The sequence below is a fragment of the Apium graveolens genome, chromosome 1, assembly GCF_009905375.1.
Source record: "Apium graveolens cultivar Ventura chromosome 1, ASM990537v1, whole genome shotgun sequence".
NCBI classification, from domain to species: Eukaryota; Viridiplantae; Streptophyta; class Magnoliopsida; order Apiales; family Apiaceae; genus Apium; species Apium graveolens.
This window is the reverse complement of record NC_133647.1, coordinates 9430419-9502507: the sequence shown is the minus strand read 5'-3', so window position 1 is coordinate 9502507 and position 72089 is coordinate 9430419. Positions and strand designations below refer to the sequence as shown.

Sequence of the window (72089 nt, the reverse complement as noted above, 5' to 3'; positions counted from 1 at the left end):
TTCCTTGGCCTTTCACCAGCGGGTGGCCTCTCTCTTAGGAAGGTAAGTGAAAAAACAGTCTTTTGCGCTTCGTCAATCAGTTAGAATCTCAAATGATTCCTCTATTTCCTTTAGCCAGGCTCTTGCCTCGACTGGGTCAACTTGTTCCTTGGAACTCTGAGAGCTTAGCGACTTAAAGGTCCTGAAAGAATTTCCCACCGCATTGATTCCTCAGGGTGGTGGTTGGGGGTAAAAGTATAAGTTTTGTTTAGGAAGGTCCATGAGTTACCCCATTGGAGTACCGTCTTGGTGCTCCCTTCCTTGCTCGACTTCTGTTTTCTCAGTATGAAATGTTTCATCCTTCTCCCATAATTGGGGTTATTTTATACGTTAAAATCCTTCTTTTCCACTTCATTATGTTATGGGTTCCTTCTTTCTTGGTGGCGACCTCCCTGACTATCACATTCAGGGTTTGCCCTAATCTTATTCCTCAAGCTATGACTTTCATCTAAGATCTCATCTTTAAGCTCTTGAATATTTGGAACTCAAGTTCTGTAGGAATACCTCATTATTCCCTTATCATCTTTCTCGGTATTAATCTCTTCTCTATTCATTGGCTCGCTGCCTTCATTTATCACATTTTCTTGGCACAATATGATCTTTTCCAATAATTCGGGTTGCATTACAATCTCAAACAAATTTTCAGTACCGGCTCCGGTTACCTTTACTTCTATTTCCATTTTCTCAAAATCTCTTATAAACTCTCCTAAAGACATTATCTTCCTGAGTTGCTCCTTTCTACTAAGGGCATTAACCACCATATTGGCTTTCCCTGGATGATAAAGAATCTCATAATCGAAATCCTTGATTAGCTCTAACCACCTCCTCTAGCGCATGTTGAGCTCTCTCTGCGAGGAAATATACTTGAGCTCTTATGGTTTGTGTAAATCTCGCACTTCTATTCATACAAGTAGTGCCTCTATCTTTAGGGCCAAACTATTGCCGTGATCCCAAGATCATGGGTGGGATATCGAATTTTATATTCACTAATTGTCTTGACGCGTACGCGATTACCTTACCGTGCTGTATAAGAAGCACCCTAATTCCTTATGCGAAGCGTCACTACAATTCACAAAATCTCCTTTTCCATCCGGCAACGCCAACACCAACATATAGGTTGTCACCAATCTTTGCTTCAGTTCTTGGAAGCTGTTTTCACATTTCTCTGTCCATTCAAACTTCTTAGTCTTACGAGTAAGCCGCGTTACAGGGGCTGCGATCTTTGCAAACTTGAACGAACCTACGGTAGTAACCGACCAATCCTAACTCTGGTAGTCACCCGGACTACGGTCATTTATTCCTTAGCGATCATCTCTTCAATCTTGTTAGGATCCTTCATGAGATCCTCCTCAGCAACAATCCCTTCTAGGACTACATCCTCAACCGCTACATCCTCAATATGAACATCATCCGGTCCCTCGTTAGGACGCTCTATCGGATCCATAATCTGATCTCCAATAAGTAAGAAAACATCATCGCGCTGTTGCTCCTTAACCTCAGGGTTCGGAGTCCCGCTACCATATACGATAACGAATTACGCTTTTATCACTATATTTATAAGGGTTCCCATAAGGCTTTTAACTGTGACGACTGAGAAGTTTGTGACAAAATTAAGTCAATAAAGTATGATTTATAAGATGTGATTATAAAATATGTGATTAAGTGATGATTTATTTGTCTTTATTGTATATTAGTATCGAGGAGCGTAAATAGAAGCGTTTCAATTTAAAGAGTCGGCTTAAGAGTTAAGCTGTGTTGTCGGACCGTCAGGTAGAACGGAACCCGTCCTAAAAAGGGATTAAAGTATAAAAAAAAGTGAAATATGTATGATTATGTGAAATGAATGCTTAAATAAAGTATTGCGTCCTAGTGACGTGTCGGTCGATAATGATAATGAGAAGCGTAATTGAAACGCTAAGCGTCGGGCCGTCAGGCAGAACGTGACTCGGAACGCGAAAAAAGGAATAATATTAAAGAAGGACAATTTCTATGATCAGACATGAGTTGTGATGTGTTCGTATGTGTGCTTACTTGTCTGTATGCATGATTACGTGATTTGTTATTATTTTATGGATTTAAGGGAATTATCTGATTTAAATAAAGGTTTATTTAACCTTCGCACATTTTTATAAAATTAACTGAGTAAGATAAAGGCATGAGATTTGTTCTGATATCTTCAAAATAATCCTAAAGAGTTTTCTAAAAATGATGGACGAATTTCTTTGGTGATCGTTACATTTTAAGATTTTTATGTAATAAAATGTTATTAGTAGCACAAACTTGTAAAAATCATATAAAATCAAGCGTACACTCAAAATCTTATTATGAGTAATGGTTGGAAAGCTAATTTCGAGATTCACGTTTTAAAATTATCATTCATATCAAATTCATCTTTTCCGAGAGAGATACTTGCAAATCAAATTCCTTTTCTTTTAAGAATAAAAAGTGAATCGGAAATGAGACAACCTAAATACCATACTACCCCTCCCCTTGGCAGTAGATAATCTCACCCCAACCCCTCTTTTCTTTCTTTTCCACCCGAGCATCTCTCTTCTCTTTCTTTTCTCTCATTTTCTTCCTCCCTCTTGGGACTTTTCTTTCTCTCACTCTCGGTACACTCTCTCTTCAATCTCTCACTTGTTCTTCATCCTTTTTCGGTTATAAAACCATGATTGTGTGAGATTTTGCTTTATCTATCCATAAATATGCATGCATGTCACTATCTTCAAGTTTTTGAGAAAATCCAAAGTTGGATTTGGTGGTTTTGAATTCGGTTTTCATGAAAACAAAAGGGTTTTGGTACTTAAGTGAATTAAAGTGAAGATGTGTGCTTGCATGTGTGTAATTACTTGAGAAAATTGGTGGTTGAAGGTTGGAAACCCCCGAATGGGGGCACCACCGTGAAGCCACCGCCACTGGTGATGAACTCCGGTGAACCGGTGGTGAGCAATGATGTTAAAAACTGAGCTCTAGTATTTAAATCAATTATTTTGTGTTTGCATGTCATTTTTTTTAAAAATCCGAATGGTAGTCTAGTTAATAAGTTGATTTTGTTGATTATGGATGTTAATCTAGCCCAATGTTAAAATATTAGGGTGATTAAAGATGTAAGGGTATGAAATTAAGTTTGCATGTGAGGTTCTTTGATAATAGAAGAAGAGGCCGAATGGTTCTTGTTTTTTTTGGGAAAAATCATGTTGATTTGTTGGTGCAAATGATATATTGATAATTGTTTTATAAATTGTAGAGTAATTAGAATGAGTTATGGTTAAAAGTCCAAATTGAGGCATGCATGTTTTGATTCTTGGAAATTTCGAATGTCCCTACTTGATTAAGTTGTGTTAAGTGTTAAAATGAGTGATCATCCATAATTACGTTTAAATTATGAGTTTAAGTGAGTTGTAAGAATGAAATTGAACTAGTTTGGGATGATATACTTGATGCATGTCAAATAAGGGCTTTGCATGTTTGATTCTTGATTGTGATAAGTGTTAAGGCCGAATAGGCCATAGGAAATAAAGGCCAAGACTTGATTTGTTGGTAATTGAAAGAATGATTGAGTGTTTATATGATTGAGAAACTAATTGAGGTTTTGGTTTTGATTGTAGATTCGGAACGTGAGGGCATTTAGGCTAGGAAAGATAAAGGTATACTAGGTGGCAGTAGTTCAACCTTCGTGAAACAGGAAAGCGAATTCAGGAAAGTAACTCTAATTACTTGTGTAAATGGTTATAGAGAGAATATTTTTCATACCATGTAGAGTATTGAACTGTTAAAATAATGAACCCCTGTTATTGATTCGAGATACCCTGTCTTTGATCTTGTAAAACTGTTATTGATAAGCTTATTGATTCAACCCTTTGGTAACCTATCTTTTCTGTTCAAATTATTTGTTATGCCATGAACTGTTATAAACCCTATAATTACCTTTACGAACCCCTTGTAATGATGCCATATTCTTTGATCACCATATCCCCTATTGATCCTTGGAACAGTCTGATTCTTTTAACTTAAGTACCTTGTTATCATTGATTCAAAACCCCTAGAATTTCATCTTGCTTATCCTTGATTCGTTTCCTTCACTTTGATTTCTTGAAATTGAATCTAAGAATGAGTTTCAACTTGAAAGAGTCTGAATGATTTCATATTCTTGGTAATGATAAAATAAAATTTAGAAAACCTACTCTTTTTCCAACTCAAGGTTTTCCAAACGAATTCTTGATGGATTGGATTGGACGTAAGAGGCTAGTAGGACTAGTCCAGTCATGGTAAGAGGCTAGCGGGGCTAGTCCGGTTTAAGGCTGAAATTATACCTTTGGTACCTTAAAGACCGGATGGAGGTCGGTACGGGCTGATCACCCGTATTATAATGAAATGAAAGATAAAGTGGTCCAATCAAGGGTTCTATATTGATTTTAAAAAGGAATTGAAATTTCCTACTCAATAATGGATTCTTTGAAAAATGAAAATGGTTTATATTACTTTGAAAAGAGTTGATTGTGATATTGTGAAGCTTGTAGCTCGTGAACCCTGATTCTTAATTCTATTAATTATTTAACTGATTCCTTATAATGAAAAGGTCGTCGCTTTCCACTTGAAAGATCATTTGTGATCCCGATAATGATTTGTGATGAATGTCAGCTTTCACCTTGCTTTGAGCATTGTTTCTTGAAATCCCCAAAATTTTCCCTTCATACCCCTTTTCTTAACCCGAAAGATAGAAATCTGCCACCTTGAACAGATAAAGTAGAATGCCCAGAGATTGGTAAAGTATATTGTGGATTTTATATTGTAGAACTGCTCTATAGTTACTTGTTGAGTTTTATACTCATATGTTTTGTTTTAATCTAACCATGGCAGTTAAGCAAGAAGATGGCCAGGCTTAGGCGCACTGCTCGTAAGAGCGTACCTGGTGGTCCCTATCGTGTTGAGGGCTTCTGCTTGCCAGAGCAGGTAGTGGTGTTTTTGAGTGAGCAAGCGCTTAGCCAGAGAGTTGTAAAGATACAATGGGTTATCTGTCGGTTCCAAGCCGGAATCGATTATGTTTATTTAATATTATTTTGGGGTTGTAAGTTATATTTTATGATTGGTAGTTTTAATCTTATCTCATACTTTATCCTGTTTGATCCTATTAGTAGTTAATCGGGGTTTATGCATATTTAATTATTAGATTAAAAGTGTGGGTCCTCATTTCCTAACCCCGAGATTGAGGGCGTCACAAGTTGGTATCAGAGCTGCAGGATCTAGTCCCTGAGACAAGTTAGGATTAAAAAGGGTATTTTGGGTATATAGTTATATCGCGAGAGAGTTCGACTCATATAAAGTTGAGTTAGACTATTAGGTATAGTCTAAGGAAAGTGTGTATTAGTTAAAGTGGAAACTAGAGTTAGGGTGTGAGTTAGCTGGAAGCTTTATTTAACCCTAACGTTGTTTCTCAGTTGCTGTTTTGTGTTTTCTCTCAGGATCCCAGTAGTGGTAGTGATTCAGATTCCGAGATTAGTTTGACCGGTACCCCAGTGGACCCCATTCCACCCTCTCCAGAGGAGCCTGTGTATGTTAGTTCAAACCCAGAGGAGGATCCTTCTGTGAGTAGTGAGATCCCTATGCAGATTACACCCTTGAGGCCAGATTCAGAGACCCTTGCCCCTGAGCCAGAGTCTGACATGCCTAAGACTATACCTGTCAGTGTTGGTGGCAAGTTAGCCCAGGACCGAGAATTTGTTTACTCCCGTATTCCTGAGTTGGGAGCTTTGGTGGATAGGTTGATTCGAGACTCTAGGCAGAGGACTTCAGTAGTGATGGAGGAGTGGAGAGCTAGGATTCAGTTGGCGGAGCAGGTAGCCCGGAGGAGATTGGATGAGGGACCATCCACTAGTGATGCTGATGCTGAGGCCCGGAGGCTGCATAAGATCATTTGTTGGATGTTGGTCATGTTGAGAGATATTTTGGATGACTAGCTATTAGGCGGGACTGTTGGTTGAGCCCGTAGTTGTTGTTTTTCAGCGCCAGTAGGCTTTGGGATACTTGGTCAGATGTCGGGATCCTTTTTTCATTTGTTATATTGTATTTCGGAACTTTGTGGTAGTAGTAGTTGTTAGAAGTTAGGGGTAGATATTGGGATATTTTCCAATTTTTCCTCTGTTTAACCCTGTTATTGTACTTTATTTCCGAATTTGTGATAACCAGACTTTTATTTTTGTACCCTTTTGTTTGATAAATCCAATATCTCGTTTTCCATTGTGCACCCTAAAGATCTGTATAAACTGTTCTAAATATCATGTTTTCGTACAACTATGTTTAAAATTCGTAATACCCTATGCTGTGCCTTGATAAAACAACACTGATATGAGAATTATGTAGTAATAGGATTGCATGTGCAAAAATTGGGTAAAGTTTAAAACCCGCAAAAAGATTTTATAATAAAATGTTGTTATATATGCCATGCTATCGTATTGCTAAATAATTGCTCAATCAGGTTTGTAAGAAATGGCCAACTCACCAGATCACCAAGAAGAAGAAATTCCAACCCAAGACCCAGAAGTAAACCCAACAACCACCATGATGAGCAGACTTGCTCAGCTTTTGCAACAACCTGTGGCCCCTAAAGTTGGAAACTTCAAGCACTTTCAATCTGTTCATCCCCCAGAATTCTTAGCTGTGCCAGACCCGATTAGAGCACAGTCGTGGTTAAGAGAAATGGAAAAATCCTTTGAGTTCGCAGAAGTTAAGGACGACAAGAAAGCCCAGTATGCGAGTTATTACCTTAAAGATGAAGCGAGTTTCTGGTGGGAATCTTCGAAGGCGTTGTTGGAAGGAAATGACTTGACATGGGAGAAGTTCACTGAGATATTTATGGAGAAATATTTGCCGAGTTATATACAAGATCAGTTGGAAATGAAATTTCTAGACCTTAGATAAGAAGATATGTCGATAGTGGAGTATGAAGTGAAATTTTTGGAGCTGTCTAGATTCGTACCTGAGTACGTAAATAAGGAGACAAAGAAGGCTAAGAGGTTCCAACAGGGACTTAAGCCATGGATTAGGAGTCAAGTAGCGTTGTTGGAGATCAAGAATTATGCCGCCTTGGTACAAAAGGCAATGATAGTGGAAGGTGAGCGTGAAGCTGCGAGGAGAGAAAATGAAGGAAGGAAAAGGAAATTTGAAAGCTCAGAGCAAGAACAAGGGAGCTCAAAGTTTTGAGAAAAGTTTGGAAGGAATGGTGGAGGTCATCACCAAAAGTTTCAGAAGTTTAAACCCGGTAACGGAGCCCAGAAGAACCGTTTCCAGAAGGCAGGACAATCGGGGAAGGATGATAGACCTCGGATTCAAGAATGCAAGAATTGTGGAAAGAGACACTCGGGAAGGTGTAATAAGTTGGACGTGACCTGTTTTAAGTGCAACCAGAAAGGGCATACTCATCGGAATGTCCAAATGGAGCAAAAAAGCCTGACTTGGCTTGTTTCAAGTGTGGAAAGGTGGGCTAAATGGCCAGAAATTGCAAGGAGCCTGTTCAGAAGGCCAATGTTCTTAGGATTGCTGGACCGCCATCTCTCCCAGCACCATCAGCTCAACCCAGAGCTAGGACTTTTAATATGACAATGAAAGATGCGGTGCAAGATGTGGACGTGGTAGCAGGTATGCTTGTTATTAACTCAGTAGACGTAAAAGTATTGATGGATTCTGGAGCAACTAGATCTTTTATCTCTGAAAGTATTCTTGATAAGTTAAATTGTGTTGTATACCCTCTGGAACCTAATTTGATTATAGAGGTAGCAAATCAAGATAAAGTTATTGTTAGCAAAGTTTGTCCCAATTGCGATGTGATTATATAAGGTCGGCACCTTTCTGCTGACTTAATTCCCTTTAAGTTAGGAGAATTTGAGGTTATACTAGGAATGAATTGGTTGTCAAACCATGAAGCACAAATAGAATGTAAAAGTAAGAAGGTGGAAGTTAAGGACCAAGGATGGTGAGGAAGTGATATTCAAAGGAAAAAGACAAAAGAAGAAATTCCTAATGGCCATCGAGACAAGGAGATTATTACGTCAAGTATGCGAAGTTTATTTGGCTCATGTTAAGGACGTGGAAAAAGAATCCGTAAGGATCGAAGATATTCCAATAGTAAGAGATTTTCCTGATGTGTTTCTTGAAGAATTGCCAGGACTACCTCCAGATAGAGAGATCGAGTTTACGATTGATCTGGCTCCTGGAACGGAACCAGTATCAAAAGCTCCCTATCGTATGGCGCCAGTAGAGATGAAGGAATTGGCAGCACAGTTGCAAGAATTATTGGATAAAGGAGTAATTCGGCCGAGTGTATCCCCGTGGGGCACACCAGTGTTGTTTTTAAAGAAAAAGGATGGAAGTATGAGGTTGTGCATTGATTATCACGAATTGAATAAGTTGACGATTAAGAATAAGTACGCTCTACCGCGAATCGATGACTTGTTTGATCAGTTAAAAGGAGCTTCATATTTCTCCAAGATTGATTTAAGATCTGGGTATCATCAATTAAGATTAAAGCGGAAGATATACCCAAGACAGCATTTCGAACAAGATATGGGCACTATGAGTTTTTGGTAATGGCGTTTGGTTTGACGAATGCGCCAGCCGCATTTATGGATCTTATGAACAGGGTGTTCAAGCAATATTTGGATAAGTTCGTTATTGTGTTTATTGATGATATACTGATTTACTCCAAGATGGAAGAAGATCATAAGGTGCATATGAGGATTTCTTTGGAAATTCTGAGAAAAGAGAGGTTGTACGCTAAGTTTTCAAAGTGTAAATTTTGGCTAAGGGAAGTGCAATTTCTTGGTCATGTAGTTAATAAAGAAGGAATCAAAGTGGACCCAGCCAAGATAGAAGCTGTAACGAATTGGGAAAGGCCCAAGACTCCTACGGAAGTCAGAAGTTTTCTGGGATTAGTCGGATACTATAGAAGGTTTGTGCAAGATTTCTCTAAGATTGTTGTCCCATTAACGAAGTTGACAAGGAAGAATGAGAAGTTTATATGGATGGAAAAGTGCGAGGAAAGCTTTTAAGAGGTAAAGAAGAGACCGGTAACCGCCCCAGTGTTGGTGTTACCTGATGAAAAAGAAGAATTTGTGATATTCAGTGATGCTTCGTAAAAAGGACTTGGATGTGTGTTAATGCAACACGGGAAAGTAATAGCATATGCGTCAAGGCAACTCAAGCCGCACGAGCAAAAGTACCCTATGCATGATTTGGAATTGGCAGCAATTGTGTTTGCCCTTAAGATTTGGAGACATTATTTATACGGGGAAAAGTGCGAGATTTATAGAGACCATAAAAGTTTAAAGTATATCTTCACTCAAAAGGAATTGAATATGAGACATAGAAGATGGTTAGAGTTGATCAAAGATTATGATTGTGCGATAAACTATCATCCTGGAAAGGCAAATGTGGTAGCAGACGCTCTAAGTCGCAAGGAAATGTTGAATATGTTAACGTCGTCGGAAGATTTGGTCAAGGATTTTGAAAAGATGGAAATAGAAGTGCAGACTTCAGAATTTGGAGGAGAAGCTATATATGTGATGTCATTTCAACCTGAAATTTTGGAAAAGATTCGATGCTGTCAAGAGCAAGTGATGAATCGCGAAAAGGATAAGTTATCAGGAGAAGAAATTAAAGCTCAAAAGGATGGAAAAGGAATATACCGTGTTAACTCACGTATTTGGATACCTAATGTTGTGGAGCTAAAGCACGAGATTTTGCAAGAAGCGCATAACTCGAGATTTTTAATTCACCCTGGAAGTACGAAAATGTACCAGGATTTAAAAGAAAGTTATTGGTGGCCAAATATGAAAAAGGAAGTTGCGGAATGGATAAGTAAGTGTTATACGTGTCAACGGGTCAAAGCGGAACACCAGAGGCCAAGTGGATTACTTCAACCATTGGATATACCAGAATGGAAATGGGAACATATCGTGATGGATTTCGTGGTAGGATTACCTAAAACCAAGTCTAATCATTATGCGATTTGGGTGGTAATCGATCGATTGACGAAGTCAGCACATTTCTTGCTGATAAATGAAAGATTTTCGTTGGAAAAGTTGGTCAAATTGTATTTGGATGAGAATGTGATGCGTCACAGAGTCCCTGTATCTATCGTGTCTGATAGAGATCCAAGGTTTAACTCAAGATTTTGGACACAATTCCATGATCATTTGGAAACTAAGCTGAAAATGAGTACGGCATATCATCCGCAGACGGACGGACAAAGTGAAAGGACAATTCAGACAATTCAAGATATGTTGCGAACCTGCGTAATAGATTTCAAAGGAAATTGGGATGATCATTTGCCGTTAATTGAGTTTTCCTACAACAACAGTTATCACGCGAGTATTGGCATGCCTCCTTATGAAGCGTTGTATGGAAGAAAATTTAGGTCCCCTATATAATGACTTGTGTATTTTTTTTTGAATTATTTAAATTATGTATTTATGGAAATTATTAAATAAATAAAATATGTGTATTGGTTTTGACCGCTAAGTGTTGTTTGATTATTGATGTGTGACTTAAAATATACCGGGTTGTTCATGTGATTAATTATGGAGTCGTATGAGATTGTTTTCATTTTCAAAATTTGATTTGATGCAAATTTATTTGCATAAATACTTGGAATGTCTCTAAAATTGTTTTTATGATTTTATAATTACAATAATTTTTTTTAGGATTTTAATAAATTGAGAAATCAATATTTTACTAATTATTTATCTTTAAATGATTTTCCGATTACTTTTATTTGTAAAATCCATATTTAATTCTTAAATTCTTCAAAAATTATGAAACCCATATTTATTTAAGTTGGAAATATTCCGAGAATTTTAAAATTATTTTGGAAATTTTTGGGATTTATTTCAACCGCGCATTGAATCGGTTAATTGATAAAAATGAGTATAAAGTGCGTTTTAGAAATTGTTTTAAAATTTTGAAATTTATGTTTTTATTAATTTTGGGATATTCATAATATTTTAAAACTAAGTTGGTAATTTTCGGATTAATTTTTACTCGTAGGTTTATTCATTATTTTAAAAAGCACGAATGAAATTTGGGGTTTGTAGTAGAAAATGGGACACGTGTTATAATTTTGTTAAAACCATAGAAACGTGGCAACTTCTTAAATTTCAATCGAATTCATCAGAATTATTACAACACAAACAATTGATTTGGGGTAAAAATCAATCTCTGCTCTCTCTCTAAAATCCCTTCTCTGCTCCCCACTTCTTCTCTCCATGTTTTCTTCTTCTTGCTTCTTGTGCTCTGGTTGCTGTCGTCTCTGTTATTCCGGCCCGTCGCCGCCGACTTCGGCTTGGTGGCTGTCTTGGTGGTTTTGCTGCGTATATATATATATATACTTGTGAGTGTATGTATATATGATTCGTGGGTTTGAGTTTTGTTGGTTACTGCTGTTATACGTTTCTTCCGTCCTTTTCTTCATCTCCGGCCGCCGTCGTGGTTTCTCCGACAAGGTGGTCGGCGTGCGTGTGACGCACGTGCGTGTGTCCAGTTGTGTTGCTGTTGTGTTAATTGATGCATTTGGTTCGCTGTTTCCATGAACTCGAGGCTGCCATTTTATGAATTTAATTTATTAATTGTTGTAATATTCGTATGACTTCATATGATTATGCGAATTATGGATTTTGATTATTCCAAATTTTAATCGGCGAAATTCGCATCCGAAACCCGAAGTAACGGGTACCCCCGAATTTTACTCGCCGACGGTGGACTGTGATGTTTATTCTGAGTCCTAAAAATTTCAAAATATTAATTTAGTTCGAGAAATATTTATCCGATATTTAGAGTTTGTAGTGAGACTTGGATTTTATGTTGAGACTTGGATTGCGTATTTAATTGTGATTGGGTTATGAATTTGAGTTGACTGGAGTTGTGATTGTTGTATTGTTGATTGGTTTGACGTCGAATCGTTTCGACGGGTAGTCCGATAAATAAAAGAGACGCTGCCCGATTTCCGAGAAATTTACCTACGAAAATACGGGAGCGTATTCGACGATTATCGGGACGTCAAATGGTTACATAGATATATATGTGTTCTATATGGAACTTGATTGCACGATGTGATGAAATAATTTGCTAAAATCCATAACCCTGATTTTGTGAAATTACAAGTATACGTATTTTCGGAAAGCGAACACCAAACCGATTTCTCGAGAATGTGAACCCTGACTGTTGGGTGTGTTGTTATATTATAATAATCCATATAATTACGAGTCTGGTTTGAATATTATTGGGTAAAAATTAGTATCGAGGATGTGTCAAGCATACCTAGACGTCTAATAAACGGTATTTCGACCCTGTAGGTTATAATCGGGAACCTGAAAGTGAACGATGGACTAGAGATGACCTAGTACTCAGTCGACGAGCTCAGTAGAGTTTCAACCAGAAAGACCTGAGTGTCGAAGTCGAATCCAATAGGATCTAGTGATTGGACGTTAAAGCCTGAGCGACAGAGTCGGCTTAGAGTTGATCAGTAATAGTTATAAAGCCTTGTAAGGCAAGTATTTCTGAACTTTTCTTCAAGATATATTACCAATGAATTCGAAATGTTTCATAACATGTCGCTATTATTCAAAATAACTCCTGTTTTATATTGCAAGTGCTTTAAACTATTAAACCTTGAACCCTGATTTTCTTAATCTTGAGCCGTAAGCCTTATTCTTTGTAAACCATCCTATGTTGATCCTCAGATACCAAATCACACAAATATGATACTACTTCCCAAATGTATAACTACCAAACATCAAACACTGAAACAAAATTGTTTGAAAACACAGAAACTATTATACTTCAACCATTCTTTAAAACCTCAAAGAACTATACCTTGAAAAACCATTATTTGTCTAATACCTGATCCTTTTACAGGTTAAAAACCGTTTCTCGTACATACCTTGATATACCCTTATGATACTCATGAATCGCATTACGCTTTTGTACAAATGCTTTATCAATATTGATTATGATCTTGCTTATTGAATTACATTGTTTATTACACTGAATTGTTTTAGAATTGGATAGTTTTCTTATGTGGACCAGATTCGTGGTCAGACCAGATTCGTGGTCGAATTAGGCCAATGTGTGCCTTAGATCCAGTAATTAGAGCAGTGCTGTGTGCTTTGCTCGGGGTTAGTGCCTGACTGATCAGCAGCTTAACCTTGGTTTTATAACTTAAAATGAATATCCAATTCTAATGATTAGTTAAAAAGAAACTTGATTCATCTGAATCATCTCACTTGATCATTGTTTAACCTCAGTTTTCATTATTATGACTTGCTGAGCTAGTTAGCTCACTCTTACGAATCTTTTTATATATTCTACAGTTAAAAAGGGATACGGTTGATAGCAAGTTTTCCCAGTTCAATGTACGAGCTAGGTTTCCAGATTGAGTTGGATCGAGCTAGCAGAAGCTTATGGAGGTAGTGAGATAGTAAGATTGTAAGAATAATTTTATTATCAGTTGTAAGTTAAATTAGTTGGGATTTGGTACGTTGTAATAAAAATTAAGGTTGTGGCTTATTTTCATACTTAAACCTGTTGCGATCCATGGTTACATAGAGCAGGGTCATTGCAATTAATATTTCATATACAGTTTGATATATTGTGTTTGTGTTGTGGACCCCAAACTTCTGACCCGTGTTTGGAGGGTGCCACAGGTTGGTATCAGAGCTACAGGTTATAAGTCATTGAAACAAGCCTAGATTATCGGGATTGGGTAGAGGGTTAGGAATAGGAATAGGAAATAGAAAGATAAGACGTTGTGAGGTTGAGTGCGATGGTATAGTAGGTCTCCGACACAGTTAATATTGCGATTCGGGATTCTCAGCTTGCGACGTGATTTCCAGACAACGGTAATGGTAGATCTTGATTTCTCGGTGTCATTTGATCGTTTTGAGCTTTTCGTTCGAGGATCGTCATCTTCTCTCAGATTGGATTGCACCTTGTTCCTCCACCAGCATTAATGGCACTACCTTCTGTTATAACGGGTGCACTTCTTCAAGCTATTCTACGCTACTTTTCCACCTCTTGATATGAGATTACCTATTCAAGAACCTCCATCTGTTTATTCTTGTTTTACTGGACATTCGGCTGTGAGTGTATCTCTTTAGTTTACCCTATATCCTGTTCTATACCCCCAGTTTAGAACTTGTCCTATGAAGCGATTGTACCTGTGAGGATGGATTCGAGAGCTACAATAAATGGTGAGCACATGAGATATAAATAAAGGTGAGAAAAAGATTAAAGAGAAGATTTAAGTGTTTCAGAGAATAGCTGTTACCGGGTTAAAAGAAGCCATTAGTGACTAAGCCACCCATGAATAATTATGGGATGGATTAGCTGAATTTTGAAAGAGTTAGAGAGAAATGTATAAATCTGGAATTTTTGGTGAAATTAAATGATGGTGCTATGATAAATGTGATATGTAAAGTAGTGATGTGATGTGATATGGGCAAACTTTGTTCTATGAAATAGAATTGTTGACTATTGGATAGCCTGTTCTACTTAACTACTGTAACGATAATGTATGGGAGCCTTGATGTGAAGCTACAAATAAGATAATATGCGACAACAATTGAAGTTTCGTCGATTAAGGAAGGTAAGTGAACTCGATAAAGGAGAAAAGGTAGATCGAAGTGAACAGACCTTTATGTGATTGTTTCTTTAAATTGGTACCTTGCTATAGGTCGGAAGGACAACAACTAACTCATATAGTAAGGACAACCAGATTTGTGATTTTCAAAATTTTTAACAAGTTTTCGAAGAAGATTTTCCTTACAAATTTTCCAAAAGCCTTTTTGAATAAAATAAGTTTTAAACCTTGGTTGTCAAGTTACTACTTGAGTTTCTTGTTTGTTAAAAACCTGGATTGCCTGGAAGGATACTTACTTCAGACTTAGTATTGCTAATTTCGAGAACGAAGTAACCTATGATTATGAAGAAGTTGATTATTCCTAACAGTAAAGTGCAAGTATTGTTTGATAAAATTTATAACAGAATCAGCGTACAGAGTAACTATACATTCAATTACTAGGACTATCAGAGTTCGAAGAATTCATTGATTTAACAGAAGCCGGAGCGTGATCGCAGAAGATTGGAAAGATTTCCAGACCTCTCTAAAAGAAGAATATTACTAACAAAAGGATCGTTATGTCGAATGGTACGTGGTTATTCTAAATTAAAAGAGGAATCTCGAAGTTACCTGGTAGAACCGCCATTATGATCGAATTATTAAAGTATTATACGTGTAAGTGTGATGTTAAAGACGCAAGACTTAACAAGTAAGAATTCATTATAATGCTTGATTTGCGAAGATATTTCAGCAGACTTTCTAAAGTTGTTATATGATGGAATTGGGATATGATCGAATAATCTTGAAAGATGAATATAAGTGAAATGGGGATGGTGACCAATGGTATCGTTTTTGTCTTCAATATTACAGCGTATATTCCTTTTTAATTCTTAAATAAGTATGAACTTCTTTTCTTAATAAAATCCTTATGATGATATTAAAAAGGAGAATATTGAATTCCTTCCAAATTTAAATTGTTCCCCTCAAGTTTTACTCTCTGATTGGGACAAACAGTGTTATGGTGAGACGCTTTGTCAGGATGACGAAGAGTCGGGTGGGACGCCACCTAATCATGTGCTGTATGCCATATGGTATGAAAGACTGGCCATCTTAAGTACCAATGTGGTTGTCTCATTCATATTCAAATCCTTGTTTCTTCTTTCTTTTCAACTCTAATTTTTGTTGAATTGTGAATCTTTCTAGTTGTTTCGTTGTACTGTCGTTCTTTGCAAGCGTTTTTCTAACAGAAATCAACGTATTATGGACCAAGTGGGCAAAGTTCCATCTACATCTTATGCATTGGAAGAAAATAAGGGCACCTGGCGAGGATTACAAATCACTAGCCCCGGTGAAGAATCCACTAAGAGTCAAGGAAATCTACTCCAATAAGGAATACATTTTCAAAAATAAGAATATGCGATTTTCTTGTGAAATATGTTATTCAGAATACGTACGTGATGACATGGATGATTAGGGTGAATACCTTATGCGTTAAAGTATTAAAAGATGTGAGAGAAACTTAATTGTTTATCTCTCAAGGTTTTGTTGATAAGATTAGGATCAAAGGACTAACAAGTTAAGAATGTGAAAGTGTTGAACATGTGAGTACTAATGGTGCAATTGAGATTCCTGGCAATAAGTTGTGAAGAATTGATATCATAGAAGATAAGAGGGTTTGATATTATTCTAAGGAATGGATTAACTATGGAAGCATGATGCCCAGACAAACCGTCGTGATGAAGAAATAGTCCTAAAGACGTTAAGTGAGAATATGATGAGATATAAAGGAAGAAGGAGAGTAAAGAATTTGTTAACGATGATTACGGTGATCAAGATGTGAGCATTATGGTAGTCATGAGATAAATAAAAGTCAGAAGCAAACAAAATTTGAAGATTTTATAACGATTAAAGAGTTTCAAGATATGTTTTCAAATGGGTTATCAATATTTTCTCCAGATAAAGAAGTGAAGCTCACGATTGACTTAGCACCTGAAACGAAGCCAGTGACCAGGACCTTACACAAAATGGCACTAGTTAGAATGAGGAAGTTAGCAAAGCGGATACAAGAAATGCTAGAAGAAGAAGTAATTAAACCCAGTGTATCCCATGAAGTGCACCAGTACTATTTGTTAATAAGAAAACGGAAGTATGAGATTATGCGTCGACTAAAGCCAGCTCAACAAGTTTACTATCAAGAGTAAGTATCTGTTACTTCGAACTACTGATTTGTTGATCAAACAGAAGAAGCAAAGTATTTTCTAAAATTGATTTAAGATCTGGGTGTTACCAATTAGAGATTGAACTTATGGACATAATCTTTAAGGGATATCTGGATGAGTTGTAATTATGTTACTTAAAGTCAACGGAGGACCGCACGAAGCATTTAATGACAACTGAGGAATCAGAGAAGAAAGAAGTTGTCTGTAAAGTTTGCAAGGTGAAATTTTGATGATAGAAAGCATAAGTAATCAGTGAGGAGTAGACCAAAGGAGATCCAGTAGAAATTAAAGTTACTATGAATAAAGAAAGGCCAACAAAAGTAAGAAGTTTCACTATGGACCGGTTATTACTGAAAATTTATGCAAGATTTCTTAAAAAGTTGCAATACCTTTGGCGAAGCTAATCAGGAAAAGCAAGAAGTTTATATGAAATGGAGAAGAGTGAAGAAAGTTTTGTGAAGTTAAATGAAAGAATGGCTACAACACCTGCTTTATCACTTTGAAGGTATTAAGGAGATTTGGTAGTTTATAGTGATGCTTCTCATAAGGGAGTAGGATGTGTGTTGATGCAGTATAATAAAGTTATTGTATATGCACCCAGACAACCGAAATCTTATGAGCAGAAGTATCCTAATCATAACTGGGACTAGCAGTAATAATATTTGTTTCGAAAGATTGGGAAACATGATATGTATAAAGAAAGGTGTAAGATCTATACGAACCATAAGAGTTTAAAGTATGTATCCACGAGGAAAAGCAAATGTAGTAGCAAGCAATAAGCAAAAAGGAGAAAATAAACATAAGGACTGCACCGAAAAGAATTACCTATAGAATTTCAGAAATTGGAGTTGGAAATCAGATATATATAATCCCAAGAAAACAAGGATGGGTAGTATGAACTTTTAATCAAAATTATTAAGAAGAGATAAGGAGATGTTAAGAGAGGATAATGGATCACGATGTTAGCAGTTAGTAAGAGGAAATTTATGCGCCCAGGTAAATGATTACGATATCTTCAGATTTTCTTCCAGCACTTGGATGCTACAAGTAGAAGAATTAAGAAATAAGATCCCACAGGAAAATTCACAACATTAAGTATTTAAGTTATTGAAGAGATGTCAAGATATATGGAAAATTGAAGAAAAAATAGTGATAACTAGGTAAGAGAAGGAAATTTCAAAATGGATTAGGAAGTGTTAGGCAGGTCAAAAACTTAAGGAAAAGTATCGAAGGCCTAATGAACAAGGCAGACCAAGGAGTGGTTTTACCAGAAGTGAATCATAAAGTATACCAGTGAGGTTGTTGAAGAAAAGGAATAAAATCATGACATTGTGTACTGATTATCGGAAGTTTAACAAAACAACGAATAAGAATAAGTGACCCCTACAAAGAATTGATTACTTACGAGACCTAATTCAAGAAGTGTTATGTCTCAAGGATTAACTTAAGATCCGAACTGAGAAAATATCAGAGATAATGATTAAAGTAAGTTCAGAGCATTGCAAACTCTGATGATATTATGTGAAATGACAAGTGTATCAGGTGGCTATAAGAAATTAAGGAACATGGTGTATAAGGAGTATTTGGATAAGCAAACGGTATTTATTAATAACATCCTCAGCTACTCAAGGAATAAGAGAGTCTGCGTGGGATGCCCAAGGATTTTTCTCCAAAGATCAGAAGAAAAGCAACTATATATTGAGTCTTCAAGAATGAAATTTTAATTAGGGTTAACAAAAGATTCTGAATTAATCCATTAACAACTACCTAAAGCAAAGTTGTATGGTAACAAATGCATTATGTCGACAGAGAACAATTGGATGTAATTAAAACCACCGAGGAGTTAATAGACGAATTGGAAAGAATGGAATCTGAAGTTCAAATACTTAAAGGTGATAATACGTGAATATATGAGATTACTTTTCAGCCTTAAATGATGAAAAAGAGTAAGAGATGCTTAAACATTTAGAAACTAAGTTGGAAACAAGCACCGTCTAACATCCTTATGCGGAGAGTCAAAGTACGAAAATGATTTAGGAAATGTAAGATATGTTGAGAGGTGAAGTTTTAAAGAAACACTGGAATGATCATTTATCAGCAATGTCATCTTTGGAATGCCACTTTACCAAGCTTTATGTGAACGCAAGTGTAGGTCCCCATTTTTATCAAGATAAAGTGGGAGAAAGAAAATTGTTAAATTCTAAGTTAATCCAGCACACCAATGGCGTAACAATATGGATTGAAGCAGCTCAGAGTAAACAAAGAAAGAAGCGGAATTGTATCGAGGGAGAGTATGAATATAGAAATAGGACCAGTAGTATTAGTAAAAATGTCGTCTTGAAAGAGATTGGATAAGTTGAGTAGAAGGGACATGTCAAGTCCTAAAATTAGTGAACCATTCAAGGTATGGATAAATATAGATAAAGTTGTTCATGAGTTGATGTTATCATCACAACCGTGTGTACGTATAATGTGTTTGGCCTGCTAAGGTTAAAGCGATAAGTATCTGATTTGAACTAAGTGAGTAGGAGCCAATGGACTCTTGTCTAAGTTTGTTTTGCAAAGAGTGATGAATCCAAACTCTTGATCGTTAAAGGCGAGTCATTGGAAATGAGTGTATATCTATAGTAAGTATGTTGAAAATCCTCGAGTAGAAGAGTCTACTCGGAAACTAGAGTCAGATATGCTTGACAAATATCCTCACTTATTTGGTTAGACCAGATTCTGAGGACAGAATCTTTTTAAGGGGGGGAGGATATAACGACTTGTGTATTTTTTTTGAATTATTTAAATTATGTAATTATGGAAATTATTAAATAAATAAAATATGTGTATTGGATTTGACCGCTAAGTGTTGTTTGATTATTGATGAGTGACTTAAAATATATCGGGTTGTTCATGTGATTAATTATGGAGTCGTATTAGATTGTTTTCATTTTCAAAAGTTGATTTGATGCAAATTTATTTGCATAAATACTTGGAATGTCTCTAAAATTATTTTTATGATTTTATAATTATAATAATTTTTTTTAGGATTTTATAAAATTGAGAAATCAATATTTTACTAATTATTTATCTTTAAATGATTTTCTGATTACTTTTATTTGTAAAATCCATATTTAATTCTAAAATTCTTCAAAAATTATGAAACCCATATTTATTGAAGTTGGAAATATTCCGAGAATTTTAAAATTATTTTGGAATTTTTTGGGAAATATGTCAACCGCGCGTTGAATCGGTTAATTGATAAAAACGGGTATAAAGTGCGTTTTAGAAATTATTTTAAAATTTTGAAATTTATGTTTTTATTAATTTTGGGATATTCATAATATTTTAAAACTAAGTTGGTAATTTTTGGATTAATTTTTACTCGTAGGTTTGTTCGTTATTTTAAAAAGCACGAATGAAATTTGGGGTTTACAGTAGAAAATGGGACACGTGTTATAATTTTGTTAAAACCATAGAAACGTGGCAGCTTCTTAAATTTCAATCGAATTCATCAGAATTATTACAACACAAATAATTGATTTGGGGTAAAAATCAATCTCTGCTCTCTCTCTAAAATCTCTTCTCTGCTCCCCACTTCTTATATCCCTGTTTTCTTCTTCTTGCTTCTTGTGCTCTGGTTGCCGTCGTCTCTGTTATTCCGGCCCGTCGCCGCCGACTTCGGCTTGGTGGTTGTCTTGGTGGTTTTGCTGCGTATATATATATATATATATATATACTTGTGAGTGTATGTATATATGATTCGTGGGTTTGAGTTTTGTTGGTTACTGCAGTTATACGTTTCTTCCGTCCTTTTCTTCATCTCCGGCCGCCGCCATGGTTTCTCCGGCAAGGTGGTCGGCGTGCGTGTGACGCACGTGCGTGTGTCCAGTTGTGTTGCTGTTGTGTTAATTGATGCATTTGGTTCGCTGTTTCCATGAACTCGAGGTTGCCATTTTATGAATTTAATTTATTAATTGTTGTAATATTCGTATGACTTCATGTGATTATGCGAATTATGGATTTCGATTATTCCAAATTTTAATCGGCAAAATTCGCGTCGGAAACCCAAAGTAACGGGTACCCGCGAATTTTACCGTCGTCGGCGATGAGCCTCGGCGAGCCGACGGTGGACTGTGATGTTTATTCTGAGTCCTAAAAATTTCAAAATATTAATTTAGTTCGAGAAATATTTATCCGATATTTAGAGTTTGTAGTGAGACTTGGATTTTGTGTTGAGACTTGGATTGCGTATTTAATTGTGATTGGGTTATAAATTTGAGTTGACTGGAGTTGTGATTGTTGTATTGTTGATTGGTTTGACGTCGAATCGTTTCGACGGGTAGTCCGATAAACAAAAGAGACGCTGCACGATTTCCGGGAAATTTACCTACGAAAATACGGGAGCGTATTCGACGATTATCGGGACGTCGAATGGTTACATAGATATATATATGTGTTCTATATGGAACTTGATTGCACGATGTGATGAAATAATTTGCTAAAATCCATAACCCTGATTTTGTGAAATTACAAGTATACGTATTTTCGGAAAGCGAACACCAAACCGATTTCTTGAGAATGTGAACCCTGACTGTTGGGTGTGTTGTTATATTATAATAATCCATATAATTACGAGTCAGGTTTGAATATTATTGGGTAAAAATTAGTATCGAGAATGTGTCAAGCATACCTAGACGTCTAACATACGGTATTTTGACCCTGTAGGTTATAATCGGGAACCTGAAAGTGAACGATGGACTAGAGATGACCTAGTACTCAGTCGACGAGCTCAGTAGAGTTTCAACCAGAAACACCTGAGTGTCGAAGTCGAATCTAATGGGATCTAGTGATTGGACATTAAAGCCTGAGCGACAGAGTCGGCTCAGAGTTGATCAGTAATAGTTATAAAGCCTTGTAAGGCAAGTATTTCTGAACTTTTCTTCAAGATATATTATCAATGAATTCGAACTGTTTCATAACATGTCGCTATTATTCAAAATAACTCATGTTTTATATTGCAAGTGCTTTAAACTATTAAACCTTGAAACCTGATTTTCTTAATCTTGAGCCGTAAGCCTTATTCTTTGTAAACCATCCTATGTTGATCCTCAGATACCAAATCACACAAATATGATACTACTTCCCAAATGTATAACTACCAAACACCAAACACTGAAACAAAATTGTTTGAAAATAAAAAAACTTTTATACTTCAACCATTCTTTAAAACCTCAAAGAACTATACCTTGAAAAACCATTATTTGTCTAATACCTGATCCTTTTACAGGTTAAAAACCGTTTCTCGTACATACCTTGATATACCCTTATGATACTCATGAATCGCATTACGCTTTTGTACAAATGCTTTATCAATATTGATTATGATCTTGCTTATTGAATTACATTGTTTATTACACTGAATTGTTTTAGAATTGGATAGTTTTCTTATGTGGACCAGATTCGTGGTCAAACCAGATTCGTGGTCGAATTAGGCCAATGTGTGCCTTGGAACCAGTAATTAGAGCAGTGTTGTGTGCTTTGCTCGGGGTTAGTGCGTGACTGATCAGCAGCCTAACCTCGGTTTTATAACTTAAAATGAATATCCAATTCTAATGATTTTTTAAAAAGAAACTTGATTCATCTGAATCATCTCACTTGATCATTGTTTAACCTCAGTTTTCGTTATTATGACTTGCTGAGCTAGTTAGCTCACTATTGCGAATCTTTTAATATGTTCTACAGTTAAAAAGGGATACGGTTGATAGCGAGGTTTCCCAATTCAATGTACGAGCTATGTTTCCAGATTGAGTTGGATCGAGCTAGCAGAAGCTTATGGAGGTAGTGAGATAGTAAGATTGTAAGAATAATTTTATTATCAGTTGTAAGTTAAATTAGTTGGGATTTGGTACGTTGTAATAAAAATTAAGGTTGTCGCTTGTTTTCATACTTAAACCTGTTGCGATCCATGGTTACATAGAGCAGGGTCATTGCAATTAATATTTTATATACAGGTTGATATATTGTGTTTGTGTTGTGGACCCAAACTTCTGACCCGGGTTTGGAGGGCGCCACACCCTACGTATTGGGACGAGGTTGGCGAGCGCAAATTAATTAGCCCAGAGCTAGTTCAACAAACGAAGGAAAAGGTAGAAATGATTCGGAAAAGGTTAGTTGCAGTTCAAGATCGACAAACGAAGTATGTAAATCGAGAATGAAAAGATGTGCAATTCAAATTTGGAGACAAAGTCTTGTTAAAGATATCTCCCTGGAAAGGTTTAACCCGATTCAGAAGGAAAGGGAAGTTGAGTCCTAGGTATATTGGACCATTCGAAGTATTGCGACAAGTTGGAAAAGTGGCGTATGAATTGGCGCTACCTCCGCAAATGCAACATCTACATAATATATTCCATGTATCTCTTCTGAAGAAGTATAATGCTGATGCGAGCCATGTGATCGAATTGGAACCAGTGGAAATTCAACCGGATTTGTCTTATGTGGAACAACCAGTTCGAATCTTAGACCGACAGGAGAGGACACTTAGAAATAAAGTTATACCTCTAGTCAGAGTGTTGTGGAGAAATCCATGAGTAGAAGAATCAACTTGGGAATTAGAAAGTGAAATGAAAGAAAAGTATCCCCGTCTATTTGCTTAGACTAGATTCTTGGGACAGAATCCTTTTAAGGAGGGTAGATTGTGACGACTGAGAAGTTTGTGACACAATTAAGTTAATAAAGTATGATTTATGTGATGTGATTATAAAATATGTGATTAAGTGATGATTTATTTGTCTTTATTGTATATTAGTATCGAGGAGCGTAAATAGAAGCGTTCCAATTTAAAGAGTCAGGTTAGGAGTTAAGCTGTGTTGTCGAGCCGTCAGGTAGAACGGAACCCATCCTAAAAAGGGATTAAAGTATAAAAAAAATGTGAAATATATATTATTAGGTGAAATGAATGTTTAAATAAAGTATTGCGTCCTAGTGACGTGTCGGTCGATAATGATAATGAGAAGCGTAATTCAAACGCTGAGCGTCGGGCCGTCAGGCAGAACGTGACCCGAAACGCGTAAAAAGGAATAATATTAAATGAGGACAATTTCTATGATCAGACATGAGTTGTGATGTGTTCGTATGTGTGCTTGCTTGTCTATATGCATGATTACGTGATTTATTATTATTTTATGGATTCAAGGGAATTATCTGATTTAAATAAAGGTTTATTTAACCTTCGTACATTTTTATAAAATTATCTGAGTAAGATAAAGGCATGAGATTTGTTCTGATATCTTCAAAATAATCCTAAAGACTTTTCTAAAAATGATGGACGGATTTATTTGGTGATCGTTGCATTTTAAATTGATTTTTATGTGATAAAATGTTATTAGTAGCACAAACTTGTAAAAATCATATAAAATCAACCGTACGCTCAAAATCTTATTATGAGTAATGGTTGGAAAGCTAATTTCGAGATTCACGTTTTAAAATTATCATTCGTATCAAATTCATCTTTTCCGAGAGAGATACTTGCAAATCAAATTCGTTTTCTTTTAAGAATAAAAAGTGAATCGGAAATGAGATAACCTAATTACCATACTACCCCTCCCCTTGGTAGTATATAATATCACCCCACCCCCTCTTTTCTTTCTTTTCCACCCGAACATCTCTCTTCTCTTTCTTTTCTCTCACTTTCTTCCTCCCTCTCGGGACTTTTCTCTCTCTCACTCTCGGTACATTCTCTCTTCAATCTCTCACTTGTTCTTCATCCTTTTTCGGTTATAAAACCATGATTGTGTGAGATTTTGCTTTATCTATCCATAAATATGCATGCATGTCACTATCTTCAAGTTTTTGAGAAAATTCAAAGTTGGATTTGGTGGTTTTGAATTCGGTTTTCATGAAAACAAAAGGGTTTTGGTACTTAAGTGATTTAAAGTGAAGATGTGTGCTTGCATGTGTGTAATTAATTGAGAAAATTGGTGGTAGAAGGTTGGGAACCCCCGAATGGGGGCACCACCGTGAAGCCACCGCCACCGGTGATGAACTCCGGTGAACCGGTGGTGAGCAATGATGTTAAAAAATGAGCTCTAGTATTTAAATCAATTATTTTGTGTTTGCATGTGGTTTTTTTTTGAAAAGCCGAATGGTAGTGTAGTTAATAAGTTGATTTTGTTGATTATGGATGTTAATCTAGCTTAATGTTAAAAGATTAGGGTGATTAAAGATGTAAGGGTATGAAATTAAGTTTGCATGTGAGGTTCTTTGATAAATGAAGAAGAGGCCGAATGGTTCTTATTTTTTTGGGAAAATCATGTTGATTTGTTGGTGCAAATGATATATTGATAATTGTTTTATAAATTGTAGAGTAATTAGAATGAGTTATGGTTAAAAGTCCAAATTGAGGCATGCATGTTTTGATTCTTGGAAATTTTGAATGTCCCTACTTGATTAAGTTATGTTAAGTGTTAAATTGAGTGATCATCCATAATTACATTTAAATTATGAGTTTAAGTGAGTTGTAAGAATGAAATTGAACTAGTTTGGGATGATATACTTGATGCATGTCAAATAAGGGCTTTACATGTTTGATTCTTGATTGTGATAAGTGTTAAGGCCGAATAGGCCATAGGAAATAAAGGCCAAGACTTGATTTTTTGGTAATTGAAAGAATGATTGAGTGTTTATATGTGAAAATCTTTGGATTTGCTTGTTGGATTGTTGTTTTGGTTCGAATTAAGGATAAAAGAAAACGGGAATTAAGTTGATTGATTTTAAAAGCTACAAGTGATAGCTATGGTCGTAAGTAATTAGCTATGAATGAAATCTTGTGCACGTATAAGTTATAAATGTTTGATTTGAGGAATAGTCAAGATTTAGCGAGTATAGGTTGATGATCCAGTATATATATATAGATATAAAGGCTATGAGAAAAGAATATGTTATGTGCTATGTGCATGTGTGTATATAAGCTATACTCGTATAATTCGAGTCAGAAGTATAATCGAGCTATCGTATTGAGTGAACGTTCCAGGAACGAGAGTTGAGAAACTAATTGAGGTTTTGGTTTTAATTGTAGATTCGGAACGTGAGGGCATTCAGGCTAGGAAAGGGAAAGGTATACTAGGTGGCAGTAGTTCAACCTTCGTGAAACAGGAAAGCGAATTCAGGCAAGTAACTCTAATTACTTGTGTAAATGGTTATAGAGAGAATGTTGTTCATACCATGTAGAGTATTGAATTGTTAAAATAATGAACCCCTGTTATTGATTTGAGATACCCTGTCTTTAATCTTGTAAAACTGTTATTGATAAGCTTATTGATTCAACCCTTTGGTAACCTATCTTTTCTGTTCAAATTATTTGTTATGCCATGAACTGTTATAAACCCTATAATTACCTTTACGAACCCCTTGTAATGATGCCATATTCTTTGATCACCATATCCCCTATTGATCCTTGGAACAGTCTGATTCTTTTAACTTAAGTACCTTGTTATCATTGATTCAAAACCCCTAGAATTTCATCTTGCTTATCCTTGATTCGTTTCCTTCACTTTGATTTCTTGAAATTGAATCTAAGAATGAGTTTCGACTTGAAAGAGTCCGAATGATTTCATATTCTTGGTAATGATAAAATAAAATTTAGAAAACCTACTCTTTTTCCAACTCAAGGTTTTCCAAACGAATTCTTGATGGATTGGATTGGACGTGAGAGGCTAGTGGGACTAGTCCAGTCATGGTAAGAGGCTAGCGGGGCTAGTCCAGTTTAAGGCTGAAATTATGCCTTTAGTACCTTAAAGACCGGATGGAGGTCGGTACGGGCTGATCACCCGTATTATAATGAAATGAAAGATAAAGTGGTCCAATCAAGGGTTCTATATTCATTTTAAAAAGGAATTGAAACTTCCTACTCAGTAATGGGTTCTTTGAAAAATGAAAATGGTTTATATTGCTTTGAAAAGAGTTGATTGTGATATTGTGAAGCTTGTAGCTCGTGAACCCTGATTCTTAATTCTGTTAATCATTTAACTGATTCCTTATAATGAAAAGGTCGTCGCTTTCCACTTGAAAGATCCTTTGTGATCCCGATAATGATTTGTGATGAATGTCGACTTTCACCTTGCTTTGAGCCTTATTCCTTGAAAGCCCCAAAATTTTCTCTTCATACCCCTTTTCTTAACCCGAAAGATAGAAATCTGCTACCTAGAACAGATATAGTAGAATGCCCAGAGATTAGTAAAGTATATTGTGGATTTTATATTGTAGAACTGCTCTATAGTTACTTGCTGAGTTTTATACTCATATGTTTTGTTTTAATCTAACCATGGCAGTTAAGCAAGAAGATGGCCAGGCTTAGGCGCACTGCTCGTAAGAGCGTACCTGGTGGTCCCTATCGTGTTGAGGGCTTCCGGTTGCTAGAGCAGGTAGTGGTGTTTTTGAGTGAGCAAGGGCATAGCCAGAGAGTTGTAAAGATACAATGGGTTATCTGTCGGTTCCAAGCCGGAATCGATTATGTTTATTTAATATTATTTTGGGGTTGTAAGTTATATTTTATGATTGGTAGTTGTAATCTTGTCACATACTTTATCCTGTTTGACCATGTTAGTAGTTAATCGGGGTTTATGCGTATTTAATTATTAGATTAAAGGTGTGTGTGTCCTCATTTCCTAACCCCGAGATTGAGGGCGTCACATTAACTATGAGTACTACATTAGGTAGTCCGACTATGAACTTGTCAAGAGTTTTTATTATCTTTATGAACTTATTATTTTAACGTCGCATCATCTCTGAGGTTTATAACGCTTAGCTCTGATACCATTTCTTTAACACCCCCAAATCCGGGGTCGGGGATCCGGGTTGTCACGAGTTCAATTTCCCTTAATAACACCTGATTCTTAATAAACAATCAACTACTGCGTACTGTGACCCCACAATATACACACACACACCACAAGTTATAGTCTCAGAGATGAATACCAAAAATAACACAAGTCATTTTATTCCACAATTATAAATCATTAAACCTCAAAAGGGTTTCTGAATAAATTTACATATTCTTAGCCATTATTACAATTCATAATATACATAAGTCCGGTACATCAATATTTGAAAGCCTAGCCTATTGGTAGTTCCTACCTCAGCTACAACGACATCACCACCTACAGGAAAATGCGGAACGTTTCCTATCCGCTCACGAATTGGGAGCTTGGTCCTATTCATCTTGTCTATCTGTTGTTGTGTGATGAAAGAAGAAAGCAAGGGCGAGCAACAAGCCCACCGAAATAATATGTATAATGATTTACAATATATGAGCATTCTGATAGTACTCATGAAAGTCTTAGTCAAGCAAAAATGAACCAAGTTTGATATCTTAACACGACCAAGTCGCAAAATATTCAGTATATATGTATATATACTTTTCAAAATCTTGGAAGTCCTCTTCCATGCATAATATACACAGAGTTCCAATTTATAACTGTATAAAAATATTGTTGCAAGGTGATCTCATATATCTAACCTTGTCTCAACATTTTTCTGAAAATCTTTGTCATTCATAAGATAATCATTAACTAGATATAAGTTGAAAATATGAAGTTACAAGATACTCCAATATACATATATCTTTTCCGAATACTACTTGAACTACCACCGTTCAAGATATAATCAGTTTCAAACGTTCATCACATAGATGAGACTACAAGATAAGACTTGAATAGATTCAATCTTTGAAATATCTTTTGAAAGAAATGAAGTTACGAGATACTTCATTAAGTCCCGATATATAATACCCATATATATCTCTCTTACTTCCTGAAAACCTCTGTCAGGTAAAGTATGAACAGAGATGTAATATCCAACGAATTTGGAAAGAAAAGAATTTTGGCATAAACCCGATATCTTGCTGATCAGGAAAAGATACCCATTAAGTAACCTTTTCTATTGTAGATGGATGAATTCCTCGCTGGTCATCACCCTGGCCGCATTTGGACCTCGCGTTAGACCGTTACCCGGCCACTCACGCGTGGATGGACTGTCACCCATCCTCTTACACCTTCATAGACCGTACCTCGGCATGTCCCTTATGCCGACTCAATTAGATGGACTTACTTCCCGAACGTTGGGCAAGTAATCAAATTCTTTTATCAAAACCGCAACCTCGTTGTAAATATAAAATATACCACAGAGCTGAATCTCTTAGATTTTTGAGCGAGTATTCAAGTCCCCTTCGAAAGGAAGATTTTAAATCTGAAAACGAGTTTTGGGATCCGCTCTAACTTTTTAAAATTATTTTGAAGACACGAAAACATTTTTAAGAATGTTTAGAGTAATGTTTAATGAAATAAATCAGTCCCGATATATTAGAAAATATCTGAATATTATTTAAATAATATTCCAATAAAAGACAATCTTTATAAAAATAATTGAAGTATAAGTTTTAAAACTCATACTTGAAATGAATAATAAATAACAAAAGATATACTTATACGAAAGTACGATCCTTATTTGAATAATCGAAAATAAGTTTGATTATTATTCAAAACTATTGAATATACCTTATCCGATTAATAGTTATAGAAAACTATATATATATATATATATGTTAGTGTAGGTGCCCTAGAGGCAATACATTATTCTTTTATAATCTTTATTTCAGTTGATCATTCAATAAATGTATTTATTATGACCTTAATTACTGCGATATTTTGTTAGCATAATAAATGTCCTTAGAATCATGATACAAATTGTATAGTTTAAGTACATGACTTGAACGTGAGATTATATAATATATCATATTCTTAAAGGTCCCTAGTCGAGTATTATTATATAGGACAATAATAATACATAGATAGACTAGTATGTTGTTTGACAAGATAACCACATCTCATTGGTTATAAGTATGGGGATACTAAAGTCAATACATAGGTACATGTGAGAGTACATGGTACTGGACAGACCCACAGTGAGATTCTTCATGTTTAATAAAGTCATAAGAAAGACTCACAGTGATAATGGTGTAACGATCCTTTGACTTGAAATCATTATATTTCTATACGAGGATTAATATATTTTGACTACATTAAAAGTTACTTTTGATCGGGTGATGATACAAGTGGACATCGGATATATCATGAGTCGTATGAGAAATATGAATGATAGATATAGGATTTAACCCTCCTATAATTAGGAGAGATATTATTGGCCTCTTGATTGAGTGAGATTATAAAAGCATGGCCATGCTCAAATAATGATTTGTCTCGATAATCTACTCATGGATCAAGTAAACCCGGATTAAATGTTGAAGAGGATGACTAAATACATGCCTCGAGTTTAATCTATAATATGTATGGTTAAAGGGTTATATTACACGAAAAACATTAATCACGAAAGGTTTTATCTAATCACGATTTAATTATTGTTTAATTGGGTAACAATGATGTATTACTAGATACCGCTCATTGTTTATAATTTTATTAGAGAATAAAATTATTGCCAATTAAATAATAGCCTATAGGGTCGCACAAATAGAGCACTTAATAGAATAGTTAATTTAAATTATGGATTTAAATTAATTGATGATTATTTGAATTTTATTATAATTAAGTAAGACTTAATTGAGATAATATAAATTCAAATTAAAAGGAATGTTTTTGCCTATAATAATTAAGTATGACTTAGTTATTAATTAAATAATAGAAATTTGTTTTTATTATTTAATCCAATACCTACTAGGGTTGGGCTTTGCTGTTATGGGCCTTTTTAATCAGCCATTATAAATACAAAATGATAGGTTAAAGAGGCTTGTACGTTTTTGAGAAAACCCTAGCAGCAAAGAGAGGCAGAGGCAATTCAGATCATCAAGAAGGAGGCTAGTACATCCATTCCGTAGTCAAGTTCGTGAGACGTTCTTGAAGGTGCTCGTGTGGATACCATAGAGGTGTTTCTCCGAGAGGTAGACACAAAGCGTGATAGCTAGGATCTCCGTTGAGTTCGTGAAAGTTAAGCTCTTGAAAGGTATGATTCGTTATCTCCATAATCTGCCCATAATTATACATGGATCCTGTTTTTGGGTTTCAAAATTTTTGTTTTATTTACGTTTATCCGCTGCGTTTTATGCCTTCGAAACCCAATAATGGCATCAGAGCTACGTGTATAAGGGGCTGATTTGGTTACGTGTTTACTGTATTTTTACAAGTATGCATGTGTGATGAGTCTGCCATGATAACAGTTATGTTATATGAGTCTGCCATGATAACAGTTATGTTATATGAATGATATGATGAATCTGTTAATGATCTATATGATGATACTAGTATGTTTAAGATCTGCCATAACTCATATGTATGCGATCTTTTAAAATAAGTATACTGATACATGTTTTTGGTAACTGGGATATGGATCGTGTGTATACTGATACATGCTTCTGGAATAGTAGTCTGATACATGTTGTGCTAGTATTCTGATACTTGATTTTGCAAAAATTTCCGCCATGCTTAGGGTTTCATTTTTAATTTGTGCTTATAACATATGCTTTACTTATTTATTATTCTTGATTGGATCATGATAAGTGATAAATAGTATGTCATCTTTATATGATCTATCATGTTCTTTAATGGTTACTTGAGCATGGTGGATAGTTATGGCCTTAAGACCTTAGTTATAATGGTTTATTCTTTTGGTTTGTATTAAATACGACTTGCATGTCGTTTTCTATTTGTAGTTGTTTTATCTCAAATGTAACTCGAGTTCTTTTGTAAGTTCATTAGTATAATTCTTAATGTAACATCCAAGAAGGACAAGGAAAAGAGGAGGCATCCTATGGAGGCCAAGGAGACAATGGAAGCAATAGAGAAGACATATGTAATAGTTATTTTTACACCATAGACTGACCTTGATCTTTTCATTAGCCTGAAAAGATCACATAGGATTGGGCCATAACTATTGCACGTTTAATTTACGCACTTTTTATATGATGTATAAATAGTATGTGTAGAGTAGAAAATGCATGTTTTAATTAGATTAATGTTGCATGTATGTATTAGATACATCACCCATGCCATGCCTTTAAACAAGATAAAATCTGTAACGACTCAAGATTTAAAATTAACAAACGATCATGAGATTCTCGTGTTTATGAAACACGAAATAAAATACGAATTTTCTTTATTTCTGACATGGGGCAATTTTGTCAACAAGGGGTCATAGAACTTGTAAGGATGTGGGTTTTAAGCGAGACCGATGTGACACCTCCACTACCTGGAAATCAAACCATTGACGAGTATTGATTTGAAGTATTTTATTCAAGGAAAAATTGGGAATCTCTTTATGATGGGATCATGATCGTTCTAAATTAAAAATCCCTAAGTAAAAATATTAAGTTTTAATCAGATGCTTTCCAATGAATGAACACTCATTAAATCCTAGATCGATAAGGGGAAGGGCTGTCAGTGGCAGGGGACTCCTATCTATCATGGTGAAATGCGACGAATATAAACGGTTATATTCGGACGTTGTATCATTGGGTCTAACTTAACCGAGTCATCATAATAAGGTGAATATAAACGGTTATATTCAACTATTATGAACTTAGAAGCATAGAGTTTGGTTAAAAATCTGTTAGATAGATAAGATCAATTGTTGTTCACCAAATTATCCAAGAATTATATATGATATAATTGACAACTGTTGTCTACCTAAATAATCATGTTATAAGGATACCAGTGGTTGACTTAGAACATGACGAAATATGGATCTTGGCTCACTAGAAAGATTTATGGGATATACTTTCCGAATTAATAGTTAGGGCTATTAATTTGATAAAAAAAATAGTGGGAGATATATTATGAATATATCATAATCATATGAACATAAAATTTTAACTCAGACAATCTAATGTTTATTTTGCACTTTTATTATTATAGATACTGAGTAATGGCAAACAACACAAATACATTATCCGTACGTTCAGTCCTTGAGAAGGACAAGCTGACAAGAGGAAACAACTTCCTAGACTGGCAGAGGAATTTGAGGATTGTCCTCAGGCAGGAGCGCAAGCTTCATGTCATTGATATTCCTCCTCCAGGCCCCCTTCCTGAGGGTGCTACTGCTGATGAACGAGCAGCACGCACAAGGGATGAGAATGATGCAAATGATGTTGCATGTCTTATGTTGGCAACTATGAGTGCTGAGCTTCAAAGACAGCATGTGCATATGGATGCATATACTATCAATGAGCACTTGCAAAGCATGTTTGCAAGCCAAACTCGTCAAGAAAGGTTCAACATGAGTAAGTCACTTTTTAATTGCAAACAAGGGGCGAGTGAACCAGTTGGCCCACATGTTCTGAAGATGATTGGTTACATTGAGTACCTTGAAACTTTGGGTTTCCCGATTGGTCCGGAAACTGGTATTGACCTAATCATGAGTTCTTTGAACAACAAATTCACTCATTTTGTTGTGAACTACAATATGAATGAATTTGACAAAACACCTACTGAATTATTGCATATGTTGAGAACATATGAGACCAACATGAAAACAGCTGAACCTACTCCCATACTGATGGTGGGAAATAAAGGTAAGGCCAAAGGGAAGGGCAAATGGAAGGGTAAGAAGAAGATTGGATCTGATTCTACACCCAAGCCAAAGTCAGGTCCCAAACAGGCTTTAAAGCCTAAAGGTGGTGTGGCCAAGGGTGAATGTCACTACTGTAAGAAAGATGGTCACTGGAAGAGAAACTGTCCAATTAACTTGGAGGATCTGAAGAAAAAGAAAGCTGTTCAGATTTCTGGATCAGGTATTTATGTTATAGAAGTCAATTTGTCTATTTCTACATCTTGGGAATTTGATACTGGATGTGCTTCTCACATTTGTATAAATGTGCAGGGCCTGCAGAGAAGTAGAACTTTGGCTAAGGGAGAAGTGGACCTAAGAGTAGGCAATAGAGCAAAAGTTGCTGCTTTAGCTGTAGGGACTTATTATTTATCTATGCCCTCTGGGCTTGTTTTAAAACTAGAAGACTATTTTTACGTGCCTGCGATTCGCAGAAACATTATTTCTGTTTCTTGTTTGGACAAGAAAGGTTTTTCGTTTACAATAAAGAACAACAGTTGCTCTTTTGCTTTGAATGATTTAACCTATGGTGTTGCGCGTTTATTTAATGGTTTATATGTTCTTGATTTAGATAACCCTGTCTGTAATATAGAAAACAAACGACTTAAAATGAATGACTCAAATCAAACATACCTCTGGCATTGTCGTCTAGGCCACATAAATGAGAAACGCATATCCAAATTACATAAGGATGGATACTTGGATAAGTTTGATTTTGAATCATACCAAGAATGTGAATCTTGTTTGCTTGGTAAGATGACTAAAGCCCCTTTCACTGGTAAGGGTCAAAGGGCCACTAAACGTCTGGAGCTAATACATAGTGATGTATGTGGCCCAATGCGTGTAATGGCTAGAGGAGGCTACTACTACTTCATAACATTTACTGATGATTTCAGTAGATATGGATATGTATATCTTATGAAGAACAAATCCGATTCTTTTGAAAAATTTAAAGAATACAAGGTTGAAGTAGAGAAGCAAATTGGCGGAGATGCAAGTATTAAGATCTTACGATCCGATCGTGGGGGTGAATACTTAAGCACCGAATTTAGAGGGTATTTGAAAGAGTGTGGTATTGTATCACAACTCACTCCGCCAGGAACACCTCAATGGAATGGAGTTTCAGAGAGGAGAAATCGCACCTTGTTGGACATGGTGCGATCGATGATGAGTCATGCAGATCTTCCAATTAGTTTCTGGGGTTACGCTCTAGAAACAACGGCTTTCATACTTAACCGTGTTCCTACTAAGAAGGTTCAAAAGACTCCATATGAGATATGGAAGGAGAAACGGTCAGGCATGAACTTTATGAAAGTTTGGGGATGTAAGGCGTTTGTGAAACATCAAGAATCTGACAATCTTGGACCTAAATCCGAAGAGTGCATTTTTGTAGGATACCCTAATGAAACAAAGGCGTATTATTTTTATAGTCCTTCTGAGCAGAAAGTGTTTATTGCTCGAGATGCTGTCTTCATGGAAAGAGATTTTGTTTCCAAAAGAAACAGTGGGAGAACTATAGATCTCGATGAAGATCGAGAACCGCAAAATAGCATTGAACCTGAAGTGGAACAAGAGCAGAATAATGATAATGCTCAACAAACACAGGTTGTTCGTAGATCTGGTAGATTTCACCATGAGCTAGAGAGATATGGATTTCTCATGACTCAGTGTGGTGATTTGATGCTCATAGATGAAGATGAGCCTCTCACATACCAAGATGCTATGAACAGTCCAGACTCTAAGAGATGGCTTGAAGCCATGAAATCCGAGATAGATTCCATGTACGAAAACCAGGTATGGACTTTGGTTGATCCACCTGAAGGGGTAAAACCCATAGGGTGCAAATGGGTTTTTAAGAAGAAAAAGGGCATGGATGGAAATGTTCAGACCTATAAAGCTAGGCTGGTTACAAAAGGTTTCAAACAAATTCATGGTATTGACTATGATGAAACTTTCTCACCAGTGGCTATGGTCAAGTCTATAAGGACTTTACTTGCCATTGCAGCATTCCATGATTATGAAATCTGGCAAATGGATGTCAAAACAACCTTCCTTAATGGAAGCCTTGAAGAGGATGTGTACATGACACAACCTGAGGGTTTTGTCGATCCAAGGAATGCTGGCAAGGTATGTAAATTGCGTCGATCCATTTATGGATTGAAGCAATCCTCTAGAAGATGGAATATCCGTTTTGATGAAATAGTCACAGAATATGGCTTTGTTCAAAACGAAGATGAACCGTGTGTTTACAAGAAGGTTAGTGGGAGCTGTGTGGCATTCATAGTACTATATGTTGATGATATACTACTAATGGGGAATGACATACCTTCTCTAAAGGCTGTTAAGACTTGGTTAGGGAGCAATTTCTCCATTAAAGACTTAGGAGAGGCATCCTACATTCTAGGAATGAGGATCTATAGAGAAAGATCTAGAAGGATGATCGGTCTAAGTCAGAGCACATACATTGATAAGGTTTTGCATCGTTTTGGAATGCAAAATGCAAAAAGGGGATATGTCCCCGTGTCTCAAGGGATAACGATCTCTAAGGACCAGTGTCCGAAATCATTGGATGAGAAGGACCACATGAATAAAGTTGCTTATGCTTCAGCAATTGGATCTATCATGTATGCAATGGTATGTACTCGCCCAGATGTCTCGTATGCTTTGAGCATGACGAGCAGATACCAGTCTAATCCGGGTGAAGGTCACTAGACGACAGTTAAGAATATTCTTAAGTACCTGAAAAGAACTAAAGATTCATTCTTGGTGTATGGAGGAGAAGAGAAACTCGTTGTAAAAGGTTACACCGATGCAAGTTTCCAAACAGACAGAGATGATACTGTATCACAGTCTAGTTTTGTGTTTTGTCTAAATGGAGGTGCTGTAAGCTGGAAGAGTTCAAAGCAAGAAACAGTAGCTGATTCTACAATGGAGGCTGAGTACATTGCAGCTTGTGAAGTAGCTAAGGAGGCTGTTTGGATTCGAAAGTTCATTTCTGATTTGGGAGTGGTTCCATCGATCGCAGATCCCATTGATCTATACTGTGATAATAATGGAGCCATTGCACAGGCTAAAGAACCTAGATCACACTCCCGGGCTAAACATATACTCAGGAGATTTCACCTTATTCGAGAGATTAATGAAATGGGTGATATACACATATGTAAAGTGCACACAAATGATAACATTGCAGACCCACTGACCAAAGGCTTGTCGCAGCAGAAGCACGATGGTCACACTAGTTCTATGGGTATTAGATATATGGGTGATTGGCTCTAGTGCAAGTGGAAGATTGTTAGTGTAGGTGCCCTAGAGGCAATACATTATTCTTTTATAATCTTTATGTCAGTTGATCATTCAATAAATGTATTTATTATGACCTTAATTACTGCGATATTTTGTTAGCATAATAAATGTCCTTAGAATCATGATACAAATTGTATAGTTTAAGTACATGACTTGAACTTGAGATTATATAATATATCATATTCTTAAAGGTCCCTAGTCGAGTATTATTATATAGGACAATAATAATACATAGATAGACTAGTATGTTGTTTGACAAGATAACCACATCTCATTGGTTATAAGTATGGGGATACTAAAGTCAATACATAGGTACATGTGAGAGTACATGGTACTGGACAGACCCACAGTGAGATTCTTCATGTTTAATAAAGTCATAAAAAAGACTCACAGTGATAATGGTGTAATGATCCTTTGACTTGAAATCATTATATTTCTATACGAGGATTAATATACTTTGACTACATTTAAAGTTACTTTTGATCGGGTGATGAAAAAAGTGGACATCGGGTATATCATGAGTCGTATGAGAAATATGAATGATAGATAAAGGATTTAACCCTCCTATAATTAGGAGAGAAATTATTGGCCTCTTGATTGAGTGAGATTATAAAAGCATGGCCATGCTCAAATAATGATTTGTCTCGATAATCTACTCATAGATCAAGTAAACCCGGATTAAATGTTGAAGAGGATGACTAAATACATGCCTCGAGTTCAATCTATAATATGTATGGTTAAAGAGATTATATTACACGAAAAACATTAATCACGAAAGGTTTTATCTAATCACGATTTAATTATTGTTTAATTGGGTAACAATGATGTATTACTAGATACCGCTCATTGTTTATAATTTTATTAGAGAATAAAATTATTGCCAATTAAATAATAGCCTATAGGGTCGCACAAATAGAGCACTTAATGGAATAGTTAATTTAAATTTTGGATTTAAATTAATTGATGATTATTTGAATTTTATTATAATTAAGTAAGACTTAATTGAGATAATATAAATTCGAATTAAAAGGAATGTTTTTGCCCATAATAATTAAGTATGACTTAGTTATTAATTAAATAATAGAAATTCGTTTTTATTATGTAATCCAATACCTACTAGGGTTGGGCTTTGCTGTTATGGGCCTTTTTAATCAGCCATTATAAATACATAATGATAGGTTAAAGAGGCTTGTACGTTTTTGAGAAAACCCTAGCAGCAAAGAGAGGCAAAGGCAATTCAGATCGTCAAGAAGGAGGCTAGTGCATCCATTTCGTAGTCAAGTTTGTGAGACGTTCTTGAAGGTGCTCGTGTGGATACCATAGAGGTGTTTCTCCGAGAGGTAGACACAAAGCGTGATAGCTAGGATCTCTGTTGAGTTCGTGAAAGTTAAGCTCTTGAAAGGTATGATTCGTTATCTCCATAATCTGCCCATAATTATACATGGATCCTGTTTTTGGGTTTCAAAATTTTTGTTTTATTTACGTTTGTCCGCTGCATTTTATGCTTTCGAAACCCAACAATATATATATAAATAAATAAATAATATATATATATATAATACTCGGGAACATCGACTCCCGGTTTAGAAAAATATTCACCTTCGGGTCCCCTATTGTAAGGGTATACGTAACTACTGCTTATCTCTAGCATAGGTATTATGCAGCTTATAATCATTTGAATCAACAATGAGATATCAAGATTACGAAACATGCATGCATATATACCATATCAACATGCTCCAATATATCGCAAGATTTGCTAATAACAATCATGCACTTATCACAAGATAATGCATATATATATACATCATAACAACAGTTATACGGGTAAAAAACTTGCCTGAGTGTTCCGGGATAGACTTAAGCTTAGAGTGGGTCCGGTAACCTATGAACAACAACATAATCCGGAATTAGATCACGGTCACTTAAGAAACTAGTCAAAACTCACTCATACCCTAACGGTCACTTACGGTCGCTAATATACTTAACGATTTGTGTTAATCGCTTGCGTGCCCTCGGTTCCACCAATTTTAATAAATTAACCGTTACAAATTTTAAGGAGACTCTTTTGCGAATACTCTACCAACTGCCTAACCCACCTTACATAATTGTTTCGTAATCCAATTAGTCTTTGAAGGGCCTTAAACAAGGTCTCAAAGTAAAGCGAGGGGTACAGGTTCGTTCGCGAAATGCCGTTACTTAAAACGGTCGTTTCTCCTAAACCGTACATCGGAACCAAACGAACCACACATCAAAATGAAGCTTACGACATGATCTAGGTAAGCATGGAAATGTTACAGATTGGTTGTTGAGTTTCCTGTTCTGAATAATAAGAATAAGCAGTTGAATAAAACGGACATTACGACGGCTATGTTTACACGATTACCAAGTTTTAAACCACTCCAAACAACCACAATTCAACTCACAACCACCAATACAACCAAATTCCCCCCAAACCTTACTACATCAGTCCCAAACCTCAAGATTTTCCAATTCATTCAACCACAAACATGACTACTAACTATACTTAACTTTCATTAAATATAAACAAGATTCCATCATTCAAATCACTACAAATCCAATCCAAACTTTAAACACACAAGCATCATGCTTCTCATTTACTATAACAATCAAAACCATTCCTAATATTCAAAAGTAAAGCTAGGGTTTGAAGTTTTATACCTTCCTTGATGGGTGATAAGTTGCTAGGAAGCCTTAGGGAGCCTTGATCTAACCTTAAACAAGCTTGGATCTCACAACAATCAAGAAAACACAAATTTAGTTTCTTCAAGATACTATTCATCAAGAACTTTGATGAATTAATTAGCTTAGATAAAGATGGAATCTTGAGCTCAAACTTATGGCTCATCTAAGTTATGAATCATAGAAACTAAAGAAACAAACCTCTTGAATTATGATTAAGTGGAGCTTGGGTTTGGAATTTTTTCTTCCTTGCTTTTCTTCAAAAGGCCGAGAGCAAATAGATGGAGGAGAAGAAGAATGTGTTTGCTTGGTTGCTTCTCTTTTTGCCTTAGCAAATGATTTCTCTTTTTACCATGGTTAATTTTGTATGGCCCAAAATCAACGAACGAAACAAAATCCCTTTGTCATGCTTATGTCATCAAGCTTGTGTCATCTTTTTACACTTGTCTTCTCCTTGTGGTGTGATGACATCATCATCCACTAACCTCTTTGATTAACCCTTAATTACTTGGCTAATGATCGTTTATCTGTTGTACGATTCGCTTGACTTTCGTTCTCGTTTGTCGTATGAGGGATCATATCCGGGATCTTATTACTTGGGTTCCCCTAAACCTTTCTTAATATTTTTTATTCCTTTTATGATCCTCTCTTATAATCCTTGAATTTAAATCCTTTTAATCATGTTACCTTATACTCAATTCTTTCGGTATATGGTGGATTTTCGGGAAAAATCAAAGTGTTTGAATTTGAATACTGACGACCTTTACATACACTCATTTACTTTATGGAATACTAATACGATCTTAGAATTTCCATAGCAGTACTCCGATATATCGTGGTCTGATATTTTTTCTTAATCAGCATAGTCAGCAAAAGTTACTATTCATCAGGGTTTCAAAAATTTTCAAAATTTTGGGGTTATTACATCTTGTTTCTTTGCACCATCTCCAGTTCATAAGTCTTCAACATGCCATAGATCTCATCTCGATATACATCATCCAATTCATAATTATCCCTGATTGATGTGACTTTTAAGTCCCACTTTTCTGGGAGTGCAAGAAGGAACTTCAAGTTAGAGTCTTCAAGATCATATTCTTTGTCAACCAGAGACAGGTCATTGATTAGCTTTTGAAACATGTCATAGATTTCAGTCAAGGACTCATCATATTTTTAGTCAAAGTGTTCATAATCCTGAGTAAGTACTATCCTTCGATTCTTCTTGATAACAGTAGTTCCTTGACACTTGACTTCTAAAGTGTCCCAAATTTCTTTGGCAATTTTACATCCAATCACTCTGTTAGACATAACACTGTCAAGACTGTTGTGAAGATTATGTCTTACTTTTGCATTTTCCATAATAGATGAAAGATCCCTAGGAGAATAGTCCTTCTTATCTTTATCAACCATCTTTTCTTCTTGGCTAGAAACAGCAACAACTAGCTTCATTGGCTTGTGTGGACCATCATAAATTATGCTCAGATATTGGGGATATGTTACTTCCAGACACATAGCAATCTTTACCTTCCAGATTGGATATTCATGAATCTTCAAGATTGGAACTTTGATAGCTTCATATCTACTCATATTATGATTGATGGATTGATTGGCTGGTGGAGGAGGTGGCGGATTTGGTTGAGCTTCTTTGTCTGCCATTAAAGATTGATTTTTCATATCTTAAACTATTTGTATATCAACAGGAAGCTCGGATACCAATTGTCAGACTCGTAATACAATTGTAGAGGGGGGGTGAATATAGTTTATGCAAACAATTCAATAAAGCTCAACAGGATCAACAAATTTTATATTATGTTAGGAACAATTGATGATATCAAACAGAAACTATCAGAAGTTCACATCAGAACTTATATATAAATGGATGTTGATAATATCAATGGATGATGAAATATCAACGGATGATAGGATATCAACGAATGATGATTTCAACGGATGATGATGTCAACGGATAATAAATTCAGTATTTGTCACATCAGTGGATCTTCGAGGAGGAAAAAGAAACATGAATTTCAAGGCGGTGAAGGACTTTATCTCAGAAGCAATAGTATAGGTTTCCTTGTTGTTAATAGAATAGAATTCCTTATAAATTGGTAGATATGCTCTATATAAAGCATAGTTTAGGTTCATGTTATAAGCATTGCGACATTGTTATATCTTTCGCATAACCTAGCAGCTCTCAAGAATATTTGTTCATCCTTTCGAAAGAGTACTTTTGTAATAGGTTTTTATCAGATAATATAAAAACTGTTGATTCTGTTGAAACTTTGTCGAATAGATTGTATTAACTTTATTCACCCCCTCTACAGTTGATTAAGGGCCTAACATATTAATCAGATAAAAACTGTTACACAAGTACTCTCTCAAAGGATGAACAATTATCCTTGAGAGCTGCTAGGTTATATGAAAAATATAACAATTTGTAACACATATAATGTAAACCTAATATGTGCTTATATAGTGCACATTTACATAATCAATAAGGAATCCTATTCTAATACAGTAAGCAAACCTAATACATATCCATGTATGATTGCTTCTGTAAGTAAAGTCCTTCACCGCCTTGAATTCTACAATCTATTTCCTTCTTTGATATCTACTATTGTGACTACATATTGATCGTCAAATACTGGTCATCAACTACTGATAGACAAGTAATGATGATGTCACCTTCAGTAAATCCTGATATCAAATACTGATAATAAACTCTGATAGTTTTATATCCTAATATCATAAATTATATCTAACACCATTTCTAATTGTGACATAAGTCATCCTGACATAACAATTCCTGATCCTGACAGCTCTATTCCTGATCCTCACACAAGACTTACTTTTGCAAATCCTGATTCTGAAGCTGGAGTGACAAATATTAACTCAGAATAGGATAAAGAGTGTCTAGATCAACTGAATATCATGATTCTTTCTGTCTTTGTTGATTCTCATAATTTTGAAGCTAATCAAAAAAAGAAGAGAAGAGGTAAGTGTAATATCCGGGATATCGCGTGTAATTATTTTATCAATAAATGATTATTTTGTGATTATTCTGTGAATTTTTTATGAATTATCTGTTGGTTGATATTGATATTTAGATGTTTAAATGTGATAAAAGGTGAATATGTTAATTTTAATATGTTCATAATCAAATCCACAAACGATGGCGTTATCGAACTCCTATTCAAGCGTGCAATATATCAAATCGAAGCTCTCGAAAATACCTTTCTGAATCAATCAACACTTCTGGTGCAACATACAAGGTTAATTTCTTATTTAATTATTTATTTAGAAATATATATTGATTAAATTATGAAATTTTGTTCTTGATGTTGTCGATATGATTTCATGCTAGAATCATGTAGATAATTTTCTCCTGATTAATTTGGTATATTATATGTCAAAAATAGAAGTCAATAACATATAGAAATTGATGTTTGATTCTATAAACTTGAAATTAGGATTTATATTCTTGAATAATTTCAATCGAAATTTGGGATTTTTACATCGGTTGATTCTGGGTTTGAATGAGATGCACCAGTCGTTAGATCGTATCAAGACGAAATGAAACATGTGCTCAGTGGCTACGTTTGACTCCCGAAAGGCATCGCCGGAAAAGCTCAAAACCCGACCGGTGTTAATGGCGTTTTCGCCGGAAAACACAGGCCCGAGGTTACGAATAAGAACGAAGCACCGCCATGAGTTCCTGGGAGAATCAGGAGTGTGTTTCTGTAAAAGATTACACAAAACAATTCAAGGTTTGCACGAATTAAGCTCATCGGAATCTGAGTTTTTCTGGAGGGTTTCGTTGTTCTTGATTGACCCGGTCGGGTCGATTTCGACCCGGGATATAACCCAATTTTAATCCATTTTTTTCCTAAATCACATTTTTACATCTGTTTTTACACTTTAGTCACTGGAGTTGCAGAGTTTTTACAAAAATTGGATTGTTGTTCAGTTTTATTTTAAAAATGATATTTTTTAGTATTTTAAAAATTAAAAAATAGTTATTTAATTATTTTAAATCCATAAAATTATTTTTATTTATTTGAAAATAAATCTGATTTATTTAATTAATTAATTTTAATTAGTTTTTAATTAGTTTATTTAATGGATTAATTAATTTGATTAGTTATTAATTAATTTTAATTGATTTAATAATTGGATTTAATTTTTTTTTGATTTCAAAATTTTGAAAAATAGTTTCGAGCTTTAAAATATTATTTTAAATAATTTCCAAGGCTCGATAAATATTATAAAATTATTTGAATGTCAGATTCGAGTGTCCGAACCCTGTTATTTAATTATAAAATGATTCCGAGTCCCGTTTTAATTCCGAAAAATGTTCAAAATTTCATATTAAATACTTGGAAAATCATTTTAACCCCGAATTTTCTTCGAATAATTATTTTATTTGAATATCTTACATGCTACGTGGTATATGTGATCTGATTGATGCATAATGTGACTGTACGTGCATTGTTTGATTGTTTTTGCTATAACTTTCCATTCATACGTCAGATTTGGGTGAAACGAATGGTACATAGAAACTTGTAACGAATAGAACGAGATGAGAATGAGTATTGATAAGTACATGTGATGTTTACTAGAGGAAGCGAGACATCGAAAGGGAAAGCAAGTGATTAGCGAGTCAAAACCAGTTGACAAGTGTTAGTAAAGTAAAAGCGGATTGATAAGGCAAGTATTTATGCTCTTCCTTGTAATATAATTGCAAGTATTCTTAATGGTGCTTATTCTATATTGCAAGTACTTTGAAGTACTTAACCCTAAACCCTGATTCTTGTTGATCTTGAGTCGCACTCCTGATTTCTTGTAAACCACTGACTGTTGAATTCTTGGATACAAACCACACATATACGATACTACTCCACAAATACATATCTACCACATACTAATTCTTGATATGAGATTGCTTCACATACCAACCCATATGCCTTGTATAACAGAAGACCAATCCTTGTAACCCTTAAACCCTTGGTCTTCTACTTTTTGATTCTTTCCTTGATTGAAAGCTAATCTTTTTAAATTCCTTGTTATACCTTTATGGAATTATGAATCACCCTATGCTTTGAGATAAATATTGTTTATGATTCAGCTTATTGATTTACATTTCTTATCATACTGTACTCCAGAATTGGATTGTTTTTAAATATGGATGAGATTCGTGGTCGGACCAGATTCGTGGTCATAATAGGCCAATGTGTGCCTTGGATCCAGTATATAGAGCAAAACTGGGAGCCTTGCTCAGGGTTAGTGCGTGACTAACCAGCAGCCTAACCTTGGTTTTTAAAATGAAAGTGAATATCCAATTCTAATCATTGCTTATCAGAAAACATGATTCCTTATATCATTTCAATTGATCATTATTTAATCTCAGTGTTGTCATTGTGACTTGCTGAGCTAGTTAGCTCATTCTTGCAAATCTGTTTATATTCTTTCCAGTGAAAAAGGAAACTGGTGGTAGCGAGGATCCCCAGACAAGCGTGTGAGCTAGGTATCCCAGTTGAAATGGGATAAGCTGGTAGACGATGTTTGGCTTAGTTTGTGTTAATAGTTTTTAATAAAGTTTACTTTCATTGTCAGATAAATAAACTGGGATTTGGAATGATTGTAATATGTTGAGTGACATTTATGACACTTTATAATGCTCTAATAAGCTTTGAATTGATGCATTTTTACTCAAATTGTTAAGTGTTTTAATGTGTTTTCTAGTGTTTTTGCATTTCAGGCATTAATCTGTGATTTAGGTGAATTAGCATTGTTTTGGTGCTAATTTGGTGTCAATGTGGTGTTGGAATAAAAACTCTCGAAGATCGGCTCGAATCTACAAGAGAAAAAAAAGAAAGAAGTCATTTTTGGCAGAAGCCCAGCGCGCCCGCGCTGATCAAGCGCACGGCCGCGCCAGAACTTCAGAGAGCCAGTGCACCCGCGCTAATCAAGCACGTGGCCGCGCTAGGTCGGGATTTCAGATTTCCTGTTTCAATTAGAAGACTGATTTTCTAGAGTTTTATGCTGATTGGGGCTACTATATAAATAACTTTAGGTCATTTTGAATAAGTAATCAAGACAGAGCGCAAAGAAAGCCGTAAGAAGACCGTTTTAGCATGATACAATGAAGGCGAAGAAGTTCTTGTTTATACTTATGATTCTTTGTTTTAAGTTGTAACTTGGATGCTAGTTTTCTTACTTGTGACCCTTACTTTTGTTTTGTACTTGGTTTTATTATTCGTTATAAAGACTACGTTTGTCATATCATGCTTTCATCGGAACTTACGTTGATGATGAGTCCGATTATGAGCTAATCGTTATCATGGGGTTCTAGCGGATTTATTTATGGATTTCTTTAGTTAAATTGTTTTGATGCCTTAGTATGTGGTGATTGATTGATATCCTAGTATTGGTCGTGCTTATTCATCTTATAAGTGTCGCGAACTTATAAGATAACGTGTTAATTCTTAATAAAGCGAAAGTGAATTTAAGGATTTAGAACTTTCCATGCTAGCATATGTTCATGTATTATTATGCATGATTCATAGGTAATTTTAACCATCTTACTTATCCTGTGTAATCAAGATAGATAACTTGTGCTTAAACCGTTATGTTGTCAAATTCTATAGACATATAGGGTCTCAATATAATTGGTGCCTATTCAGCTTCTATCTCTTTTGTGGATGTCTGGTAGAATGGTACTCGTGCAACGAAAGTTAGCGTTTATCAGTTTCGTGTTGTCTGATTAGTATCATCACCATTGCATGCTAAGGTTAAGAACAATAAGGCTATTGAATGAAGTATTTAATGAAGTTAGAATCCCATGTTTGTCATATATATTAATTCAGTCAATCTTATTCTTGTAGTTATAATAGTTAGTGTAATTCTTAGTTATAAACAACCTCACTTTGTTATCATCTTAGCATTGAATAATAACCATACATTGTTGCTTAGGTGCGTGAATTAATTAGTTAACCAATATAGTCTCTGTGGGAACGAATATGATTTATATCTTATACTACTTGCGAACGCGTATACTTGCGTGTATTATTAGCGCATGTTTAGCGACTAACAAGTTTTTGGCACCGCTGCCGGGGACTGCAGTGTTAATTATTAGTTTATGTGATTTCCATCAGCGGTCGTTAAAGTTCATTGACTCGTACATTGTTACTTATTTATTTCCTTGTCTTATTTCAGGTGATCTAGCGAGGGTGTATGCATACGCGTTCGCGTACTCGTAAGAGAACACTAGATAAATCCGAGGAAAAACTTGTGGTGGTTCGTAGGGAAGTTTTTGAGGATAAAGAAAAGTTAGATGAAGAAGAGAAAGTTGAATAGCCAGTTGTAGTAGCGATGGGAGATCAAGCAGAAAATCTGAAGGCTTTGATGGACTATTCTCAGCCTAAGATTAATGATATTCAGTCTAGCATCATCAGACCAGCCATCAGGGCTAAATTTTTGAGATTAAGTCAAGCACGATCCAGATGATACAGAACTCAGTTCAATTTGGGGGTTCTCCTACTGAAGACCCCAACATGCACATCAGGGATTTCATCGAGATCTACAACACTTTCAAGTTCAATGATGTGACTGAAGATGCTATCAAGCTACGTCTCTTCCCATTCTCTATGAGGGACAAGGCTAAGTGTTGGTTACACTCTCTACCAGTAGGGTCTATCACCACTTGGGAAGATCTTGCTCAAAAGTTTCTCACTAAATTCTTCCCCATGGCGAAGACTGCTGCAATCAGGAATGCTCTTACTCAGTTTGCTCAACAAACTGGAGAATCTCTGTGTGAGGCTTCGGATCGATATAAGGAGATGCTAAGGAAGTGCCCACACCATGGCATGCCTGATTGGATGATTATCAACTGTTTCTATAATAGATTATGTCCTACTTCTGGACCCGTGCTTGATGTTGCATCGGGAGGAGCCTTCTGGGCTAAAAGCTATAATGAAGCTTATGAACTTATTGAACTGATGGCTGCTAATGAGTACCGGAATCCTTCCTAGAGGCTGGCTCAGGGAAAAGTCACAGGAATTCTGGAGTTGGATGCAGCAACTGCTATCGCTGCCCAACTTAAGGCTTTGACGATGAAGGTGGACACCTTGGCTAATTATGGAGTTAATCAAATCGCGAGTGTCTGCAAGATATATGCTGAAGCCCACGAGAATGATCAGTGCGGAATTTCTAGTGAATCAACTCAGTTTGTGAGCAACTTCCAGCGATCGCAGCAACCTGTGCCAGCTACCTATCATCCCAACAACCGTAATCATCCAAATTTCAGCTGGAGCAATGCTCAGAATGCGGTTCAACGGCCTTATCAGCAATATCCAGCTAAGCAGTACAACCCCCCTGGTTTTCAGCAACCGCAGTATGCACCAAGACAATAACTCCACCTACAACAAGCCAATAAAAAATCTGAATTAGAGGAGTTGAAGCTCATGTGCAAGAGTCAAGCTATTTCTATCAAGACCTTGGAAAATCAAATTGGACGAATTGCCAATGCCTTGCTAAATCGTCAGCCTGGTATACTATCTAGTGATACTGAAGTGCCAGGAAAGAGGGAAGCTAAGGAGCAGGTTAAGGCAATCACTTTGAGGTCTAGAAAAGTTGTGAATGTTGAACGAACTCAAGAGTTGACTGAAGAAGCCGGGGCTAAGAAAGAAGTAGAGCAGCAGGATGAAGAAGTGGAACCTAGGAAGACTACTATTGAGCACACTCCTCCTGAAGGTAATACAGGGGAGAAACAAATCTATCCTCCACAACATTTTCCTCCACAGATCTAGATGATTTAGAGACTGTAGCTCTGACGGAGGAATATAGTGATGTGTTGCAACAGAAGTTGCCTCCGAAGCTTAAAGATCCAGGAAGCTTCACTATTCCATGTACTATAGGAAAAGTGTCTTTTGACAGATGCTTATGTGACTTGGGAGCTAGCATCAATCTGATGCCTTTGTCAATTTTCAAGCAGTTGGACTTACCTGATCCCAAACCAATTTTATGACCTTGTAGTTGGCCGACCGATCTATTATATATCCGCGAGGTATTGTGGAGGATGTCTTGGTCAAAGTTGATAAACTCATCTTCCCTGCTGATTTCATCATTCTTGACTTCGAGGAGGATAAGAAGATTCCCATTATCTTGGGGAGACCATTTTTAGCAACTGGCCGAACCTTGATAGATGTGTAGAAGGGCGAGCTCACGATGCGAGTTCTGGATCAGGATGTTACCTATAATGTGTTCAATGCTATAAAATTCCCTACTGATAACGAGGAGTGCTTAAAAATAGAGTTGGTCGATTCGGTGGTCACATCGGAAGTTGATCAATTGCTAAGGTCCGATGCCTTAGAAAAAGCCTTGTTGGGGAATTCGGATAGTGAAGATGATGAAGGTGAAGAACAACTGCAGTATTTGAATGCTTCTCCCTAAAAGAGGAAGAATGATATGCCTTTTGAATCTCTTGGAATGGAGGAATTGAACAAAGCTCCTAAACGCCTCAAGCAATCTATTGAGGAAGCTCCCACTCTTGAGCTTAAGCCTTTATCTAAGTATTTGAGGTATGCGTTTTTAGGTGATGCATCTACTCTGCCTGTTATTATTGCATCTGACCTTTCAGGTAGTGATGAGGAAAAGCTTTTGAGGATTCTGAGAGAGTTCAAATCGGCAATTGGATGGACTATAGCGGATATCAAGGGAATCAGCCTTTCGTATTGCATGCATAAAATTCTGCTAGAGGAAGGTAGCAAGCCTACGGTCGAGCAGCAAAGAAGACTCAATCCAATCATGAAGAAGGTCGTGAAGAAGGAAATTCTTAAGTGGCTAGATGCGGAGATCATCTACCCTATTTCTAACAGCTCTTGGGTAAGCCAGGTTAATTATATGCCAAAGAAAGGTGGTATTACTGTGGTAGCAAATGAGAAGAATGAGCTTATTCCTACAAGAACAGTCACGGGGTGGAGAGTTTGCATGGACTACAGAAAGTTGAATAAGGCCACTAGGAAGGATCACTTCCCTTTGCCCTTCATTGATCAGATGCTCGACAGGTTGGCTGGTCATTAGTACTATTGTCTTCTGGATGGTTATTCGGGTTACAATTTGATTTGTATCGCTCTAGAAGATCAGGATAAAATTACCTTCACTTGTCCATTTGGTACTTTCGTCTTCAGATGAGTTTTTTTTGGTATGTGTGGAGCACCAGCCACGTTTCAGAGATGTATGATGGCCATCTTTTTTGACATGATTGGCCAAAGTGTGGAAGTGTTCATGGACGACTTCTCAGTCTTTGGTGATTCTTTTGATGAATGCATGCAAAATCTTGGACACGTTCTCAAGAGGTGCGTTGAGACCAATCTAGTTCTCAATTGGGAGAAATGTCACTTCATGGTTCGACAGGGCATAATTCTTGGGCACAAGGTTTTTAATAAGGGTCTTGAGGTGGATAAGACTAAGGTGGGGGTCATTGAATCTCCCTCCACCTATTTCTGTTAAGAGAATTCGCAATTTTCTTGGTCATGCGGGTTTCTACAAGCGTTTCATCAAAGACTTCTCGAAAATTTCAAAGCTATTGTGCAGTTTGGTAGAGAAAGATGTCCCTTTCAAGTTTGATGATTATTGCCTTGCAGCTTTTGAGACATTGAAGAAGAGTTTAATCACAGCACCGGTCATAACTGCACCTGATTGGAATGAAACTTTTGAGATGATGTGCGATGCAAGTGACTATGCAGTTGAAGCAGTTCTTGGGCAGAGGAAGAACAATATATTTCATGTGGTCTGCTACGCTAGTAAGACCCTAAATGGTGCTCAACTGAATTATACTACTACGGAGAAAGAGCTTTTGGCTATTGTCTATGGTTTTGAGAAATTTTGATCTTATCTACTTGGGACTAAGGTGACAGTTTTTACTGATCACGCTGCAATTCGATATCTAGTCTCGAAGAAGGACTCGAAGCCTAGATTGATTAGATGGGTTCTTTTTCTCCAAGAATTTGAACTAGAGATCAAGGACAGAAAGGGAACTGAAAATCATGTCGCTGATCATCTCTCGTTCTTAGAGAATCCTAATGCTACTTCATGGGATAAGACACTAATAAATGAATCTTTTCCCGACGAGCAGCTTTTCGGAGTGCAAGAAGAAGAACCGTGGTATGCAGACATTATGAACTACCTTGTGAGTAATATCATGCCTCCCGACTTATCTTATGCTCAAAGGAAGAAGTTTCTACATGAAGTGAAGTGGTATATGTGGGATGAGCCGTTTCTTTTTCGACAAGGAGCTAACCAAATCATCAGGAGATGTATTCCTTACAGCGAAATGGGGGGGGGGGGGATCTTGGGAGATTTCCACTCAACGGCTTATGGAGGTCATTATGGTGGAGAAAAGACAGCAGCTCATGTTCTTCAAGCAGGTTTCTTTTGGCCAACTTTGTTTAAAGATGTTCATCAGTTCATTTTGAAATATGATCGATGTCAATGTATGGGTAATATGTCCAAGAGGGATGAGATGCCTCTTAATGTGCTTCTCGAGGTTGAGGTCTTCGATGTTTGGGGAAATGACTTCATGGGACCATTTGTCTCATTTTGTAACAATCAGTATATCTTGTTGGCGGTTGATTACGTGTCGAAATGGGTTGAAGTTAAGGTGTTGCCAACGAACGATGCGAAAGTGGTGCTTAATTTTCTTCACAAGCAGATATTCACAAGGTTTGGAACTCCAATAGAAAATAGTAGGTAGAGGAAGCAAGAAGAAAGGAGAAAATCACAAAAAATTCAGAAAAAGAAAAAAATTCAGGGCCAACTACAGTAGTTGGGCGCGCCCGCGCTGATCTAGCGCGCGGCCGCGCCATTTTTCCAGTAGTCAAGCGCGCCCGTGCTGATCTAGCACGCGCCCACGTCAGTTTTACAGAAGGTGAGCGTGCCCACGCTGTCTCAGTGCGCGGCTGCACCGTGTCCCTGTTCGAAAAAAAATTAATTACAGCAGTTTACAAGGTAATTTCGGGACTTTTAATCATAAAATCAATTCCAACCCAATTTTTACTCTTTCACATCCCATAATTCCCTCTCCCAATCACAACCACGATTCCCACGAACAAATCTCACTTCTTTTCCTTTTAGAATTCACACCTCTCCACCTATAAATACATGCACTTATACACAACTTCTCCACCAATTCACAAACCCTCAACACAAATTCTCTCTAAAAACTTAAGCTTTTATTCTCTCTTCTTCAATCCGGATGGCACCCAAGAGACAAAGAACACAAGTAAGCAGCAACACCACCAATTCTTCATCTGCGGGTGGTGTGAGGCTCATGTTTTCTACTCCTGAGGCTGAGGAGGAGTACACAAGGCTTCTCTCGAAGCCTATTGCTAAGGAGCGGGGGTTTTCGCCATCCGGGAAGGATGGTAAGCTGTTAGAGATGATTCTCGAGATGGGTTGGGTACCTTTTTGTGAGGCTCCCACTCCTACTGCTGTGCCCATAACTGTTGTGCGGGAGTTCTATGCAAATGCTAATGCGGAGAAGAATGGCTTCACGGTGGTGAGGGGATGACTGTCGAGTATAGTGTTGATGCTATCAGGAGGGTGATTGAGCAACCCATGAGGAAACCCGGTCAGGACACTTGGAACGATAAGACTCCGGAAGACTTTAATTTGGATATGATCGTTGCTACTCTCTGTGTGCCTGAGACTCATTGCAAATTCAAGAGGGGCACTTCAGATTACTCCACGTTCCCTGCGTCGTGCATGAACAGGTTTGCACTGGCTTGGAACTCATTTATTTGTGCTAACATCATGCCATCTTCGCTTGTGCATGAGATTACTGTGGAGCGTGCTCATCTGCTATGGGGTATTCTTCAGGGTGAATACATTGATTTGGGGATGGTGATTTACCAGGGGATCTTGAGATTTTTGAGTGGAATTTATGACACTTTAATGCTCTAATAAGCTTTGAATTGATGCATTTGTCCTCATGTTGTTAAGTGTTTTAATGTGTTTTCTAGTGTTTTCTAGTCTTTTTGCATTTCAAGTATTAATCTGTGATTCAGGTGAATTAGCATTGTTTTGTTGCTAATTTGGTGTCAAGGTGGTGTTGGAATAAAAGCACGCGAAGATCGGCTCGAATCTGCAAGAGAAAAAAAGAAAGAAGTCATTTTTGGCAGAAGCCCAGTACGCCCGCGCTGATCAAGGGCGCGGCCGCACCAAAACTTCAGAAAGCCAACACGCCCGCGCTGATCAAGTGCGCGCGCACGCCAGGTCAGGATTTCAGATTTCCTGTTTCAATTAGAAGACTGATTTTCTGGAGTTCTATACTGATTGGGGCTACTATATAAATAACTTTGAGTCATTTTTAATAAGTAATCAAGACAGAGCACAAGGAGAGCCGTAAAAAGATCGTTTTAGTACAATTCAAAGAAGGCGAAGAAGATCTTGTTTATACTTGTGATTCTTTGCTTTAAGTTGTAACTTGGATGCTAGTTTTCTTAAATGTGACCCTTACTTGGGTTTTGTACTTGGTTTTATTATTCGTTATAAAGACTACATTTGTCATATCATGTTTTCATCGGAACCCACGTTGATGATGAGTCTGATCATGGGTTAATCGTTATCGTGGGGTTCTAGCGGATTTATTTATGGATTTCTTTAGTTAAATTGTTTTGATGCCTTAGTATGTAGTGATTGATTGATATCCTAGTATTGGTTGTGCTTATTCGTCTTATGAGCGTCACGAACTTATAAGATAGCGTGTTAATTCTTAATGAAGCGAAAATGAATTTAAGGATTTAGAACTTGTCATGCTAGCAGAGGTTCATGTATTGTTATGCATGATTCATAGGTAATTTTAACCATCTTACTTTCCCTGTGTAATCAAAATAGATAACTTGTGTTTAAACCATTATGTTGTTAAATTCTATAGACATATAGGGTCTCAATATAATTGGTGCCTATTCAGCTTCTATCTCTTTTGTGGATGTCTGGGAGAATGGTACTCGTGCAACAAAAGTTGGCGTTTATCAGTTTCGTATTGTCTGATTAGTGTCATCACCATTGCATGCTAAGGTTGAGAATAATAAGGCCATTGAATGAAGTTAGAATCCCATGTTTGTCATATATATTAATTCAGTCAATCTTATTCTCGTAGTTATAATAGTTAGTGTAATTCTTAGTTATAAACAACCTCACTTTGTTATCGTCTTAGCATTGAATAATAACCATACATTGTTACTTAGGTGCGTGAATTAATTAGTTAACCAATATAGTCTCTGTGGGAGCAAATTTGATTTATATATTATACTACTTGCGAACACGTATACTTGCGTGTATTATTAGTGCGTGTTTAGCGACTAACATAATATAAATAAGGTTGTGGCTTGTGGGCATACTTTAAACTGCTTCGATCCGTGGATAATGGTAAGTAAGGTCATTGCATATATATTATTATATTCATAAACAGGTTTAAATATGGTGTGTGTGTGTGTGTGTTGTGGACCCCAAACTTCTGACCCAGGTTTGGAGGGCGTTACAGGTTTGGCATCAGAGCTAAGGTGTAAAGTCACTGCCACAAGCCTAGATTGTTGGGAATGGGTAGAGGGTTAAGATTAGTATTAGAAAAATAAAGAAATAGAATGTCAAGAGGTTGAGTGCGACTAAATAGTAAGTTTTAGTATGGTTCGTGATGAGATTCGAGATTCTTATCTAGCAACGTGATTTTCAGATAGCAGCGATGGTTGATTCCTTTATTTTAATATCATCTGATCACTCGGAGCCTTCAGTCAGAAGACCATCATCTGATCCATGCCCTACTCTTCCACCAGTGTCGGCTATAATACATGTTGCGACGGTTGCACCACTACGAGCTATTCCACATCCTGGTGTGAGACCACCTATTCGAGGACCCCCACCTGCTGATTCTGATTCTACTGGATATTCGGTTGCGGATGAATCTTTCCATTTTACTCCACACCTTGTTCCATACTATAAGTATGAGGCTCTTCTTTTAAAGCGAGAAGCCCTATTGCCGCAAATCCAGGAGCTACAACACATTATCAGGACTATAGATGTTGACAGGAAAGTGAAGCAGCTTTGGAATGAAATTCAGGTGACCCGGAGAGTACTTGAGGCCAGACTTCATGGAGCTACTTGCGAGTATGTAGCCCCAGATGCTCTTATGGGATGGGCCAGAGAGGTATTGGAAGATTTGGAGAGGCTTGATGGACCAGAGTATCCCTGAAGCTAGACGACGGAGATGATGTGACAGTTGATATATGTACAATAGTATGTAATGTGTGTTATCAGACTTTTGGTGGGTATATCAATAAACTAGACTTGCTGAATAATGGATAGGCCTGTTGTACCTTTGCCTTTAATAAAATGTTTCACGCTTGTACCATCAAACTTTGATATATACCAGTACTTTTTCTTTTCCCGTATTGTCATTCACTTTACCATACCTATTTTATCTTACTGCACCAGTTATAAAACTCTTGTAATAACATGAACCCTATTTCCCTTAACTGCTTACATTTTTTAAAGAAGCATGCAATTTACTTAGTTCAACGATTGAAAATGTTTTCAAAAAGAGATATTTCTGTTTTATAAAAAAATCTTTTCATAAAAAGGATTTGTTTTAAGGGCTAAATAAGTTGTTTGATTCTTTACAGAAAATGCCTCCCAAAAGAAACACTTGTTCTACTAACAAGAATGAAGAAACCAATAAAAACAACAACACTCAAGACAGCAACAACCAGAATGCAAACCCAGGTCCCATAGACCCAACTGTAGTCCAGATTTTTCAGATCTTGGCCCAACAGACAGTCCACATGACTCAACAATGGCAAAGGCAGACTAATTCTCAGGTAACCTTTAAGACCTTTCAAGCGGTGAATTCACCAGAGTTTAAAGGTTCTGTTGATCTAATTGAAGCAAGGGTCTGGTTGAAGGAGATTGAGAAGGCATTTGCCTTAGTCAAGGTGAGGGATGAACAGAAGACTGATTTTACGAGTTACTATCTGAAAAATGAAGCCACCTACTGGTGGGAAACTGTTAAAGTGTTGGAAGGTACAGATGATGTTGCATGGGAGAGATTCAAGGAGGTGTTTTTAGAGAAGTATTTCCCTCAGTTTGTTCAGGATCAAATGGAATTGAAATTTCTGGAGCTAAAGCAGGGGAATATGTCAGTGGCAAACTATGAGAGTAAGTTTAAGGAATTGTCCAGGTTTGTACCATCATATGTGGACACTGATAGGAATAAAGCGAAAAGGTTTCAGCAAGGACTCAAGCCATGGATCCGAGGGAAGGTGGCCATATTTGAATTAGACACGTATGCGGGAGTTGTGCAGAAAGCCATGATTGCGGAGACAAAAAGTGAAATATCTCATAAGGAGAAGGAAAGTAAAAAAAGGAAGTTTGAGGGAAGTGAAGGACAATCTCAAGCAGGGAAGTTTTCAAATTTCAATCAGAGGAAAGGCAAGTTTCAGCCTGGAAGAAATTTTAACATGCAGAATATAGGCAATAGAGGCCAAGGTAACCGTCGTCTAGCCACTGGGAATCAGCCAACCCAACAGAGGCTAGCTCTACCAGATTGCCAAGTGTGTGGAAAGAAGTATGGTGGAGTTTGTAACAAGTTGAATGTGGTCTGCTACAAATGCAACCATAGGGGGCACTATTCAAGGGAGTGTCATAATCAGCCAGCCAGGGAGCAAGTCAACAAGGATCAGCCTACCAGGACTCAGGCAGGCAAGGTTCCAGCAATTGGGTATACCTGTTTCAAGTGCGGAAATCTAGTGCACATAGCATGGGATTGTAAGACACCAGTTCCAGTCAATAATACACTGCGAATCATGGGAGCTACTCCAAATGAACCTTCCAGAGCTAGAGTTTATGACATGTCTGTGAAAGATGCTATCATGGACACTGATGTTGTGGCAGGTACGCTTACTGTGAATTCTTTATGTGCTAAGGTGCTAGTAGATTCGGGAGCAACTCGATCATTTATCTCTCAAAATTTTGTTGATAAGCTGAATTGTCCAATTGAATTGTTAAGTGAGATTATGACGGTAAAATTAGCAAATCAGGAACGTATATCCGTGAACCAAGTATGTAAGAACTGTGAGATTGAGATTTCTGGCAATAAGTTTAATGCTGACTTGATACCATTCAAGTTAGGAGAGTTTGACATCATTTTAGGAATGGGCTGGCTATCTAAGCACGATGCTTAGACAGACTGTCGTAATAAGAAAGTAATTTTAAAGACGCCATACAAGAAAGTGGTGACGTTTAAAAGTCAGAAGCTAGCAAAGAAGTTATTGACGATGATTCAAGCCAAGAAGTTACTGCAACAAGGATGCGAGCATTTCATTGCGTATGTGATTGATAGAAGTCAGGAGCCAAAAAAACTGGAAGACATTCCAGTGGTAAATGAATTTCCAGACGTATTTCCAGATGAATTACCAGGACTTCCTCCAGATAGAGAAATCGAATTTGCGACCGACTTAGCACCTGGGACGGAACCAGTGTCTAAGGCCCCATACAGAATAGCGCCTGTTGAAATGAAGGAGTTGGCAAAGCAATTGCTAGAGTTATTGGGAAAAGGAGTAATTCGACCCAGTGTATCCCCATGGGATGCACAGGTGTTATTTGTTAAGAAGAAGGACGGAAGCATGAGGTTATGCAACGATTATCGAGAACTCAACAAGCTTACAATCAAGAATAAGTATCCACCACCATGATTCGACGATTTGTTTGATCAGCTGAAAGGAGCCAAGTATTTCTCTAAGATTGATTTGAGATCAGGATATCAATAGTTAAAGATCAAACCTGAAGATATACCAAAGGCAGCTTTCAGAACAAGGTACGGTCATTATGAATTCTTAGTGATGTCTTTTGGATTGACCAATGCCCCATCAGCATTTATGGACTTGATGAACAAAATTTTCGAAGAATATTTGGAAAAGTTTGTAATTGTGTTTATTGATAATATTTTGATCTACTCAAAGTCAGCGGAAGATCATGCTGAGCATCTAAGGATATCTTTGGAAATTTTAAGAAAGAAGAAGTTGTATGCAAAGTTTTCAAAGTATGAGTTTTGGTTACAAGAAGTTCAATTCTTAGGGCATGCGTAAGTAATGAAGGGATCAAAGTGGACCCAATGAAGATTGAAGCTGTTATGAATTGGGAAAGGCCAAAAACACCAACAGAAGTGAGAAGTTTCTTGGGATTAGCGGGATATTATCGAAGATTTGTTCAAGATTTCACGAAGATTGTGATGCCTCTGACAAAGCTTACCAGGAAAAGTGAGAAGTTTATATGGAACGAGAAATGTGAAGAAAGTTTTCTGGGAATTGAAGAAGAGACTAATCACGGCACCTGTGTTGTCACTTCCAGATGATCAAGGAAATTTTGTAATCTATAGTGATGCTTCTCATAAGGGATTAGGTTGTGTTTTGATGCAGCATGATAAAGTCATTGCATATGCGTCGAGACAACTGAAACCTAATGAGCAGAAGTATCCTACTCATGACTTGGAACTAGCAGCAATAGTATTCGCCTTGAAAATTTGGAGACATTATCTATATGGAGAAAAATGCCAGATCTATACAGACCGTATGCTTTTAAAGTACATATTCACGCAGAAGGAACTTAACATGAGACAGCGAAGATGGCTGGAGTTGATCAAAGACTATGGTTGCACAATTAACTATCATCCAGGAAAAGCGAATGTGGTAGCAGACGCGTTAAGCAGAAAGGAAAGACTGAATGTGTTAACAATACCCGAAGAGTTATACAAGGAATTTCAGAAATTGGAACCAGAAGTCAGGATTTGCAAGCCTAATGAAGCAAAGATGTATAACATGAATTTTCATCCAGAATTGTTAGAAAAGATAAAGAAATACCAAGAGGAAATAATGGACCAAGATATCAACCATTTAGTAGGAGAAGAGTTATGCACTCAGAAGGACGATCAAGGTATTCTCAGATTTTCTTCTAGAATTTGGATTCCACCAGTAACAGGATTGAAGAAAGAAATTCTACAAGAAGCTCACAACTCAAAGTATTCAATCCATCCAGGGAGTACCAAGATATACAGGGATTTAAAAAAGAATTATTGGTGACCATACATGAAGAGAGAAATTGCGGAATGGGTTAGCAAATGTTATATGTGTTAGAGGGTCAAGGCAGAGCACCGGAGACCAAGCGGATTATTGCAACCACTAAAGATTCCAGAGTGGAAGTGGGAGCACATTGCTATGGATTTTATAGTTGGCCTACCAAGGACGAAAGCGAACCATGATGCTATTTAGGTTATAGTGGACAGACTAACCAAATCAGCGCATTTTTTCCCATCAATGAAAGATTCTCACTGGATAAGTTGGTTCACATGTATTTGAAAGAAATAGTAGCGCGTCATGGAGTCCATGTGTCTATTGTATCTGATCGAGATCCATGATTTAATTCAAGATTCTGGAGAAGTTTTCAAGAATATTTGGGAACTAAGTTAAACATGAGTACAGCTTATCATCCGCAGACTGGCGGCCAAAGCGAGAGAACGATCCAGACTATTGAAGATATGTTACGTGTTTGTGCCATTGATTTTAAAGGAAATTGGGATGAGCATTTACCCTTAGTGGAGTTTGCTTATAATAACAGTTATCATGCCAGTATCGGAATGCCTCTATATGAAGCTCTTCATGGACGCAAATGTCGATCACCTTTATATTGGGACGAAGTCGGAGAACGTAAGATACTTGGACCCGAATTGGTACAACATACAGAGGAAGTTGTTGAGGTTATTCAGAAAAGGCTAATTGCAGCACAAGATCCTCAAAGGAAATATAAAGATCAATCCAAAAAGGATATGGAATTCGAAGAAGGAGATTTGGTGTTACTGAAAGTGTCACCGTGGAAAGGATTATCGAGATTCGGAAAGAAAGGAAAGTTGAGTCCTAGATACGTTGGACCTTTTGAAATTTTGAAACGTGTCGACAAGGTAGCATACGAGTTGGCGTTACTCTCGCACATGGAGCATATCCATAATGTTTTTCACGTATCGATACTCAAGAAGTATAACCCAGATTCTAGGCATGTAAACGAATAGGAGCCGATAGAACTTCAGCCATATTTGTCTTATATAGAGAATCCAAAAGAGATTCTAGAAAAGAGAGAAGAGATATTGAGAAATAAAGTTGTAAATTTAGTAAGAGTATTATGGAGAAACCCAAAGGTTGAAGAGTCAACCTGGGAGTTAGAAAGTGATATGCGAGAAAAGTACCCTCAGTTGTTTACTTAGGAGATTTTGAGGACAAAATCCTTTTAAAGGGGGGAAGGATGTAATATCCGGGATATCGCGTGTAATTATTTTATCAATAAATGATTATTATGTGATTATTATGTAGATTTTTGGTGAATTATCTGTTGGTTGATATTGATATTTAGATGTTTAAATGTGATAAAAGGTGAATAAGTTAATTTTAATATGTCCAGAATAAAATATAGATTAGTGTGGTACTTTTCTGGTAATTTTAGGGATTGTTATATGATTTGATATTAATTTATGAATTTATTAATTATTTGCTGACTAATTACAAAATTATTTTATAAAGCCGGGAATCGTCCAACCTCAACTGTTTTTATGTTTTTACAACCAGAAACTCTTCCGAAAACTCGTTTCCAACCTAATCTGGTAATTTCGGACATTTTCCGTGTTTTAACTTTTTTTATCCGGATTACGATTTGGCCCGTACGCGTCCCGGCGTATAATTTTCGATACGATAATCATTTCGATAAATCAACAAAATCCGTATTCTCAAAAGACGGGATAATATTACATTATTTTCATATAAATTTTTTATAAGAAGCACAGTTGGGATAATTATCCAATACGGTTATTAAATCGGATCATTTTTGCAGTTACTTAGCGGCTAAGTAACTAATTTATCGATCCAAAACGATCCAACACGAACCAATATTCCATAACTATATATAGCCCTTTTATTATTTCATTTTATTCGTATAATCATAAAAAAATAGTTAAAACTATTAATTTACAGAGAAAAACCCTAAAATGTTGTGTTCTTCATAATCAAACCCACAAACGAAGGTAACTCGAACTCCGATTCAAGCGTGCAATATATCAAATTGAAGCTCTCGAAAATACCTTTCTGAATCAATCAACACTTTTGGTGCAGCAAACAAGGTTAATTTCTTATTTAATTATTTTATTGATTAGAACATGAAATATTGTTCTTGATGTTGTTGATATGATTTGATGCTAGAACATGTAGATAATTTTCTCCTGGTTAATTTGGTATATTATATGTCAAAAATAGAGGTCAATAACATATAGAAATTGATGTTTGATTCTAGAAACTTGAAATTAGGGTTTATATTCTTGAATAATTTCAATCGAAATTTAAGATTATTACATCGGTTGATTCTGGGTTTGAATGAGATGCACCAGTCGTTAGATCGTGTCAAAACGAAATGAAACATGTGCTCAGTTGCTATGTTTGACTCCCGAAAGGCATCGCCGGAAAAACTCGAAACCCGACCGGTGTTAATTTCGTTTTTGCCGGAAAACACAGGCCTGGGGTTACGAATAAGAACGAAGCACCGACATGAGTTCCTAGGAGAATCAGGAGTGTGTTTCTGTAAAAGATTACACCAAACAATTCAGGGTTTGCAACAATTAAGCTCGTCGGAATCTGAGTTTTTCCGGCGGATTTCGTTGTTCTTGATTGACCCGGTCGGGTCGATTTCGACTCGGGATTTAACTCGGTATTAATCCAAATTTTTCCTAAATCAAATTTTTAAATCTGTTTTTACACTTTAGTCACTGGAGTTGCAGAGTTTTTACAAAAATTGGATTGTTGTTTAGTTTTATTTTAAAAATGATATTTTTTAGTATTTTAAAAATCAGAAAAATAGTTATTTAATTATATTAAATCCAGAAAATTATTTTAATTATTTTTTTATTCAAAAATAAATCTGATTTATTTTATTAATTAATTTAAATTAGTTTTTAATTATTTTAATTAATCAATTAATTTAATATTAATTGATTAATTAATTTAAATAATTATTAATTAATTTTAATTAATTTAATAATTGGATTTAACCATTTATTTTTTATTTAAAAATTCCAAAAAATAGTTTCGAGCTTTAAAAAATTATTTTGAATTATTCCCAAGGCTCGATAAATATTCTAAAATTATTTGAAAGTCAGATTCGGGTGTTTGAACCCTGTTATTTAATTATAAAATGATTCGGAGTCCCGTTTTAATTCCGAAAAATGTTCAAAATTTATATTAAATACCTAGAAAATCATTTTAACCCCGAATCTTCTTCGAATAATTATTTTAATTGAATATATTATGTGCTACGTGGTATATGTGATCTGATTGATGCATAATGTGACTATACATGCATTGTTTGACTGTTTTTGCTATAACTATCCATCTGTACGTCGAATTTGGGTGAAACGAAGGGTAGATAGAAACTTGTAACGAATAGAACGAGATGAGAATGAGTATTGATAAGTACATGTGATGTTTAACAGAGGAAGAGAGATGTAGAAAGGGAAAGCAAGTGATTAGCGAGTGAAAACCAGTTGATAAGTGTTAGTAAAGTAAAAGCGGATTGATAAGGCAAGTATTTCTGCTCTTCCTTGTAATATAATTACAGGTATTCTTAATGGTTCTTGTTCTATATTGCAAGTACTTTGAAGTACTTAACCCTAAACCTTGATTATTGTTGATCTTGAGCCGCAAGCCTGATTTCTTGTAAACCACTGACTGTTGAATTCTTGGATACAAACCACACCTATACAATACTACTCCACAAATACATATCTACCACATACTGATTTTTGATATGAGATTGCTTCACATGCCAACCCGTATGCCTTGTATAACAGAAGACCAATCCTTGTAACCTTTGAACCCTTGGTATTCTACTTTCTGATTCTTTCCTTGATTGAAAGCTAATATTTTTGAATTCCTTGTTATACCTTCATGGAATTGTGAATTACCCTATGCTTTGAGATAAATATTATTTATGATTCAGTTTATTGATTTAAATTGCTTATCATTCTGTACTCCAGAATTTGACTATTTTTAAATATGGACCAGATTCGTGGTCGGACCAGATTCGTGGTCATAATAGGCCACTGCGTGCCTTGGATCCAGTATATAGAGCAAAAATGGGAGCCTTGCTCGGGGTTAGTGCGTGACTGATCAATAGCCTAACCTTGGTTTTTAAAATGAAAGTGAATATCCAATTCTAATCATTGCTTATCAGAAAACTTAATTCCTTATATCATTTCAACTGATCATTATTTAATCTCAGTGTTGTCATTATGACTTGCTGAGCAAGTTAGCTCACTCTTGCAAATATGTTTTTATTTTTTCCAGTGAAAAAGGAAACTGGTGGTAGCAAGGATCCCCAGACAAGCGTGCGAGGTAGGTATCCGGTTGAAATGGGATAAGATGGCAGATGATGTTTGGCTTAGTTTGTGTTGATAGTTCATAATAAAGTTTACTTCCGTTGTAAGATAAATAAACGAATTTGGAACGACTGTAATATAAATAAGGTTATGGCTTGTGGGGATACTTTAAACTGCTTCGATCCGTGGATAATGGTAAGTAGGGTCATTGCATATATATTATTATATTCATAAACAGGTTTAAATATGGTATGTGTGTGTGTGTTTATGTTGTGGACCCCAAACTTCTGACCCAGGTTTGGAGGGCGTTACAGTAAGTATCAGGTAAGTAGTTAACATAGCACATACTGACTTTAATGCTATGCTCAGTAAGTCTGAAAAGGAAAGATGGGGTGTTTAAAATCTTGAAGAAAAGGAGAAGATAAGAACTTATTTTCTAATCAGAAAAGAAGACAGAAAATGGAAAAAGATAGATGACATTGATTGTTCTGGTCAAATGAACTTTATTCTTGGTGGAATGAGAGAAGTAAATTAAGTTGAACCTGCTGTAAATTTAGATTCACCTTCTTGGTTGAGACAGGCACAAGGTCTCAGATTGTTGGGGTCACAAAATAGACCTGGAATTGGACATGAGGAAGCTGAATTCATAAATCCAAGAATGATAAATTTTATTTTGGCTGATAGACCTGGTCAAGAAGTTATTAATGATCATCAGAACAGGCTTGAAGCTGTGAAGATTATTATTGATAAACATGATGGTTCAGAACCAAAGGAGAAAATTATGGTTATGTTGGAGGGTGATCAAGTTCAAATTCTTTCTTCTGATGAACTCCTGATGATGTCAACCAAGGAATTAGTATATATATATATATATATCTTCTAATGGTTGATAATCAAGCATCCAAAGAATGGTCTGATTTGACCTTCTATTCAATCTAAAGAAAAATTCAAAATATAGGCTTTGAATATTTTGGTCACTACATTCCTATGTACATGATCTACATACAGCAGGAAGTGGAAATGAGAAGGGGTGCAGCTGTGTTTGAAACAGTTCTTTGTTCATGACAATTGACACTCAATCCTGATGGTCTAGGGGTTAGTTACGTACTTCTTGATGGTCTGATGATCGAAAGAACTCCAATTGGAAACTTGAGGGCTGCTATATATCAGTTATCTGAAGAAACTGATTATGAAAGAAATTTAAAGATAAAACTGAAGCAACTTCTCAAGAAGAAGGTAAATGACAAAGTGAATGCCTTTGTTAAGAGATACTCAAGGGTTTATGAAGAACCAAGAAATTGATATCGACAGAAGTTACTAAGTATGCTCTAAATATCTCTACTCAACATTTTGTCTTCCTATTTTTGGCATCAACTAGAGAATAGAAAAATTATGCTTATTCCACAAAGCATAAATTGGGGGAGATTGTTAGGTGAAAATTCTCTAAGATAAAATCAGGATATGTTGGGATATGCACATGGCGTCAGAATATGCAGGGTGTCAAGATTTGTATGGAGTCTGGATGAAGACATATTTCGGGATATGTGTACTTATCAGGATATGCAGAATAAATCAGTATCTAATAATTTATACAGTCTCAGTATTATAAAAGAGATTGATACGTCGGTTCCTCACTTATAGGCACACAACTGTTAATTATGATATGTATAGAAACATGATAATCATTCTTATAACATATCTTGTAATTGATAGTGTACATGTGTGGTATATAAACATAAAATAAGTTATCATTTAGATTAACTTTATCATGAGTATCATGACCAGTAAAATTTCTTGAGAGAGTTTTGTAATAGTATAATTATATCCAACCCCCTTAAACAATTATATTTTTACTGGGGAACAGGGTTCTTTTTAAAATTCCCTTAATTTTTTTCTTTTTTCTTCTTTGTCATTTATGGCATAGATATTTTTGAGAAATGTTTCATATATCTCAGCTTAAAGTTCTTTTGAATATCACTTTTAACAAAAAGAGTTAGATAAGGGTAGAACTTTATATCTAATTAAACATATAGGTAAAAAGGCTTTACACGTGCTCTCAATTATCTTTCGTTCACACAAAAAGAGCCAATCATCATTTTTCTAGTTTACGAGTTTTTATTAGCCTTTAGGTTGATGATAAAACCCTTTATTTTTATTTTTTCGTAATTTTATTTTCATTCTAAATAATAAGTCTTTTTTTATGAGAGTGTTAGTATCCATATGGTATAGGTTTTCCTACCCATATTTTGCTTTGTTCTCTTTCCTTGTGGGAGTTCTTTTAATTTAGTATTCATGAAGTTAGATTTACAAGAATAGTTTAAAAATTGTTTTATCGATTTAAGTTATATTGAGTCTCAATCATTATAATTTGTTCGAATACGTTACGACAAATCAATTATATATGTTTCTCGTGGTTAAAAAAGATTGTTAGATTATCATTATCTCTCTAAAAAAGTGTATTTTTTAGCAATATAAGTGGGAGAGGTTCCATATGCTCAACAATGGCAACTTGAATGAAGAAAATTATAATTTGTTATATTTTACCACATATTTGTTAGTTCTTATTATTTTATGGATGCCATACGACTTTTGATTAAAAAATTATTTTTCTGCAAAAAAAATGTTTTTAATATATTGTGTGATAATTAATTTATGTACTAATCTATAATCAATAATAAACTATAATAACTTGAATATGGTATAATTTGGTATACATCTTCTGGTTTGTTTTGGTTATCCCTAGTTTATGACCATAAGTTCTTCTTAGTAAAATAAAATAATAAGGATCCTGAGATCCAAATACTAAAAGAATATATACTACTGGTTCAGATTCAGCCAAAACAAATTATTTATATTATCATTTATACATTACCCAAGTTTACAGGTTTGAATGTCGATAACAATAAATATTTATATTATCATTTACAAACATGCTAATAAGGTTAATGGTTTAAATTTCATCAATATTATATTATTCAATCTTAACTAGAATTTATACACATTCAAATTAAAATTCTCATAATAAGGTTATAATTATATATAAAATAATTTTTATATTCTTTTACTTATATGTTAAGTACGCCGTCGCTCCCAAAACCTTTACGTGTTAGAAATTGGATTTACCAGTATCATATCTCATAACATTAACATCCCCTCACTCGAAAACTCATTTATTTTTTATGGGTTTGAAGAAGGAATCACTAGTTTTTCGTTCCTTTTTAGGCCTAACGTTCGGTCCATTACTAGGTGGGGATCTCGTCCCTTTTTGGCCCCACCATAATACACATTTTTCAATTACCCGGTGGAGATTTTGTCCGAATTTTGGACCCACCACTGTATAATAACAGCATTTTCAATAATTATTGAAAATATAGGAAAAAACAGGGAATCGAATTTGAGTTCTCAACCCGTCCCCAACCAATCCTGTTTCACTGTTTTTCGATTACAATGATCACTATGTGGTCTATAGTCAAAAGACCATTTTGTACGTCAATGAGATCGGTTCTGATGTTGGAAGATATTTCATAGTCTTAATTTTATCATATGGGAGAAAAGATGGAATCATAACCCATATCACCAATAATATCCTGAGTTGCCACCAAATTACGGCACCTATTATTATCGGTTATATTTTACTGTCCTTCCTCTAACATTAATATACTAGAATTGAATTATTTGAAAAATAAAAATTAATATATTAGTTTAAATTATTTAAAAAATAAAAATGTACAAAGATGTCTCTTTACTATAACAAGTATTTATTATTAAAAGTATTACCTATATATTTGTTGGACCTTATTCAAATCCACTGTGAATTAAAACAGAAGTTATGGTTGTGTTATAATAAATTAATAAACAAATCAAAACTTTCAAAATAGGTTTTATATGAAAATGATAGAGTTTGCGTGCAAATAAATAGTTTTATGTATTTTTATTAGAATAATTTTTTAAAATATTTACCTTCGTATTCTTTTAGTTAGAATAGACTTGTAAAACAACTGAGCCGTATTGGTTTAATATATTTTCAATATAGTTAGGCTCATAAAAAGAAGTTCCTAATAATATACTTTTAAAAAAAAGGTTTTTAAAGTAATTTGATCCTAAAAATGTGATTGTCCCAATTTTGGGCTTAAATAAAAAAAACTAAAATTTTGACTAAATTTTGACTGACCAACCGACCAACCAAACTTTAATGTTTTGTCTATTATAACATAATAGCTTATATCTCATTCGATGTAAAATTTTCTAAAATTTACCTGTTTTCCTTTTTAATTTTTTTATAATTTTTAAATGTACATTAGTGTTAATGTATGGATAAAAAGCAAGATGTATTTATTGTGCATATTTAATGCTAGGATTTGATGAGTTTCGAGTTTTAGTGGTTGCGATTGTATTTCGTGACTTAAATCTGTCAGGCCTTTAGGTATTTTTTCCTAATATTTCATAAACATTTCGCACCTCTAGGGATTTTTTCCGTTTATTTAAAAGAAATTTGTACCAACATGTAATTCCATAATTATACAAAGCATAATTTCTCTTTTAGAAAATAACAACCTTAATAAACTTTTCAGAATATTGCAAATTTAAGGGACTTCTTCAAAGGTTGTGCGGAACTTGGGGTACTAAATGACAATTTAGCCACTTAGTCCCCTGACTACAATGAAGTCGTGACATGGCTCCTTCTCCAAAATTCTAGTGAAATGATTATTAACGAGTAGGTTCTAGTCGTTGGTTTTTTCAATTTTTTGCTTACCTTTTTTTAACATAATTATTAAATAATAACATTTATTTTATTCAATTTATTGAAAAAAAATTCCCATTTTAAGGGTGATTAATCCGAAAAGAATTCTTTAAAATAAAGGGTAATCCAGATTAGAAAACTCCCGAACAAGCTCCAACTTGGATCATTTTTTTGAATAAAGTCCAAACTGGACTAAAAAAATTCCGGATAAGATCCCACTCGGATATTCTTTTCGAATAAAGTCCGAACCGGACAAAAGGATTCCGGATAAGGTCCAACTCAGATAAAAAAAATTCAAATGCCCAAACCAAACTAAAAAATTCCGGCTAAGGTCCAACTCAGATAAAGTTTTTATTTACAAAAAATAATTTAAATATTATTTTCTACTAAAAATATCTTGAAATTCCTAAAAATAGGATTCCTGGTTTCGTGACGGCGTGACTAGGAATAGTCTTATTATGGACGAAATTTCTCATAGTCAGGGGCCTTAAATACTAGTAATCTCTAGTGGTGATAACTAGTATTGTAGTTGTGATGACTGCGATTCTTAGTTCCAAGACTAGGATTTTTTATTTCACGGTTGGGTGACTAGGAATCCTAGTGGCGACGACTAGGATTGTAGTCATGTTAGGGCCTAAATTTCTTCTAGTCACAGGTCGGATCCGAAGTCTTACGACAATGATTCTAGTCGTGTTAAGGCTCAATTTACTTCTAGTCACGGAGATAACGAGTGTAACACCCCCAAATCCGGGGTCGGGGATCCGGGTTGTCACGAGTTCCATTTCCCATAATAATACTTAATCTTAATAATCAACCAACTGCTGCGTACTGTGACCCCACAATACACACACACCACAAGTTATAGTCTCAGAGATGAATATCAAAAAATAACACAAGTCATTTTATTCCACAATTATAAGCCATTACACCTCAAAAGGGTTTCTGAATAAATTTACATATTATTTGCCATTATTACAATTCATAAATATACATAAGTCTGGTACATCAAAAGTTGAAAGCCTAGCCTATTGGTAGTTCCTACCTCAGCCACAACGACATTAATGCCTACAGGAAACTGCGGAACGTTTCCTATCCGCTCACGAATTGGGAGCTTGGTCCTATTCATCTTGTCTATCTGTTGTTGTGTGATGAAAGAAGAAAGCAAGGGTGAGCAACAAACCCACCGAAATAATATGTATAATAATTTACAATATATGAGCATTCTCATAGTACTCATAAAAGTCTTGGTCAATAAGAAATGAACCAAGTTTGATCTCTTAACGCGACCAAGTCGCAAAAAAATCAGTATATATGTATATATACTTTTCAAAATCTTGGAAATCCTTTTTCATGCATAATATATATAGGGTTCCAGTTTATAACTGTATAAAAATATCATTGCAAGGTGATCTCATATATCTAACCTTGTCTCAACATTTTTCTGAAAATCTTTGTCATGCATAAGATAATCATTAACTAGATATAAGTTGAAAAGATGAAGTTACAAGATACTCCAATATACTTATATCTTTTTCGAATACTACTTGAACTAGCACCGTTCAAGGTAAAAATAGTTCATCCCACAGATGAAGTTACAAGACAAAACTTGTATAGAATCAATCTCTGAAATATCATCAAAATGAAATGAAGTTACGAGATACTTCATTTGATGAAAACATCATTTTGAAAACTCGACCCTGCCAACACTCGACAATCGCCCAACCGTAGCCTTTCTATCGAAGTGCTCTGGGTAGTGTTGCAGAAATATCCAACTGGATGATGAACTCATTACGGGAGTTTGCCGCGCCAGGAAGACCACTCACGATGATCAGTCGTAGTAGTGCAACCCCACCATTTTCTACATGTAGAGGAGAACAGTCGGATTTACTTGTCAACTGAACACTGGACTCCTAAAGAATGGACCATCTTAGCGGAACTTCCGGGCCATTTGGGCCAATATAATAAGGCTGGGCTGGCGCCACTCGACCACTTACGCCACTCCTAGTTCAGATGAAATCCATGACTCTGAAACGTAAAGCTTGTCCCCCCTTTCCCCAAGTAGAAACTTGTTGATACGGCTCCACCAAGAAGTCGTATCTAGTTGGAAAGAAAAACTCACTGATATTTCCCAGGCGATGCCTGTTAATGGATTAACTTATTCCAAGAATTTTACTTCCCGAGTGTTGGGTAAGTAATCAAAAACTCTTTTATCAAAACAACAACCTTATTGCGAATATAAAAATAAATCACGGAGCCGGATCCCTCAGATTTTTAAGCGAGTATTTAAATCCCCTTCGAAAGGATGATCTTAAATTTGAAAAAGAGTTTTGGGATCCGCTCTAACTTTCAAAAAAAAGTTTTGATAAAGTTTGAAAATAATCTCTGGAAATATTTAAAGTAAGAATGATTTGATCGTAACAATCATTTTCCGAATACTTGGAAAATATCGAAACATTATTCTTTAATAAAATTAAGAATATTATTTAATAAAATAAGCGGAGTCATAAGTCCTCGAATGAATATTCAAAATAATATTCATTAAATAAATAAGCGGAGTCATAAGTTCTCGAATGAATATTCAAAATAATATTCATTTATAATATAAAGATATCAAATAAACTTTATTCATTTAATAGTTTTGAAAACTATATATATAATATACTCGGGAACACCGCCTCCCGGTTTAGGAAAATATTCAATTCTGGGTCCCCTATACTAAGGGTATACGCAAGTACTACTTATCTCTAGCATAGGTATTATGCAGTTTATAATTAATTGAATCAACAATGAGATATCAAGATTATGAAACCAGCATGCATATATATATATCATATCAACATGCTCCAATATATCGCAAGACTTGCTAATAACTGAAAGAGATGTGTCATAAGTCCAATCATGTATGATGATTTAGGAATAACTTTTATGTATTCTGTTTTGATTTCATTGATATTAATAAAAGACTTGTTTTGGTTTTATTGCGGGCTTTATCTATTTAAATGTTTAAATAAGATATACCATAGTTTAGAGTAAAGCTTTTTATGGATTATGATGAGATCATAATAATGAGACCTAAAAAGATGATAACTCTGAACTTAAATATTTCCTGGTCGTAGGATTACTAACTGGTAATTAGTAATCCACAAAGATCGGTACATACTATGCTTGCTTCATTATGAAGGATGTCTGTTCTCATAGACATTTGTGTGGTGACACTATAGCTAGTATGTAGGTACTTATTATAGAATAAGTTCACTGAACATGACTCACACAGCTGAACAACTGATGGAGTTCACTCACGTGTCAGCAGTTGTTCACATAGTGATAGTTGTACAAGTATCCTTAGACTTGAGGTCATCATAGTCATCTTGTGTACACTGAACTATGCTTTGGTTTAGTTCCTAGTCTCCAGGGACAATTATAAGGGCTCTACTGGGTATAGAAATTTGTACACGAAGATAGTGTATGATCAATAAAGGATCATAAATCTCGAATGGTTTTGGTTTTAAATACGACTTGCATGTCGTCAATCTTTGTAATCATAAATCTCGAATGTAACTCGAGTTATTCTTGTAAGTTCATTAGATTCGTTTTACTTTCAATCTATGTAATGTAATTGAAGACTCAAGAAGGCTATCCAATGGAGGTGATACAAATAAGAAGACGAGGTATACAAGAAGTCTAAACAAAGAAGAAGACTTATGTAATAAGTAGTTGTATTTATTTCCATCACCATATTACATTGACCTTGATCTTTATCATGAGCTTGATAAAGATCACATAGGATGGGGCCATAACCAAACACATTTACTTTATTGCACTTTACATTTACTTGTTTATTTAATTTTATATATGAGATATATGCCTATCTTTACCATGCGATGATAGATTTAGGTGAACTTAAATCAATATAAGGCGTGCTCTAGAAAATCTAGAATAGGAATCGTTTCTTGCCTTAACAATAATATTATGAATACAATCATGAGATTCTTGTGTTTATGAAATACGTAATTAAATATGAATTTTCAATATTGAGAGAAATGATGATTCTGTCAAAAGCAGATTTCTATCTGTAAGAAAGGGGTATTAAGTGACGCATCTTGACAATGCTCCCCCCGATCTGGGAATCATCTGATTATCGATTATTGATTTGAAATATTTAATTTAAAAGGAAGAATCTCTTTATAATATGATTATGATTGTAACATAATATAATCCCTCTAAAATTAAATAATATCAAGTAGTAATTGGCCAATGACACAACGGGCTTGTGTCGGTCATAGCCTTCCAACATGGTAGAAAGTGGTTCTTATTTTTAAATCATTGTCGTTTCGTGCTACAGCCGAGGGCTTTGATTTCGAAATAAGAAATACTTGTCTATTACATAGAGATGTGTACATTGAATTAGAATCTAAAGGTCATTACGTG

At 35.7% G+C, this 72089-nt stretch overlaps 1 non-coding gene across 1 annotated transcript; it reads right to left on the bottom strand.

The window, feature by feature from the left end:
* Window positions 1-47225: 47225 nt before the first annotated feature.
* LOC141682037 (small nucleolar RNA R71) lies at window positions 47226-47332 on the bottom strand. The gene has a single exon (XR_012559447.1). It is a non-coding gene; the product is annotated as a small nucleolar RNA R71 (small nucleolar RNA).
* Window positions 47333-72089: the final 24757 nt, after the last annotated feature.